Below are 72,089 nucleotides of genomic sequence, written 5' to 3' on the forward strand. Positions count from 1 at the left end.
AGTTATATTGTTATATACCAATGTTTTGTACTAAATTATACATCAACAAAGAATTTTATTTTATACGACGTTATGTAATCGAAATAGATACTTTTGTATTTCTGCGAAATATTTATTAATTCAAGAACATTTTTTTTTTTTAAACTATGCCATTGCGATACTATAATATACTACTGATTATTTTAATATAAAGACCATTCAATATTATTGACATCATTTTCTTTTATTCATTTTTATCTTCGAATTACTAAAACAACATAATGTCTTTTGGTTTTCAGTTGTATGAATATTAAGCACCTATTTTATTTTTTAAATGAAAAATGATACAACATTATAATATAATAGTGATTTTATTATAATATAATTCAAGTTAGTATCTCTTAAAATAAAACCTCATCGTCAGTTATGGAACTTAGAAAATGTTTTTGGTCGACTTGCATAGCATTAATATCTATTTCGATTTTCAAACAGTCGATATTGATTTTACGTGGTCGCCAATAGGTAATTCCAATGTTCTATAATACAATAATTAAAGCTATAAATATAGATATTGTATACATTAGATATTATATAATATTTCTTGATAACACCAAAATAATAATAATTATTTGATTTTAAGTTATTATCATTTTTAACATATTATGTGCAATGAACCGGCACGATTTATTCATACAATAAAATTTTAATTTATTTTGTATTTTATTGATGATAGATATTTTATAATAATGATAACGTCCTGGTCGTGTGCTGTACATAGATATAGGGGAGGGACTTTTTTTTTGGTGTATTGCGTCGTTAGGATATATAAACTGTATTGTCTACTAAATAAATACGACCATATTGAACTATTAAAGTTTTGGAATTATAGATCGTCACCATAAGAAACAACCATTATAACCACAATAAACCGATCGTTATATTTTCGTATTATTGCGCTTGTATGACTATTAAAATTGAAGAACTTAATACACCAAACTCAGTAAAATGGGTTTATATTTGAAAACATTAAATCCATCGACTTTGGTACAAAAAGTTATGAAGTAATATTAATAATATTTAATGTTTTAAATAAAATAATAAATACGAATGTGTAAATATAATATGATAATTTATTATGTAATATTTATATGGGTATTACATCACGTCGCATCCATTTTATTTACCTAAATTGATATTAAAACGCACCCATACATAATATTATAGATGTTGAATTATTATACTTCTAGAATTCGAATTATTGAATAATATGTTGATTTTTCATATACAACGGATGAAACTTATTTTATTTATATATTATGTTTTTATTAATATATAATAATTTACTATAGACCAATAGACCATTGTAAATATTTTGGTACGAATTATTTATATTTTATACTATAATAATATTAAACAATATTATCTTCATTCGAAAGAATCTGAAACAATATTCTCAAACAGTATTTTATTTTAAGTCAATTTTTTTTTATTACCATTGTTTAAATTTGAAAACCGCAAATCATTTTTTAAACTGATTTCAGTGCTGTCCCTCGTTAGAATTGATTTTCGAATGCGATTATAAAATCAAAATATATTTATAATATTCCATTAAAAATTCAAAAATATAATACAACAGTATAATATATAGGTATAGGTACTCTGTGCACCGTACAGTTAAACTTGCCCCTTTCTATTGTTATTTTGTAAAAAACATTAATATAATTATAGGGCATTGAATATTAATGGGCGTGATAACTATGGTTGTGGCGTGACGACCGGACTGCTGGGTGTCAGGTGGTGTGTCACAGAAGAAAGGTTTCCCCTTATAATGATAATAAAAACACAATCGAAGTACTACTTTGATAAAATCTATTTGTTTTTATTTTTTTTTACATACATTTTATTCGAAATATTACTAACACGGGAGTATTAAAAATGAATTAAATAGTAATTAAATCTCAAAGGACGTCGCAGGTAGGATTATATAGCATAATATAAATCGTGACCTTAATATAGACGTAGCGTGATCGTATAGTGTACATATAGAGGGGCTAGAATAAAATGTATTTTATAAAATGAAAAACAACAGATTTTCAAAAATTCTAAGTCTCGAGTTTAATACGCCTTGATAATTATTATTTTCTTGAATATAATAATTTAAAACGATATATGTTATTAAGTATTCCGTAATTTTTTGTTTAATTGTAAAAGTGACCTATTTAAAGTGTTATCTCGGATAACAGATAATCAATCTATAAATGAGGTTTTACATTGGCGTTAATATTGAACTATTGAAATATAATATAGCTAATAGTTTGTATTCAACAAGTGGTTGTAAGAAAATAATCCATGATTATTGATTGTATATGTTTGTCATGCGAGTACTGTCGGCCTTTTATATACGCTATATTATATAAACTCTGAAGTTTGAAGATTCATAATATAGTGTATATATGAATATGGTCGAATTGCACTTATTTTAGTCAAACTACATTCTGGTAAAAAAACCGTAATAGTCGAATAATTGCATTCGAATAAAAAAAAAACAGGTAATAATAGTCGAACTGCGCTCAAACTCAAAAAAGATATTCGACAAAAATATTATGCGTTTCAAAGTTTAGAAAACACACATTTCCCTTCCGACTTACAAGCTTAGGACTGACAATAGTTTTAATCATTGGTTTGGTTAAAATAATATTTTTTATATAATATTATTATGTATTTTTATGTGCCATAAAGACGTTTTTTAAAATTGTCAATTACTTTTTGCAATAATCATAAAAACTAAATTCAAGAACTGTAACATGTTAATTAATTATTGAGCATGTAAGTTTATGCATTTTTCAATTGCGTTGATTTTTTTCTAGAATTGAAAGGTTTGTGTAAGTATTCTGCATTATATAAGTATTTATTTATAACTGTGTTAGAACATCAATAAATACAAATATATTCAGTATAAATCAGTTGCTTTACTATTTTCTGAATTCAAAACCATTTTTGGGATAAATTAAGTGATTTTTCATAGTTATGCATTTAACTCACTTTAAAAAATTATTCACGTTATCTAAATGGCATTTATGAACCAATATAATGCCATTAAATACGCCGTAATGTCCGTAAAAAAGATTCGTAACATTTTTAACGTTTATAAGTTTAATTTTTAAATACCTTTGTTGAAAGTTGAAACCCTTTTTTTTACGAGTGCAGTTCGATCATTACTTTTTTTTAACCCACGTGCAATCCGATTATTTATTTTAAGTACAACCTGCAATTCAACTATCGCGGTAAATATTTTACAAAAAGTGGTCTTTTTGATTTATAATAATAGCTAACTTGTATACACTTTACATATCACTAAATTGACATACTTAGGGCAATACATAATATTATGTACTGACGCGCCAACACTGTTTATTGTAATTTATAATTATTGGCTACTGAGTAACTACAAAAAACGTGATCGTGGGCCCTATAATAGTTGTAACAAATTTATAGTAAATTTAAATACGCGATTATTGCTGTTATACACTAATATCCGTTCAATAAATTAACAAATGGTACTTCCATTAGATGTATATTGATATCATGTAGCAATATTATATAGGTTGATAGTTTTAGTTATTTGTTTTCAAGATTATATTTCAGACGTGAACAATGTGCAGCGGCTCACGGGTTTCTGTTTTAATTGTGAAAAAAATCGTTGATTGTTAACTGCGCCTAAGTATGGATAAAAAAAAATCAAACATGAATACTTAAACTGAGTTTTTAATAAGAGTTAAACTTCTATTTTATACTATGACCTATCACCCCTGTACACTTTTGATATTTCCATGTACCTATAATAAAATTAATAAATAATATATACAACTAGCATCAATATAATTATACAAATTACATAGTTTTTTTATGATCGTATAAGACACTTCTTATAAATATAAAATTAAATAAATGATTTAACTGATATAACGCATATTTGTAGGATAAAAATAACATCCATGATAATAAAATTATTATAATTATTGTCTATTACCTTATATTTTATAACCTAACCACCGGTTGAAATTTTACAATAAGTTTCGTTTTATTTTTTTGATTCGCCTGTAAAATATAAATCGTTATTTTCAAAATATTACATAAAATAGTACTTAATCACTAGTTACTTATTAGTAATACAGTTTTTTCTACTATAAACTTGATATTTTCAAATCATTCAATTTTAATAAACATTATACATCACACATGCAATCATAATAATTATCATAATTATCATAATTATATCCAATAGGTATATTATATAATAATATAAGCTGTAACTATCTATTAGATACTAGAAATTAAAAGCACTATATTACTTATAAATTCAATTAGAGTTGAAAAAATGACGCAATTAAATGTTTTTAACAGCTGATCGAAGATCATTTAAAAAACGTCGAATTGTTTTAACAATATTTGATTAACTTGAGTGGAAGCTATACTACATAATAATATATAACTATATTTATTAACGCACTGCAAATATACATAACATTAAAAGTGAATCATTTCATAAAACAATTAAATAACTTTTTAATTTAAATATGCTATTATATTTTTTTGCAACACTCGAGAAATCATGCATTATAATATACTTGTATACTCGTATTTATAGTGATAGATTATTGTTGTTACTTTTAGTATTTTCTCTTCGAGAGTTCAAAATGGTATGAAAAACCTACGGCGTTTTTCTTTAGCACGACAGTTCCATAATGACATAACATCGTACTTCATAAATTAATGATACATATTATTCGGATCTAAATATTATTGTGTATATTTGTGTTGAATTATTATTATATTAATATGATGTACGATTTAATTTAATAAAACGTAAATTAAAAGAAATCGCAACTTCTATTGGTGTAATTTGTATACATTACATTTAACTATAATATCATCTGATAGAATACATTATATATTATGTAGATATGACGTGTTTATAAAATGCTAAAAATATACATATTAAAATACTACATAGAATTTAAATTTTTTTTTTTATCTAACTCCCTCTTCTTATTGCTGTCAGTTATATTATTCAGACATAATATATTTTCACTGAAAGACTGTTTACATGTATATATAATATTTATTTTCAAATATCTTCTTTGAATCGTTTCTATTCAACGCACAAATTATTTCCCTCGATATTTATTTCAGATGTAACAACAATATCACGCTTTTGAAGTAAATAGCTTTCAACATTTTTGTAGTTATTGTTTATAGGCAGGTAAATTCTTCTCATAGATAAATCAAAGTAATTATATTACTTTTATTTTTAAAATGTTTTCAGTATTTTATAGTCACGTTTTATTTATATTAAAACACTTTTAAGGCACATTTATATATATATTTAAATGTTAAAATTATGATAACTATCCAAGTGGAATTTTTAAATTTTAAAAAACTAAACAAAATGCACGTCAATCACACAAAAATTAAAAATATCAAAATATTGATAAAAAAAAAAATACTAATTTATCAATACTTAAGTATTATTCAGTTGGTAACTTTTCTCAAAATATAAAAATTAGAGATAATTAAATAAATATGTTTTATTTCCGCTGTAAATAATAGTAGGAATATCAAATAACGAACGAATAATAGCAACATTCAATTTCCTAAAAACGATATTTTTATAGTTGTAATTTATTCCTTTGTGAAATTCATAAACTTACTTTGTACAATATAATATACATTAAGTCGAGGTAATATAAAATAACAACTTACAATATTTTAGAAATTTATTTTTGGTAGGTGCATTTTTACGAGGCTTTTGTGTCACAAGACCGTGGTTATGGTACACAATAATACATCACGTTGAAGTATGAATACGAATAAAAGTAACCATCAGGTAGTTTACTACTCCAAATTAAAAAAAAAAAATACAGTTTCCACTTTATAAGTAGGTAATAATAATTTGGATAATTATAACAAAGTGCTAATTATACAAAATAATTTATTATTATACAGGTAATTAAAATATAGCAGTAATGTAGGTATAATGTTACCAATATTTTATTTTCAGCCAAAAATGAAATTAAGCTATAATTTCTAAATGTTAGTTTACTGCTAAATCGATTGCGTTTTACTTTTGACAAACGCGGCTTTAGATTAAAATAAAATTACACTATTTAGTACACAGTTAAAATATATTGTATTCAATACAATTTAATTATTTAAATTGAATTTGAAAACAAATGTACAAATACAACACATTATTGTGGAAAATAATTAAACATCATAATTAGTTCTATGGTTTCAAAACGGAGTAGTTAGGTACACGATTCAGTACGATTACAAGAGGAACAAGTATAATATTGTACACGTACTGCAGTGGTCGGTGACATAGCACACGAAGAAAGCATATTAATTTGTTTATTTTAAATTTCATTATCTCCTGTGCAGTTAATATTACGAAAGGGTTAAGAAACCGTTGATTATTTTCAAAATTCTAAAAACCACCCATTGCAATTAAACTTGGGCGCATGAATACCTACTGAGGGTATAATTTAGCTATTATGATTTAAATCAGTGGTTTTCAACCTTTTTTAGACAGTGGTCAACTTATGTTTTTTTTTTTTTTAATCTACGTGGGCTGCATTCATAATAATATAAACACACAAATATATGTATATATTTATTTAAATCAGTTAATTGTTATTATCATTATTTTTTTTAAAAAACAATTACTTTATACAAATTAATTTCTTTATAGTGGAAATTATTATTTTTTTCATGTTTGATAATGTCTTCTTAGGGTCCATTTTGTATTACTATAACGTATTAATTATTAGGATTTAAAATTACAAACTAAGATTTTATTTTACATTATTTATTTTATACATAAATTTAATTAGTCGCTTTCGCGTTCACAACAATAGGAGATATTGAATAGATTTCGAACTAATATTATATTTCCATCGTTGATATATTGATGTATACATATATACAAACATAATATTGATAAAAAAAAACCGATATGTCTTTAAATTAATTAGGTAAACATTTTGTCACAGTATAAGTTTATTAAGATATTAAATGGCGAAAACACTAAACGTAATACAAAATCTATTTTTATTTCTAATATAATATATACCGAAGATAGCCGGTGTTATAATTTTATGAAAAAACTATGTATGCGCATACTTTTATTTTATCATCTGATACGGCACGTAATTTAACTATAAATTATCCATGCAGTTTGTTGTAAACTGTGCGGGTTAGGTGAGAAACGTATTGTCGACATTTTATCTGTGTTCTCACAACGCCCTTGGTGTATAAACTCGCTGTTAATCTCGAATTCGTACGCGAACTTTTACTGCGCGAAAATAGGTTAATGGATTTGAAAAGAGTTCATCACCGGTGTTCATTACATATTAAAAACGTTTTCCCTAAAAAGGGTAATGAAAATCTTATTTTTAAAATACTCTGTAACTTAAGAACCACTCGCGCCGGTACGGTATTCTGTGTAAAACTCGTAAAAATTAACCGGAACATTAGCATCTTATTTCTTTTGCCCGCGTCTGCGAGGAACACACCGAATAACGTTCTTGAGTTCAACTTCAGCCGCCGCCGTCTGTACCGTATATAATATATTAAACCATCTCGGTATGATATCACAGTGATATTGTGTGACAATAATAAAAATGGCAATTTTACTACCGTTATTATTTCGCGCACGTTTATTAAAACTCGCGAACACACGAGTGCAGCAGACTGATAATCAAATATGTGCACAGCGTTTAATTCCTTTGCCGGCTGTAAACAATATAATCGTGCGTTGTTCCGTCGCGTCTTGATGTAGGCGCTTCACGCGTTACGCCAAATTAATATTATATAATATCAATGAACACCGTTACCCGGTTATTTGTTAATATTTCATTCGAAGCCGTTTTATACATTTAATAATCAGATACGATGTGTATAATAATAATAATATTTGTACCTAATGAACACGACATGGTGCGGACCGGCGGTTCTCAAACTTTTCTTCTTCTAAACGACGCTCCGTATCAAATATATAAACCATAGACGTATAATATTTTACTTACTTTTTATCCCAACCGAGAATAATAAAATTGAAAACTCGTAATATTGAGTGGACCTCATCTATATATATATATAAAAATGGAGCCAAAAATGTATAACATTTCATCAATTGAGAACGGCTGGCCTGATTTGGCTCAAATTTTTTTTTAATTGTTCTTAATTGCAAGGAGAAGGTTTTTACGAAAAACAATTTTGGAAAACCCCTTTTTAAATTTCTTTTTAAACAATTTTTTGATGATTGATTTTTTGAATTTCGGAATCCGGAATGTTTTTTCGAATTGAAAAAGCTACATCAAGCTTTAGCTTATAAGAGTATTTTCTTTTTGGCAAAACAACGTTTGCCGGATCAGCTAGTATACTATAAGTTATGTCATGGCGCAAGGCCGAGTAATCTATAGTTATGGTATTAGTACTATTAGGCATATTGTACAATAATATTATAATAATCACTACAGTAACGATTCGCTTACACGCCAATCGCAACGTATAAATGTCGATATCATTAGTTTTTTATTAATAATTATTATTCTTGTATAAAAATTGTAAACCAAAATCTAATATTTATGGCATTGCATCGATTGCGGTGATTAACTGTTAATAACTGTTAAACTGATAACTGTTTAACTGCAGATTAACTGCTTGTTAATAATATAACTCTTTATAGATTGTATTTAATCGTTTTAAAATTAACAGAAATTAAATTAAATCATATTGTTTTGTTAAACTGCATATGAAATAAGTGTAATAGTTATAATAGCATAAATTATTAATTTTTTAATGTTAAGTAAATCATTACTATTTTATATACATTTATGTGCGCTATGTAGGTACATACATAATTTATGTGATGTAGATACTATATTTTCTATAATATTTGTCATTGTCCCGTAATTATTTTTAAACTGATTTTTGTTTATAGTATTAAACAAATGATTAATAGTTGATAGTATATTCTTTAACCTAAAAAATGGTGCTTAATAAAAAGTGTATTAAAGATTTTAGATATGAAAATTTATCGTTAATTTAAAGGTTGAATATTATTAATTTCTACTAACTATAGTAAGACCTGCGTTAAGTTATGAGTTGCTATAAGTAATTCTGTTTTTATAATAAATATAATAAACATTTTTTTAAATATTTTTAGTTAAGCTACACATTTAATAAAAAAAAAATCAAATTAATTTTAAAAAGTTATACTAACGAGAATAATATGGTAGAACACACTGTACAGTTAAATTAAATTGAGCTTTTAGTTTCCGCGTCATCGTTTAATCTTTATTATTAATAAAGGAGCATATTTTGTTATTCATAAATCAAAATAAAATACTAATGTTTGTTTTCGTGTTTTTGACATCGAATAATTTAAATCTTATGTCAGATTTTATTTCCAAATATTTCTCTCCTCCATAATATCATAATTAAATATATATACACATACATTTTAAATTCTTTAGTTGTTTATTGCTTATTTATGTAAATTGTAGTAATTTTAAAAATAACTAATATGATTGATACTTAAATGCACATTTGAACATAATAATTTAATTTAGATTTTATGCAAGTTATAAGAGTAATGTTGCTATTAAAAAACATTAAATGACGTCGTTATCTTAAGTAAAATTTATATTTATAGTGTTTTTTTAAAAAGTATATATTAAATTTATTGCTTTGATATTGCTTAAATTAGAAAATTATTATAGCCTGATTTGGACTATAATATAATATGAAAATATCAGGTATATGATTATAGTTATTATGTTACGAATGAAACATAATTTTTTTTAAGTATTAATTTTAGGTCAGTAGTGGTTTGATAAACAAAAAATAAGGTTAAAACAATTAGGTTAGGTTAAACAATTTTATAATTTAAAAAAAGTTTAAACCTACTAACAGCATCATTGTCAATAATGTTACAAAAACGGTTTTTAAATTTATCCACCAAGCGTATTGAGAGAGAGAGACATATCAAATAATATTGACAGTGAAGAAATGCTAAATACATTTGTAAGTGATGCTAACGATAGAATAATATACCGTTAATATATTAAAATGTTAATTTAAAGTCGACTCGTTTTTTTTTTTGAGCTACTCTCATATTACAGGTTAGCAAATCAATAGTTATTAATTTTTAAGTCACTAGTGGTGGATGTATAGCATTTTGAGTAGAGTATACTATTTTTATGACTATTGACTGGCTTACTTTAGTGTCACACACATAAAAAAATCTTATTGTTGTAAATCTAATATGTTCTTCTTTAACATTCAGAATCTAGAGTGTGTTGTGATGGTATGAAAGGATTTAATTTTAAATTTTCAGTAAATTAATTTTATTAAATCATTTTGCTGCTTCCGTAAGCACAACTAATAAAGGCGGGTTAAATTAATCGGTTTATATGATTATATATAATCAGCATAACGTTGCTGCATTAACATTGATAAACATTTTGAAATATTTATTGTACGTTTTAATTTATTGACTTGGTAAGAAATTTTTATTTGTACATAGTTTTTTTTTTTAAATTCTTACCTATAGTACGATGTTTACTGCTAAGTGCTAGAGTGAATTCGCTTATGACAAAACGTAAAAATGTGGTTGGTATTCAACAAATTAATTAAATTAGACTATGGCTATAATTAATGTTTTAATGATATTAGCTTACATAATTTAATTATTTTAATATTTATTCAACCCTTGGTGTTTTCGGCCGTTGTTATTTGGGATATAAGCACATGAACAGCAAACTTGATTATTATCAGTAAAACTGACATCCATACTAAAAAGGTTAATGTTAGGGTTGGTGGAATTTTTAGCTCACACATTTTATATCAAAACATATAATAAATTCGTTGAGCATAGTATAGTGTAACCAAACAAATTATAGAGTGCTGCGACCATTTTCAGCTAATAATAATTTCTGAAATTAAATCTGACATATAATATTTACCGTACCAAATATGTATTTTAGCATATAATATAATATAATATAATATAATTTTCACATTAATATGTCTAGGCTTCTAGGGCAACGTGGTCTTATAATTAATTATAGAATTTTTTTCTCTAAATAAATTGTATGTTATAATATTTTAGTTTTGCTTAGTTTGTTCTGTAAGTTGTAACTAATAAACGCAATAAATTCACAATATAATATACCACGCACGTTATAACCGACGCTCTATCGTATAAAATTATATTTATATATTTCTATTCTTAACAAAGACAATTATATTATCGTTTATTAAATAAATGCAATTTTTTTTTACCATGTTGATTAGTCTTAAGATTTACAATTTAATTACGAGTTACGATATGATGGGTAATTGTGTTAATTAAAGTAATCGTTGAATCGCTGTCATTAGAAATCAACAGCTCTAATTGCAGTAAAATGTACCTAATCGATTATTTGACATATCTTAGGTAGGTAGATAGAAGAAAACCTAAAACGTTCACATCTTCGATTTAGTTTTCTCCATTCGCACGGCAGACACGATGACTTCGATAGTGGCATTTTAACGCTAAACTAGAATTGTAACAATAATTTAACAGTTTCACCTTAGCCCATTTATTGTAAAAGTAAAATGCTATAAAGCCATAAATCCAACACCCTGTTCTATTCAACAAGATATATATATATATATATATATATTATAACTATACAACATTTTATCATATCGTATTAGTGTCTTCAGGTCTGTACCTACAGATTTTTGTTAACAGTACGTATGAACGTACAACCAATTCGTAAGTTATCTCTGTGAGATCATTGATAGGTAAGGACAATTTGTGATGAATTTATAGCATCTTTTGTACTTTTAGCTACATTTAAAAAGCAAAAAATAAATTGAACTAAAATGTTTTTCTTAGAAAGATAAACAAAGACAGATCTGAAGGAAAATGCCATAATAATATTATTTTTTAAACCCAAAGGAATTATATCGGTTTGTTAAAATAAATATAATATAAAAATAAATCAGTTGAAGAAATATTTTAAGCAATGTTATTTGAACATTCTGAACATATTTTTATTTTATATACAATAATGTTTTTGAACTTTGTCTGTAAAAATGTATATATCTTCGAACAAATATTTTATTGACAATTTATTAATTATAATTATATTTCATGTAAATTTATATGGACATATTTGTAGTCATTTAAAATTGATCACATTAATCTTCTTGAAAATTATAAAACTAGGTAGGTAATATTATGTAATATTAATAAATACAAATTTATTGAAAAACTTGTATAACATGTATATAATAATGTTTGTTTCTAACTACTAGTTGCTACTTTGCTATAGTTCTCGGATGAATGACCACCTGGGAATTTTAGCAACCCACACGTTATATCTTACCTAACCATAGTTATCGAGATAAAAATATATTATCCTGCTATAAATCTCCATTAACATAAAAAAAAAAAAAATGATTTTTGTTAAAATAGAAAAACTTTAAAATAAAATTAAGCAAAAAAAAAAAATTGAAGATATCGGGTTTCCAAATGTATTTTAAATAATTAGCTATAATTTCATTTAAGATTTTAATAGAATATGGTATTTTTAATTCTTTGTAAAAATTTAAATTAATTAAATATCTTAATTTGTAATCGATTGATTGGATATTTTTACAATTTTTAAAAAAGTGTTTCTGTCGCTGCATTTACTGTGTTGCTTTAATTCTTTTCAACGTATTTTTCTATCATTTGTTGAAATCGTTACCTTTATCTATTATATTTATCTCTAGTTAATTTTTTTTCTTCTAACTTAGCAACTGATAATTTTGATTTGGCATATTTTATTACTTTATTTGTTATATATAATATATAATATAGCCATAGAGGTGCTATTAATTATTGATACCTACTGATAGATAAATTATTTTAAAATTAATCTGTTAACAATAAATTAAAAATAACTTAATACTAATCAGCACCTATTTATAACATAAAAATAAGTAGGTACGACTATAATTAATACAATTCCATATTATCTAACATTAAAAAATTACTGGACAGACAATACAGAGCGGTTGTGAGTTACCCATCTCGATGTGCTTAAAATAAGCACCATTCTAAAAACACATTATTAGTCATTATTATTATAGTATAATATCGAACAACGCGAAAAAAATCGTGAAATTATCCAAATTTTCAATAATAAATATGCAAAAACGACCTAACCCGTTTTCGGCTCTACTCGATTTTTTTCCATAACCGTTTATTGTCTGTACCTACATTAATTGACAAGCTATAGTTTATATGAATTTATTTTTAGTTCGTATAATATTATATCAGAATTTACGTCATTGGTATACCTCGCGTAATAATATATCGACATACCTAGTTATATTAGTTATAATATCGCCGATCCGTCGTCATCGCCGCACTACTAAAAGACAATTTTGAGTATAATATCTACTTACTATACAATATTGCGATAACTCAGTGGTGCCGAACGTCAAAATAACGCACGTGCGTAAGACTGAGTTTTTACACGATTAACGATTGAAAATTTGTGATATTTCGACTAACCATATATACAGCTAGGTATAACCCCCGAAGCAATAACGCGCACAAAATATAGAATTTATCGAAACTTCAATTGGTCGAAAACATTAACGACCATATAAAAAGACTGTCAAGAGGAATAAAAAACCACGCATTATCGTAAAACTATTGTCGTGCGGAGTTAACGTCACATAAATAACGGACCCGCGTATGGATTGAGCATACGCGACGTTTGGATCTGTGTCAGTTAAAAACCCGAGGAAAATAATAATAATAATAATAATAACCAAGATAAATAAAACATAATATACAGTTTATTAAATTTGATGTGTGTTGAAAAGTTGGACTACCGGAATGGAGTAATCGCGTAAGTCGAGATAAGACACGTATGCATGGCGCAAATCCATCCGTCTAAAGTTTAATCGATTACAACTGTCCGAAAAACAAAAATCCCATTCGGCAGCGCTTAAATCATAGGTGTATTGACGTTCAAATATATATATATATATGTGTATTATTGTTAAAAACCATCATTGGGAAATGAAAAGGTATTATTTCGTCGTTAATCGTTCCCCTGTGCATCATTCGTGTTTGTATGAACGCAACACAATTATTATTGTGGTACAGAAATAAAAATAAATATAACAGTTAAAATAATAAAATGGTATTTATATATAAGTAAATAGAGCAAATGTAGACTGTATATTTACGAAAAATAGACGATTGAATTTAGTTTTTGTAGTGTTAAGGCATCGTTAGATTTCGACGTCTAATGAGCCCGGCCATTTAATTGCTTTGTCCATTTCTGCGTGTAATTTCGTCAGGATTCCGTGGAATCTTACCCACGGCGGTTTATTATATAGGTGCGTTATCCGCAAGAAATGCGTTAGTTGGAATTTCGCTTTTTCGATCTTCCTTCCGCGCATCTACAGGATAGATAAGACGTCTTATGATCCTTTATCGATTTTACTGTTGCCAGGAACAGATGTCGGGACTTAAGCTTTGATATCGTGGTTCTATTTCCGTTGATTAGAGCAATACCTTGAAGAGTATTCCGTATTTTATCTACAATACGCAGAAAATTTCGTATCTGCGAATGCGGTGGTTCGATGTCGACGAAAATTGAAAGTCATTGGTAATAATAATCGTGGACTTGACTGTGACTATGTGAAGACCGGTTTTTAGTTTCAAATATTTTAACCTACAGCGTGTGCGCTTCTCCTCCATAACAGTATAGCAGTATTTAGCTACTAACTGTGATGATATATGGCTGATGGTGCAAAAGACTTAGATGATATTGGTATCCCAAGTGATTCTATCTAGTTTGGATATAAGATAGTTCTAGCTTTCGATTTAGATGTACCTTTCTCGTATTTGTGTTTATGTGCTATACACTTAAGTAAATCGCGGTAATTTGTAGTGTTCTCTCGGATGATGGGCACAGAAATAAACTGTATAAGCTTTTGGTTCACCGCTCCTATTATCGAGACGGAATAATAAAATTGTGGTTTTTGAAGGCTTTGGTTTTAATCACCACACTTTGAAGTAGTATTCAAGTAGGTATATCAAGATTTATCGGGCACTATTGTTTGTCGTTTTTACTTTGCGTTTCTGTGCACATATATATAGCATATACACAAATTTCTTAAATACGGTATTCGAGAGGTCACGGGTATACCTACGTTTAAAACAATTATCAAATCTAGGACTGACCCCTATGGCTTATAGCTATAATACCCGCCGTTGAGTATAATATGGTATTTAGACAGTTTGCTATTATAATATTATAGTGCTGTACATACCGAGTGGTAGTGTATATTTACTGTGCCGGAGCTGACACGATGTGAGTTCAAACCAGCCGATATTGAACTCGGATATTATAATTATGTGAAACACGAGTTTCTTGTAATGACAGTATTTACAGCTCCCATGATGGATATTCACGTTTTCCCTTTGTTGTTCGCACGATATTGATTTGGAGAGTATGTTTAATTTATATAGCCGGTCTGGTCAAAGCGATTTGGACCGTCGTCTGAGCCCAGAACGGCTGTTTTCAAAAGGGTTTGGAACTGCATTCACGGCCGTCGTGTGATCACCTACGCATAGCGATGGGCGACGGACGGCAGGATTGCCAGCTATATTAGTCTCGACTTACCCATCCCGCAGAAGACAGAGTGAGTGGCAGCGGGGGGGGGGCGGCCTCGTGCATGCTGCCAATATACACAATCCCCTTGCGTATTATACTTACGAGTATATAAAACGCACGCCGGCGTGAGCGAATTAAAAACCAAAAACTATACATTAATAAGAAATAATAATAGCCGTACGTTAATTATGTATCGCGTTATTCTTATGAATTAAAAACGATCGTTGTACACTTGATGTTTTTTTTTTTTATAAATAATCGATGACTTTAATAGATACACGCCGGCATACCTTTGTGTATATTTTAACGTTTTGATGTACCTACCCTATACGTACGTACATATAGTTATTTTTATACGTTTCCGTCCAACGCACGAATATCCAAATGTCGTATACGTCTAATTGACGCTGCTATGGTCCACTCCGTGTGCTGTATTATTTAACTGTATAGTATTTATGTACAGAGCAATTTATTATTAATTTCGTATGAATATTTAATTGGATCGAAATTTACAAACTTTATATAAATAGTTGAATATGCTGTTTCCGACATTTCAAGTGGTATAAATAAATACAATAATTGTTCGCTAAATTATCGTCTAACCATTAACATCATACATAAAGTGTGATAAGTTAATTTATCACAACATAAATAATTAAATAGTTTTTAATCGATAAGGCGATAAGTAGTTCGAAATTGAAATATTTCTATAAATATAATAACACTTTATTATATACGAGTCTTTTTCGCCTCCCAATGATATATTTGACTTAAACGTGTACAATTAATGTTTTTGTACACCAGTAGAAAACATTCATGCAGAAAACAACTGATTTTATAGTTTTAATTTTTATTTATTACTTTTGTAATATTATAGCATTAAGTGTAATATATATACATACTATCTCACGGGCCCCTACTTAATCATTTTTAGTTGAGCTCATTATCTTTTCGCTATAGCTACTAAGCAAATAAAGATTTAATAAGAATAAAAATAAAATCATTTTAATGACATAATTTTATATTTACAACAGTTTTGAATTTATGTAAATATAACTTATAAACTTAGGTCGTTTGAAACATATTTTCACACGATAAAGGTACATTTTAAGAACTCGTTGCATGTTATTTGCTATTTAAAACATGCCTAATATTAAAATCGAAAAACATACTATAAAGTATAGTAGGTAACTAGATAATATGTTTTTAAATTTATAAGCGAGAAAATAATAATTTTAGGAACTTAGGTTTAGCTGCATAAAAAAATGTTGATATTGATTTTCGTTTGTGACCTTGTAGACGATAATTTATTTTTAGAATAATATATATTTTCTCTTAGCAATAATCACTTAATATTTTACGAAATTTTTTTTACCCGAAAATGGTAAACTGTAATTTAGGTTAGACCAAAATATATATTTTTAAACTGGACAACTAGATGTTGATGTATTCATTCAGAAATTACTTGCGATTCCACACATTGATTTTTTAAATAATAATTAATTGTATTAACATTGTACCTCAATGAATTGACGATTAAAACGCTATGGAGTAAATTATTGTTGATTTCCTTTTGAATTTTACGATAATAGTGATGATTTTGGTACGGTAAGTCGTCAGGTCAATATAGTTTACCTATCATTAGGGTTGATATTGAGTTATATAGTCTGGTTAGGTAAGGTTAGGGCTTAAGCGAAGAAATAATTATGGATAATCGAAAATAGCTATATGACAGGGTTCATAGAATTATTATAGGAATGCATTTTAAACTACAGTAGAGCTAGAGAGCTGTAAGTTGTAAGTTTGTAACACGAGTAATATTTTTATTTAAATAATTTTTGAAATAAAAAAGTAATATAAAAACAAAAAAACACTTTTACTTACTTAACGAATGTATAGTACGGTCCATATTAGGCCACCGACATAGCTATTTCTTTTGTTATAGAAATGCAATTTGAAGATTTGAACGTAATAAATGATGTTGGTACTTAGGGCGGCGTGTCAAGATATGAAATTCGTAAGCGACTACTATCATAATCGAAAATATCTGAAACACGCTGTAATAAAAAAGAGTGTTTCAAAAACACACGATTATTTTGTGTAAACTCTAGTTTTAATTTTTTTTTAATTTTCAAAACATCAGAATAATATTAGGTACCGACACAGGTCGTAAGTTATTAGTATTTTCTTACAGGATACAACTAGACTCACTGTTACGCGAATGCAATACATCTCTATTGAAATAATTTAATGTATTCACATCGTTCAATAATTATAAGGAATTAACTATTTTGGCTAAACTATTACACGCGAATAATATTATTTCCCATAGTCCGTGCACAAAATTGGTCAGTCGACCTGATTAATTAATTTATTAATCTTTTTACATTCACCTTACGTAAAGATCTACATCGTATGTACAATCTACTTTCGTTTCAATTGTTTTTACGATAACCGTTCACGAGTCACGCGATGTACGAGTATATTATTGTAGCGATACAAATTGTTTCGTTATTCGTTTCAGTCGTTCCGATGTTTACTAAAAATGTATAATGTATAAAATGATATATTATTAATATATATTGTTATAATATATTAAAGTTTCAAAAACGCCATTCGTTTGCTCACTTTCCTTCCTCGGCAGTGCACGTATACCTAAATATACCTAAGTACTACTACCTACTACTACTACTACTACTTCCAATGGTGTATTTATGGGTTGTGTTGGGAAGGAGACGTAGGAAGTTTCCACTCACCTCCCAAGGGAATTTATTATGTTCCTTTATATTTTCTTGAACATATAAGGGGAAAATAATATTAAAATATACTTTTTTTCAAATACTACCCCGGTATCACAATTTAGATAAAATATGTTTTAAAAATTAAAAATTGTAATATCAAATATATTGTTCAGTGTCTGTATAATCTGTTATTTTTTAACAATATTTAAAATCTCTTTGTTAGTATACCTACATCGAAGGGTCATTAAGCGTCGTGTACATAATATATTTTATAATCGTGTTAATCATTCACTGTTTTTTTTTTTTTTGAGAGGAATTTATAAAATTATTTTCTATACTACCCCTTCTACCAAAAAAAAAAAAAAGAGTAAAATTCACTGTCCACTATATTATATTATTACTAATACTGCAATGCTGTCACCGTCACCACCCGCAGCAGAAAGCGGAGATCAAAATAATATTACAACCGTTCGCCCGTCCGTATTGACCGGGTAAATTAATAAAAACGCCTAAATAATATTATAATAATATGCGCGCGTGTATTATGCACTGTACATGTGTATACGCAGTAGCACAGTACGCGGGAGTGAAGCGTTCCCGCTACAAAAGTCGCGAACGCGCACTTTCATACATTTTTAAATCTACGCCCTCCCGCGCCACACATCCGCCACCACCTGGTAACGCGCTGTTCCGAAACGTTCGTACGTGGAATGGTTGAAAATGGCAATAAACCCTATGTAAATGACCGAGTCGTGCACGCTGTGCACCTTATGTTATAAATAAATCTCGTAAAAAAAAAATAACAAAAAGGTCAGCGAGACAAAATGCAGCGGACGACAAACAACGAATAATATAGGTACCTAATATTATATGTATACTGGTATACCTATATATATACCGACGGTATACTACGTACTGTATTGAATATATCGTATCTGTTGAATAAACAATATTTGAACGACACCTATTTACACGGAATCCACCATAAACGTCAAAAAATTATTATTATTATTATTATTTTGATATTTTTTAGCTTCGACTACAACAGGGGTTATTATTATTCGCAATAAATAATAATTACAATTTCAAATATTTTCAATTTAATTTTTTAGTCATAAAATATCATTTTTGCGCCGACAACATATTACGTGTGGCACAATATAATATTATTACATTCTGAAGGAGCCACGTTTTAAATGTATTTTTATTTAAACAAATTCAATTATATTTTTTAATCAATTCATAGTCTAAGAACCTACAATAGTGCCGGTCTGTGATATTATTTACTTAATAATAATTTGAAATGAATTTTCAATTTACGATTCATGAGACATTGCATTCTACATCTGACCGATTTTCATATTTGAATCCAAAAGTTATATTCATCACTTAAAATTACTATTAAAAAATTAGCATAAATCCACGAGTTAAACGAATTTCATATTTCACATAAATATATTATTTAAATATCAAAAGTGTCGCATTGAATAACTGATTAGCTCAATTTATTTTATTTTAGGTATTGATCTGTTCACTTAGAAACATAAAATTGTCAACATTATTTATAACAAAATAAAAACCTTTCCCTAATGATAAATATCATAAGTTATATTTTAATTGCAAATTCAATTCTCCTTATGTCTTTTTTATTAGCTGAGTAAAAGTTTTATAATATTGCACCAATAATAAACAAAAAATAAAAAAAATAGAGTTCATAATCGAATGTAGAAAACATTTTTAAAAATGTTGATACACACATTAAACGCACTAAACGAATAGTTTTCCGATTATTATAACATTTATATGAGCGAAGAGATGTTAAAAGTGGTACTTAATAACATTTATTTTTATAATTTTTTTCTTTCGAATTTTTAGTGTTTATATTATGATATGAATAAGTGGTCTGTTATCATTTCACGCCTTATTTTTCTACAGCTAACCAATTTATTTATGATGGTAGTTATTATAATAAAATATTATGTTAACTACAATTTTGTTAAAATGATTATAATTTCATAATTAATCTATTCATTATTAATCCTAAATATATTATCGATTTGTCGTAATATATCAAACTATTTGAACAAACCTAACTATGCTTAAAATCACTACTGATGATTGATTGCATTTTAACGTCGACAATCAATATAATCGCCTTTATAAATTATAAACTATTATCTATTATTAAAAATAAGACAATTATTTAACATTAACATTTAGAGAGATTAAATTTATAATAAATATCTATTATACCTATATTGCTGATAATAAGCATTAAAAGATGTAAAAAAAAATATAACAACTTTTATTAAGCACTTATATGAATACCTTAATCTTAATTGACACATTAATATACTTATATTGTATCGAATTGCTAAAATTTGATTAATAAATTATATGTTAAAACTAGAGCACACGTAAATACTTTAAATAACAACATATTCTATTTATTTTTGCATGATAATAAAATTTTACTATTCTAATAATTTGTTCCAAAATCGTATTTACATACCGACAATTTAAAATATTATTGATGTTTCATCAAATATATTTTAACGATATGCAGTATACATATACGTATTTTTTGGCCATACCAATAAAAAATAAAATAAATATAAGCATATTATACTATATTATATTGCCAATATATCATCATGGACCTTTATTTAACTAATACATTTTTAAATGTTTATAAATACATAAATTATCAATATTGCAAATAATATACATTTCGTGGAACAATAGTAAACGCTATGCATAATTCACGATAATAATAAATTGTATCATAAAATGTAAAATACGAATTTGATTTATAGACATATTACCTATAGTATTTACAATAATATCATTTATGTAGTTTATCCATTATTATAAGTATTTATCTATTATCAGTACTACAATGTAATTACATTGTATTCATTTGCATATATAACTATCAAAATCAAGCTTAACAAAATTAGGGATGGGCCATCGAACTTACCGGACACTCGATCACCCTTTACTTTGAGAAATTCGAACGGTTCAAAGTTTGTTGGAAATCAATATTCAAAATCGTATACTTTAAACTCAGCAGTTATTTTGGAAAGCTTGAGAAAAATCATATTTGATATCGATACTGTTATAAAATATAAATAGCAATATTTTTATATGCCGTATTTCCCGCATAGTCCCTATCAATTTTCAAAATTTTATAATCGTATCGTTATATAATTAGAATTTAAAAGTTTAAAATTTTGTAAAAATTGCAAGTACAAAATGGATTCAAGTTTGATTTCGAGTAAATAACGGAGTTCATATGAGGTTTCATTCACCCTTAAACAAAATTAACAAGGATCAATTTCAAATGCTCTAATTTGTTTTCAATTTGTGTCACATTTTTTTTGTGCTTAGTCTATGGCTAGTACAGTGCCTAGCTAATTATAGTGATTGAAGCCGCAGTTGTCATGTTATTAGAATATTAATAAAGAAAAACCTTTATTTTGCTTTAATTTTGTTTTTTATATTTAGGTGTTTTACTAAAATTATATGATTCTATATTATATATTTCTATACGTTTTTTAAAGCATATTCGGAAGTTAATTGAACTCTTTATCTTATCGATTCATAATTAATTTCAACACAAGTTATTTATAAACTCTAAAAACTTTAAAGTTAATATTATACTCGGCTTACTATTTTCGTGTAGTGAATTAAAAAAAAACATATCTTGATTCTGACATCATCGATCTATAACTATAACATTAAATAAGATAAAATAAATAGACTGAATAATATGTAATTGTTGGGAAAATATATTAGTACTTAATTGGAAAAAAATACTAAATTTTAGTAAATAAACCTGAAAACTTAATTAAACTCGAAGTAAATTATAGAGATTATCTTTTATATTGTAAAAATGTAAACATTAAAATATGTTTAATATGTGTATATTTAAAATTAAATTTGTAAAAACTTACAACAAAATGTACTTTTCATAAAGCATCAATAAAGTTGTAACTAAAAATCTATACAGCTTTTTTTGTATGTAAAAAACATTTATTAAAATATCTTAATATTTAAACAGAACTAAAAATGTTCTTATTTTTAAAATATTTAAGATACCTATAACCTATATAACATTTTGTAAATATTTTTTTTATGCAGTTATAATTAATGTGTACATTAATTATACACCAGAATTATTGCCTTTGTAGCAAAAATAAAATAAAGAATCTAATAAATATATTATTAATCTATAAATTAAATATACTTGTTTTTTTATTTTTTTTTATTTTGTATATTGTCTTGACTATTAAGTCATAAATTTATAAAATTTAATTAACTGTTTTCGTTTATCGAATAAATAAAAATAAAATAAAATCGTAAAATTCAGCATTTAAAAAGCTTATCTGTTCTAATATAATTAATGACAATAATTTGTTAGTGTATATAAAGGTGATTATGAACCGTTTAACTATACTTCATAGTTTCGAGCCGTGGGAGTTGACTATTTTCAAACAGGTAATTTTATATATTAGGTAAATGGTACATTAATAAAAAAAAACAATTAAATTAAAATATGTGGTCGAATACATTGTGTATTAATATTATTCAAAATTAAATATTGTTGTTTGATTATAAATTAACATTAAATAGGTACTTTTAATTGTTTTAGTTTACCAAAGTTAAAATTCTTTAGACAATCTAAAAAAATGGCTTCTGAGAAAAGTAAGTGCTTAGCTATACATTTTATTATTTGTTGATTTTGAAAATTTTAAATACTAGAATAAATTTTTAACTAATATTATGTAGTATACAGCTCATAATTGACTCACATTTTTTTTAAATATTTCAGTAATTCAGTTTCCCGATGATTTTTTGATTGGAACCGGATCTGCCGCGTATCAAATTGAAGGTGCATGGGACGCAGATAGTAAGTCTTTGTTGAAGTATATTAAAAATAGCCACTTGGTATTAACTAGAAATATAATTAAAAATGCTTCCAATTTAATAATACTTTATAATATAATACATTTATAAAATGGTTGGATTTATAATACATTTATTACCTTTCACGACGTTATATCTCGTTAACATATTACATTTTCTAAGATTGGGTACCTATGATAGGTCTTTAGAAAGAATACCGTAATTTCCCCGCATGCTATTTTGAGAAAAATGACATTTTAGTTTTAGTAATTTTTGGTAGTTCCAAATAAATTAATATAATATTTTTCAAAGTAAAATCCATAGTTTCTTATGGAAATATACGTGATAAATGTAATGGAACTATTCAACTTTATTTTCAATTTTTATTTCACCAAGATATCATTGTTTTGATATTTTTATACTAAGCACGCTATTAATTATTCAGAATTGTTTACTACTATTTCTAACAATATTTTCTGTATCCATTGCAAAAGTAAAAACCGTTCGTAAAGAAATTCACGATTAGGTATCACCGATAACAGTACGAAATATAATATGTGTGCAATGTACGACAGCGAAATTCCAAATATTATCAGTAATTTAAAATTAAATATATAAGATACGGCTTGATGGCAACAACGCCGCAAATATAGATTATGCGGAAGTGCTAAGTAAAAACGCCGCATTTGAAATCAAACTTACGGCAATCTTTCTAAGCAAACTGTGGTTACGGCGTTTTTGCTAAGCACCGGTTATATTTTATTACAATTCCGTCAATATTGTTTTCTTTTAAACATATATTTCTGGATAAATAATCAAAGTTACGGCATTTTCGCTAGGGAAAAACTTGTAAAACTATAATATATTAAACGTAATAATACAGTATTATCTCATTTTTTATTTTTTTCGATTTACGGCATTTTTTCTTTGAACCGCAGTATAGTTATATAATATAAATATATACTGAACCAATTATATTATTATACCTTTGTAAAAATTAAAAATTAAAATATGAAATACTTTGATTAAAAGTGAGAGCATTTCCTACAAACATCGAGTGAAGATAATAAACTTGTAAGCAGTTTTGAGACATATTTTTAAGGCAATATTTAAATTATAATGTCTTAAGTATAAAATTAAAAGTAGCCAAATAAAAAATAAAGCAATAAAAACTTAAGAAAAATTAAAGCACACGAGTATAATAATATTATCTAAAAATTTAAGTATGCATTATAATTATCTATAATAGGCGTATTAAAAACTGTGATTGAGTATTACTGTATTAGTAAAGTATAATACGTAAACTTAACCATTAAATCGATTTTATTGATGAATTATAGGCTAACTAAAATCACAGTTTTTAAGATATTTAACTGTTATAAATAGGTATACTTTTTAATAAAAAAAAACCTCAACCGAATAAATCAATAACACGGTTCTCAATATGTATAATACTCTAACTGTATTGTAATGTTTTATACAGCTACAATAACCCACCCAGTTCATATTGGCTCTCGCCAACCGTTAGAATGAACTGGACGGATTTATTTTATAATGATGACACTATAATATTATATAAGTTAATATTATTTTATTTTACAGACAAGGCTCCTAGTATCTGGGATGAATATTTCCACGATAAAAAAATCATAGTCTCCAATCCAGAAGCTGTTAAGTTGGCGCCTCGGAAGAAATACTCTAATTTCCACAAGGGAACAGATGTCCTTGCGACGGATCCATCTCGCGGTTTCTCAATTGTCAATGGAGATATCGCTTGTGACTCTTATCATAAACTCGATGAAGATATTAACAACTTGGTTGAACTTGGAGTACGTACAAGCAAATTATTGAGCTAATTGATAATTTTATAAATTTACCTTCAAAGAAACTTTAAAGAGTGTAGTTTTAAAAATGTATATAAATAGTTTACTAAAGTATTAAATTATAAAAATATCAAACCATCGGTTTCTTAAATAATAGTTAATATTATTAATATTGAAAATTATATTTTTCAGGTTAATATTTACCGGTTTTCTATAAGTTGGCCAAGAGTTTTGCCGAATGTCGATGACCGAGATGTTAACCAAGTTGGAGTGCAATATTACCAAACGTTAATTGAAAAGCTTATTGCTAACAATATTACACCAATGGTAAAGTATTATAATTTTAAATTATTTTCTATTATATTTTAACTCAATTTTTAATAAAGGGAGAAATGAGGTACTTATTTATTGTATATTTAAATCAAATAACTACATTGTACCAAACAAAGTAAAAAATAAAATATTACTTAATAACTGTGTATATTAATAACAATTTAAAAAAAATAATAATTGTTCTGATATTCAAAATGCAAATTAACAAGTAACAACATGTTACGCGCAAATTACGTATAAAATATTAATAAAAGTATTGAATAAAGTGAACAGTGAAATCCTAATCTATCGTATACTATTCGTATAAATAATTTAACTGTTTTCTATTAATTGACTTTAGTGCAACTTGTGATCATAATATTTCCATTTAGGAATTATCATTAATTTATTAAAATATTGAATACAATTATTTGTGTTAAAACTAGGTAACAATGTATCACTGGGATCTACCGAACATTCTTCAAAACCTTGGCGGATGGTCGAATCCAAACATTATTGAATATTTTGTGAATTACTCAGATTTTCTTTTCAGAACATTTGGCTCACAGGTGAGTAACCACCACTGTTGTGTATACAAGAGTGATTTTTTTCATAATAAAATATAATCTACACACATTTATAATATAGGTCAAACTATGGAGTACAATTAATGAACCCAGATTCGTAGCTTTGGCTTATGGTAATGAGGGCATGGCGCCCAGTGTCGGTGAATCGTTCAACGGTATCGCTGACTACATGGCCATTCGCAATGAGTTGCTCGCCCACGCAGCAGTTTACAAGTTGTACAAGAAGAAGTACTTCGCTGAACAACAGGGTAAGTAAAAATATAAATTTTTTGCCGTGGTGCGTTAATAATTGTTGCTACGACACGTCATGATTTCGTTGACATATTTATTGGTACCTACTGCCTACGCCGTATAGTTTAAGTATACTATAATGCAGGGATTCTCAAACTTTTATAAACACTGTACCCTTTTTTATCAATAAATTTATTTGGGTACCCCTCTTAGTTACTAAACTAAAATATATATATAAAAAAATTAAAAAACTTACATACATGTTGGCCAGACTTGTACGCCTTAAAAAATGTCGAGTACCCCCAAGGGGTACGCGCACAGTTTGAGAAACACTACAATAATGTAATTTAGTAAATACATTTTAATGTGACAACGCAAGTTATTATAATTTAATTTCAAGAAAACGACAAAACGTCAATATTAATAAGTTGTATTTGATTTTATTAGGTGAGATCAGTTTGTGTTTAGACACAACGGCATACTATCCAATAAATCCGGATCTACAAGAAGACCGCGATGCTGTTTCCAAATCATACGATTTTTCGGTACAATAACATTTTAAACATATCATTCAATATATATAATTTTGGTAATTAAAATAGGTAGCGTAAAATATTAAAATATTTTATTTACAGCTAGGAGTATTCACTCATCCGTTGAAGAACGGCACATTTCCCCAATCAGTGATAGATGCTGTCGCTACATCAGACGAACATATAAAAATATCTATAAGACGTATCATTGAATTTAGCGAAGAAGAAAAAATGGATCTCATAGGTAATCAGACGTTTCAAACGACAATGGTTATCAATACTCGTATCACAATGTGTACAATTTAGTTATATGTATTATTATTATTTATTACTTTTCATTCCATAAAGACATAGAGCATAATGGAAGGTCAAAATTGGAATATTTTAAAACCAAAATTATGAACGCATATTATTTATTTCAGGATCATATGATTTTATTGCTTTCAACTATTATGAATCATTCAAGGTAAGACCAATGACCGAAACTGAGTACAAAGAAGAGACATATTTACTGAATAAAGATTTGGGGGTAGTATCTGTCGTGAATTCAAGCAACATGGAAGATGTAATATTATTATAAGAATACTTTGATATGTGCAATTCACTATTTTAAAATTACATTTTAATTTTATAGACCTTTAAAGGATTTACTCAGGTAGTAGATTGGTTCGTGGAAAACGTAAACAATCCGAAACTATTTGTTGCTGAAAATGGTATTTTCGAGAAACTAAATGTAGACGAAAGTGAAAAAAAAATCCAATATCATCGTGTAAGTTATACAGTAGCACTTTTCTGAAACTAATATATATTAATACATTATACTCTTATTATATTATAAAGTAATAAGCGTACCCGAATAATAATTTAATAATTATTTGGTACTATACATTTGATAATAAATTTTGTTTAATTTGTAATTGAACAGGGAATTTTGACGGAACTTGACAAAGCCTTAAAGAAAGGCGTTGTTATTAAAGGGTATTGTGTCTGGTCGTTTATGGATTCGTTGGAATGGACAAGTGGATATTTTGCGTAAATATATTTATCATAATACTATACAATATTTTCTTTGTATTTTTATACTTATTACATTATATATTTTTGTTTATATTTAGCAAATTATTTGGTATATATGAAGTGGACTTTAACGACCCGGAAAGACCCCGTTCCAAGAAACAATCATTTGAATTCTTCCAAACACTTTTCACAACAAAATCATTGACACCTATCGAATCTGATGAATAATATCAATATGGAAAACTGGTTTATTTTAAGGGGCCTCAATAATTGTCAACAATCTTTCATATACTTACCTGATTTTAGTTTTAGATTATCTCTGTAGTATGACAAATAATATAATATACAGAAAAAAATACATAAAATATATGAGTATGTTTAATTTATTACTAATTATAAGTGTTTCCTGAGATCGTGATACAACATTGTTGGCTAAATTAATTTGGTTCAATAGAATATTTTATTTATATATTTTTCGCTAAAATTAAAAAATATAAAGTTTTTACTAGTTAGGTTTACTACAATTCTACAATTTTACAAAATTCAATCAAATAAGTTTATGAACTTATTTTTTTCTGATAATAATTGTGAAAGTAAAATATTTTGCTTTTTTGGCTTTCAAAATGTTAACATTTGCTAATATTATTTTTAAAGTATAATATAGCAATAAATTCTATATTTGATCAAATATTAGCTTATAATCAAGTTTTATTATGTGGTTAATTTAATTCGATTATCGTTTTTGTCTTTATCTTGTAAATGTATCTTTTTAAAATTAAATTAAATTAATTGAATAAACAAAATAACACTTAGCATTCACTGCAATCCCCCCCCCCCAAAAAAAAACATTAATTTGTGTTTTTTTAAAGAAAAATCTTATTTGAGTTTTACCATTACAGCTTATAATAAAAAGATTGTTTATTAGTAACTGCCTATCTGACGTTTTTCTATGTTCTAACAATTCTAACTTTTAACCATGTAAAATGAAGTAATACTACAAAGTAAACCTTGTAAATAATTAATTCACTAAACTAAACAGAGACCAGAGTCATGTGTAGATATAATCTGCACCAATGTATACATATTATTATAGAAATAAAAAAAAAAACTAAAAAGTAGAAAATTTGTCGAGAAGTATTTCTAAATAATAAAAAAAATTATAAAAATGTTTGAAAGTTTCTGTTTTAATATTCATTCCGAAAATATTATATATTTCATAAATATAATACCAAAAAACTAGGGACAATCAGATATAAATATGTATGCGAATTAATCCATTGGTTCAACTAAATGGCATCGTTGGAAATAAAATATTCCGTTATACCAACAGTTTATAAAGTAAATCGCAGAATTATATTGATCAACCTATTTAGTGCTATGAAAAAGTCAAAAGTTTCTGAGCACCTAAGTAGAAACTCGACACTTAGTAAAGTTAATATTATTTTAATGTTATCAAGATTATTTGAATTTCTTTTGGCTTCGTTTAATTTGTAAAGTGTACTCTGTAAAACGCGATAAAAATATATTTACGTGAAATTATTAAGAAAATTTCAAGTATAGCTAACTAATACAATCTCTTGGATAGGTTTAAAAGCCAAACAAAATAGATAGATACATGATGAGCTTAGTGGTTGATTATGAAAGTAGTTTTTAATCATATCAAGTGTGACTAGTACTTAGATAGTTGGAGAGGCGACCACTTATGAAACTTATCATTCATATATACCGATTGCCAACAAAGAAGAAATATTATGGCAGAACGCATCTATTTAGTCACTCGTGAACACTCTATATTCTAAACTTCTCTCTTAATTTTACGATTTGATGAATAAAAATCGGTTAGAAAGTAAAAAGTAAAACCCGTAATAGTTAGTTTCTGAAAATGTTATTATTTATTATTGCGTTAGGTAAATTATAATATAAAATCTACACGATTCATGAATAGTATTTAAGTATAACACTAAATTATATATTACGACTTTGATCGTTGTATAGACGAGAAATTATAAAGTGCTGAGAGAATTAATTATTAGTTAGCCTTCCCGAATACACGAGAAATCTGATCTGGGTAAACATTCAAATAATTTATTCTTGTTTACATTACATAATATTAGAATTTATACTGTTTACCATCGTATTTATATTATAATCAAACGGTTGGTTTGTGTAAAGAACTGTAATTACCAGATGTTCGTTTAATTGATTATAAAAATATAATTGATTAAGCGAAAAAAAAATCAGAATATTACTATGCAGTGTGTAATGATTGATAGGACTCGAAAATTACCGGGGACGGTTATCACAAGTGTCAAATTTTACTTATGTTATAAAATATTATTTAAATAATGATAATATACTCAAATCAATATAAGTCGATTAATGTACCTTTATACAACCATATTTTAGTAAGTTAAATATTGTTATTTTCTTATCGTAGTTTTACATTTTAAGAAAACTCTAAAAAACACTAAATAATAATATATAATACCTGTTCTGTTTGTATTGATACCAAAATTTAAAATACGATAATTCAAGACAATAAACATGTATAAATATGTTTAAACATGTATAGAACATTCAAGAAAAAAATTAGTTAATCACCATATTTGAGCTAAGAGCTAAGCAAACAACCACACTAATCAATGTAAATGTAACTATAAATATATAATTTAAAGCTAATGACCTAGATGTTGAAACTATTATACCTATAAAAATAATAATAAAAAATATAAATTATATAACTGTTTATATCGTAAAGCTATCATATAGATAATCTAAAGGACTTATAAAAGTATAACAAGATATAATATTAATTTTTGATTTGAAAATACATAACTGGATACCTGGAGATATCACCAAATATATTTTATAATATCATTTTATAGTGTAAAAATCTAACTATTTGACTTTTTCAGATACATCTATTATGTTTAGCAGCATGCTCGTCAGTGGAGTTATTTAATCAGAAATTGTAAATTAAAATACGGAATAATGTATGTCACATAGTTTTAAATCATAAAAGATTATATTAGATTAACTCGTTAAATTAAAAAAAAAAAAAAATTCGATTTAATTTTGTGTACGCGTAATCAATAAAACGTACAAAAACTATCACGAGTTCATACAACTGTTATAAATCGGTATATCTATAAAACATCTTTAATAAGCCCTGTCAATATTATAATATAACACTGCAAGGTGAAGTGTTACGGACGAAAAATTAATGTGGATTAGCGGAAGACTATACCTAAATATTTTTGGCATAAAGATAGTCGAATTATCAATAAATTATCACATTTAGTTAGGTTACTTAGTTAATATGTTATTACAATAGTATAACAACAGCAAATATTTGAAAAATAATCTCTGAGATGTTGGGAATATCAAATGTTTAGTGTTCTATTTATTTTTTTTTTAATTATTAGAAAATGGAATAAATAAGTTGTCGGTTGGACATTAGGCAAGTTAGACGTTACCTTGCAAAAATGTTTATACTGAAGCGGCGTAAAATGTTTGAATTTTCGATTCAAATGTTTTCGTCGCAACACCCAACCATTGAATTGTGATTAAACTTAAGACACGGCCCCCTGTGTGCAAAAAAGGTTCTCAGAGATGTTATATAATAGTTATTTTGTGTAATGTGAAGTTTAATATTAGTGCCTATGGGTGTTGTAGGCACCGTTAATATCCCTACCTGTGAAGTTACTGAATGCGATGTCGCAAAACAATGTTCTATGTTTCGTCACATTGTAACTTACATACGCAATCAGATAGACTCCCAATTTTAGCGCTCCGACTTCGCGTAGAGTGCACAAAGTGATGTCCGGATAGAAAAAAAAAAAAAAATAAGGCCGCATTTTTTAACTAACCGCACCCCGGGTGGATTCGAAACCTGGACGACCCCTACCTAAATGGCCTACGCCTAACCTACCGGGACACACTAATAAGATACTTTGCGTGCGTTAATATAGTGTATTTAGACTCGTATAACATAGTGCCGGATTTATAAATAACTTTAAAAAATATAGTATAAGCTACACAAGCTAAAGCTTAGGGCCCTCCAAAAATTGTCCAAGTGAGCATTTATCATATTCCATGATATTATATAATCGTTATTTTATTATTTATATGGAGCGCCCGAGGCCCAGACTAACAAAAAAAAAAAAAATTTATTTACACAAAATGAATCAACACGGAGAAATATTTCGTATATTATTATTATGAGATAGTAACTTAGAAATTAATATTATGTTTCACTATATTATTATAGATGTGCAAATACTGTTAATTGATTAATTGATAATGTGGTATGTGTATCAGTACCGTATAAATATACATTTATTTTCGTAGTATTTATCAGTAATTGTTATTCCGTTCGATTTTATTTATAACTGTAAATACCCTTATGAGGAGTGACTCGGCTCAGTCGGCTCTATAGTACGCTATAGTTAATTAAGGTATACATACAATATTTTGTAAGTTTTTATTATAAATAAAATTAATTTGGTTTTATCTACTGTGAAAGCTAGGAAATAGGAATGCGATTATTACGACTTAATTTTCCGTTGAACTGGCGTTACCTGAAAAACTGTGTGAGTACAATTTATTATAGCTGTTTATTTTACTAATTAGTAATAATTTATTTAATTTCTTATTATACTTACAAAAATATTTTAACTTTAAAAATTACATGATATATTTTACAGTCTGCATGTTAGTTTAACTTATTCGGTTCATCTAAGCCGAGGGTGACTCTTTTGTTTCAAATAAAATCTTGGATTAAAATTGTTTATTATACTGATTAAATGTACTAAGTATCTATTGATAAGTGTAAATATTATAAATAATTAAGCTATAGGATATTGTTTTCAATTAAATATTTGTAAATTGTGCCTTTCAAAAAACTTTTGTTTCGTTTTACCTAAGTTTATATTTTTAAGTTTAGTAGTAGTTATGTGATGTCACATTTGAGACATAAAAATACAATCTCTGCGATGTTAAAATCACCTTTATGCACATAGGGGGCCAATAGGTAATAATTGAAAACATCCGACAGATATTAGAGTGGTAATGATTACTTATAATGACGCCCATCGACGCGAAGTTGTAAGTTGATAAATGAGTAAAGGAATCGAATGTAAGCCTGCAAACATCATCGCGATAAATGTAATAAAACCGATTGAAATAATTGTACGACTATACGATTTGATGAAACTCGCCGTGTCGCAAAGTTGAGATAAAAAAAAAAAAACACGAGAACACAGCCCTTAAAATACTCAAAAGTAGTGATAAATAAATAAAAAAAACTAAAAGAAAAGTTATAAACAGTAAAAGAAATTTAATTTAACTACTATACTGATGGTGTAATTTCGTGAAAACTAAGTACGCATTTTTAACGATCAAACACTTCGAACAACATTTACATAATCACAGTTATATAAGACTGAATAGATACTGATGACTAATGGTTATAGTCTTTAATACACACTGAAATATATACATTTTTGTAAATGTTTAAATTAATACTATTATGCTATCCTATACGATTATTATATTTTAAACTATTTTTCTGTAATAAATTGTAGTCAAATTATAATGTAGTGTAACCATGTCGAGTATGAAAATTAAATTTCGACCGAATCGTGTTTTTTTCCTTAAAAAACTGATGAGTCGTGTCCTTAAGTTTTCAATGGCAGGTCCGTGTGGCATTCGAAATATTAATTTTATTTAAAACCATTCTTTTTATTTTGCATTTTCCCGGATATCTGCAGAATATGAATGATTTGATTAAAAATCTATAAAATAATATATCATTATTATTATTATTATTATTCAATAAATAGTAACTATATATATATTTATTGTTATTTTGTATTAAATTACTTACAGTTTTAATTTTTAGTGTTTTGGTAAGATTTGTACGCCAAAGTTTAAAACTTCACGACGTATTTTTTTTAGTTTCAAATTGAGTCGCTATGTTCATTTTTAAAATTTTCCTTTTTCATATCCATTCCTTATTTATTTAAAATTTGAACAACATATTTCGATATCAACGTTCGTTTGAACATATGTAAATACTTACCCCTATGGAGGTCGATAAAATATCTAAAATACATGTTGCGAATGAAATTATATAACACGTACATATAGTTTCCAATTATTTATATCAACAAGAAACTAGTGAACTCAACTCAGTTACTCAAACCTATATGTAACCGTCAAATCGTGGACGAAATTCCCCTTATTTCGTGATGTATATTATTTTATTAGTTTTATTATTATTATTTTATTATTTTACGATTCTGTGGTTATTAGAGTCTAATAAGTAAGGCTCATTCATATTACATATTATGACTTTTTCAGTTTTTTCGGTTTATTGTTTAGAACTGTAAATAATAAAATTCAAGTAGATCATAATTATCTAAAAAAAAAAATTTAACCAATATAACTCAGCGATTAAATTATAAAAAGCTAAATTGTATAAAATGAATTACAGTTTATAATACTTGTATGACAACCTAGTATTGGAAATCGTGATAATGATTTTTAAATAATTGCGTCGGATTATAAAAACAATGATGCGCGATTTAAAGATTTATAGTAGATAAAAAGAAGTTCTGCAAGATTTCTTTTTCAAATTCAAGTCATGATACGCATCAGACATTGAGATCCAGTTATAAAAAAATATTGTAATAGTCATAAATTAGATAGCATTAAAATTGATTATAATCATAAGTCAGTCTTAACTCTTATAGAGTTATATTATAGAAATTACTTATTCAATAATAATAGGCAAATATGGATTTTCTTTGATCTGAACTACATCATTATTACCGAGTAGTTAAACCATTTATAGTTTTCGTACACGTAGTTTGAGGTGCTGATTTTTTATTACAAAATAGGGTTGAGAGTTAAGAAATATTTATTACGTTTTGCGAGTAATGTGTAAATATCGATCAAGTATAATATGTTGAGTAAATGATTTTCGGAATACTGGAACGGTTCGTGGAATATATAATAAAACAAATTAAAAACGCGGAATACTAGTACTCTTCAAAATTTGATTTTCAAGAATCCTACAACATTTACAATGTAAATATAATTTTAAGCACATCGTAATTTGTTAACTAATTGAATTTAAATATTTTTAAACCAAATAAATGAAAAACAATAACGTGGCAATCAAATCAACACAAAATATAAGTACATAAAAAGTAGCTGGTTAGGTTATGATGTATTTCATACATTTCGCGCTGTATTATTTAAAAACAGGCTCAGTGTAGTATTTTTATTTAAATATTGTTCCTTTGTGACGTTTTATAATGTTCTTCTTGTAATGTTACTTATTTTTTTTTTTTTTTTCTAACTTTTGGGCGTTAAAATATTGTGTAAGTGTATCTTATTAAAAGAGCGTTTTTTCAATCCTTTTTTTTAAAATTGAATATCCAATCTAAATGTTGAATTATGTGTTACTACGAGTTGAAATAATTATAACTATTTCCTAACTTCACCATCTACCCGAAGCGGAGATTACGTCTGCACGCGTGTTAGCTGTGCGTAAAGCACCGATCTCCGACGATTTTTTACTTCTGTTTCGTAGACCTATAGTAATACTTAAGTGATACACAAACGCAGCCTTTTCCACTTCAGATGGACGGCTGCAGCGTGTCATACGATTCGTCGTTGTCGTTTGTGTCACTCAACGTACACATTTTACAAAGCTCCCAAATCAACTGGTTAAACTCAAAAACATATAGTGGCTTACTGACTTCTCAAACGTGGCCCAGTTAGCCCAGTTAGTCTTTGGATTATTCAGGTTTAATTTTAGTTGGCAGACGATAGCGACGGTCGCCGGTAGCTGCTGACTGAACACACGGATCGTCTGTATATTTACTGGCAAAATAATCGCATGTCCCGTCATCACTGCTCGTCACCGTCCGCGTTGTTACGATCGCCGCTTGAAATGGGGAGGTGAAGCGACCGGCGGTCCAAGTGGTTAAGCTACCTACCGACAACCAGACGTTTCTGAAATGTATTCAATGTTCAGACATTCTTTTATCTTCTCCCTTAAAATGTTTATGCCATCATGTTATTATTAATAGTTTCTTTGTAATTGTGTTTGACCTGAGACTCGCTCAAAAAAATTCTTACGGTCTTCTGAAGGCGCCTCCGTCCAATAAGCCGTCGTCGTTGCTGGACACGGTTACGTAATAATTACGAATACCTACCCGTGCCAAACAGTCTATTTTCATCGCGCCGTACTGCGGACTCGACTGATTTCCGTATGTCGTGTGGGCCGTCTCCCGCACTATGGTCTGGTTTTGCGAACAGTACCTATCGATGATTGTTTTTTTTACGTGACAATATCGTCTGCAATTTTAATATTGTAATATTGCATTTTATACAATATCGTTTCGATCGAATGTATTCCGCCGCCACATTCCCCGCCGCAGTAAAGTTAGCATATCATAAGCGTATTAATTCTCATGTTAATGGCCAACCACTTTAGGTTGCAGAGACCATCGAGAGTAGCCCCGTGGTCACACTTTCCGAAAATATCCGCAAATTACAACGGCGGGCGCTCATCGTACCGGTCCCGTGCCGTTTCACCTTTTTCTGACCAATCTCCTCCCCAATAGTGATCCAGTCGATATCCACCAGCCTTTAGCCTTCCATATCACCCTCTCACGTCGTTCCTGCCCACATTCAAGCCACAAGCCCGAGTCTCCGCTCAAAAGTTAGGTCGTTATGTAACGTTGTACGTTCGTTTTCGCTCGATTATGTTATGTCGATCGATGTCGCCCTATTATACAATATGTTGTATTTATTTTCAATAAAAAAAAACGAATGGGACAATAAACCACCAAAAGACACTGCGGGACCTACTTACTGATCAGAAACATAGAAACCTGGCTCAACAGAAACCATCGGGTTCGTTGATGTCCACATTACTTAAGCGTTAACGGCTCGTGTAAGATCAAAATTCATAATTCAAACACACGTTATTTAATATGCAATTTGAAAACCGTAAAGTTAATTATCCTGAATCAATATTATTGTTGTGTAGTGAATTAAAACAAAACAAATCGTGACTATAGATATTATAACATTAAATATAAAATAGACTGAGTAACTTATGATTATAGATCAAATATGTTAGTAATTGAAATAAAATACTACATTTCAATATGTACGCCTGAAAATGTATTTTAACTTGAAGTAACTTATATAGATAATCCATAAGAGTGCTATAGCATTAAAACTACGCGTGTTTAATATATGTGTACTCGTATGTAATTAAAAATATGTTTGTAAAAACTTAAAACGAAACATACTTTTTATAATGTACCAAAAAAAATTGTTAAAAATCTATACCATTTTTTTATACTTGAAAAACATTTGTTAACTCTTAATATTTTCCAGTGAATAGAACGAAAAATGTTCTAATCTTTATAATTTTTATAATGCCTATATATTTCGTAAACGTTTTTTTTTTTTTTTTTGAGCAATAACTATGAAACACAAATTACTTATGTAACATTTATATCTTTATAAATTATACACTTGAATTATTGACTTCGGATATATACAAAAAATATATATATATATATATATTAAGTATATTATTTTCCTGATAATTTATAAATTAAATATTCTCATTTTTCTTATTTGTTTTGGATATTATCTTAAGTATGAGGTTTTAAATTAATAAAATGAACTATTTTTTTTGGCTTATCAAAAACAAAAAAAAAAAAAAAAATCGTAAAATTAAGTTAAATAAAAAGCTTATCTATTCTGATATAATTAAAAATAACAATTTTGTTCAGTATATATAAAGGTGATTATGAAGCTTTAATTACTTCATAGTTTCAAGCTGTGGAAGTTGACTATTTTCAAACAGGTAATTATATTAGGTATATGGTGCATTAAAATAATAAAGAAAAAATTAAATTAAAATACGTGACCAAATAGTATGTTAATATGCTAAAAATTTAACATTAAATACTTTTGATTATTTATTTATTTTAGTTTACCAAAGTTAAGAATATCTGCAATCTACAAAAATGGCTTCTGAAAAAAGTAAGTACTTAGTTATCGATTTTATCAATTCTTGATTTGAAAATTTTAAGTAATAAGACAAATCTTTAACCTTTAAAAGTAATAATAGACGAATAGTTAAATTAATCAAAGTAATAATTTTTTATTTATTTCTTTAATATTTTAGAAGTTAAATTTCCTGAAAATTTTATGATTGGAACTGGATCCAGTGCGTATCAAATTGAAGGTGCATGGGACGCAGATAGTAAGTTTTTGTTGCAGTATATTTACTATAAGACTCATAGCCATTTAGTTTTAACTATAAATAACATTAAAAATATATCCCATTTTACAATACTTTATAATACAATTTATATCTCGTTTACATATATTTTCTAAATAAATTTAAAAACTATTACAAATTTATAGTTATTATATATATAATTACGGGGATTGGGCCAATTATATACCTTTTTAACAATTTTAAATTTAAATATAATACTTTTTTAAATACAAGTGAGAGAATATACTACAAAAATTGACTACACTTTTCCAAGTCGCTATACATTGTGTACAGATAAAAAAAACTAGTAAGCAGTTTTAAGAAATATTTGTAAAGCAATATTTTAAGTATAATTTTTTAAGTGTAAAAATAAAATTAGTTAAATAAAGATAAAATAATAAAAACCGTGATTAAGTGTCAGTAAATTCGTTCGCTACACAAATAAACATAAACATTAAATCTATTTTATCGATGAATAATATTATCTAAAATCATAATTTTTAAGATGTTTAACTGTTATAATAGAAGGTATATATAAACAACCTTAGCCAAATAAAAATAATAACACGATTCTCAAAATGAATGATACCCTAACTATATTATATTGTTTTATATAGGGCTATAACCCGTCCAGTTTATGTTGGCTCTCGGCGACCGAATGGAATGAACCGCGGGTTTACAAAAATACTACGATTTATAAATGTATACGTTTTTATTTTACAGACAAGGCTCCTAGTATCTGGGATGATTATTTCCATACTAAAAAATACGAAAAACCACCAACGGTTACGTTTTCAGCTCCGACGAAAAATATTACTGATTTTCACAAAGGAAGAGAACTCCCTACTTTTTATTCGGAATCTACTACGACATATATCAATGGAGATATTGCTTGTGATTCTTATAATAAACTCGATGAAGATATTGACAACTTGATTGAACTTGGAGTATGTATTAGCAAATTATTTAGTTAATTGATAATCGTATAAATTCCACTTGCTATAACAACATTAACTATAGTAATGAGAATTTTAATTTTTAATAAATTTTAATAACCTATAATTATAAGTTCAAAATATCTTAGTTATTTTAATTTTAATTTCATACATTTGTTAAAATCTTGTTTGCTGGCTTGTGTTTTTTTTTTTAACTATCTTACCTTTTTTAAAACTATAATAATATATACGTGAAAAATACTTTATCATATTTACGATAGCGATTAATTTTATGTCTTAAAATAGTATAGTAAAGTGTTTCAATTATTAAAAATATTAATCCATCTATTTGTTAAACAATAATAAATAAGATAGTATAAACGTGTATTTTCACACTACAAACATTTTTTTTTAGTTAAGATTTAGTTTTTTTTTTGAATAATTTAAATAATAAAACCTTTAACTTACGGAATAGAATCCCAATTTACAGTATAATACAAAAAAGTCTTCAATATTTAATACTTGAATTTAAAATAAATAATGTGAATTATATTTTTTAGGTTAATACGTACCGATTTTCTATAAGTTGGCCCAGAGTTTTGCCAGATGCCGATGACCGAAACCCAAACCGACTTGGAATTGAATATTACGAATCGTTAATTAGTAAACTTATTGCTAAAAATATTACACCACTGGTAATGTATTATAACTTAAAACTATTTTGTATTATATTTTAAACACTATATTTTTAAGAATTAGTACCTGAAGTACTTATTTACTGAATATTTAAATCAAATACCTATTTTGTATAAAATATTAATAAATAACAAAATATGTTACATAGAATTTAAAACTATAACGTATTTTAAAACATATTATTAAATTACTGTGTACATTAATAAAAGTTTTGAAAAAAATACAGTTAAATAACAGTTTTTATATTCAAAATACAAATTAACAAAATATGTTAAATTAAATATTTTTAATACGTATAAAATATTAATGTATTGAATACAGAAAACAGTTAAATTCAAATCTATCTTATACTAATGGCATATTTATTTTTTAACTTGTTTTATATGAATTGAGATTAGCTAAAGTTATTTCCGTTTTGGAATTATTTTTAATTTATTAAATTTAAAATTAAGTAATGTGTATTTAAACTAAAACGCTAGGTAACAATGTATCACTGGGATATGCCGAGCATTCTTCAAGGTCTTGGTGGGTGGTCGAATCCAAACATTATTGAATATTTTGTAAATTACGCAAATTTTCTCTTCAGAACATTTGGCAAAAAAGTAAGTATAACCGCCATCGTTGTGTACGCATGACTGATTTTTTCATAGTCAAATATAATGTGTAAAATATATATATATATATAGGTCAAATACTGGACTACAATTAATGAACCCAGATTGGTAGTTAATGCTTATGGTAATGAGCTCTTGGCGCCCAGTATTGGTGAAATGTTCAACGGTATCGCCGATTACATGGCCGCTCGCAATGTGTTGCTTGCTCACGCAGCAGTTTACAGGTTGTACAAGAGAGATTATTACGCTGAGCAACAGGGTAAGTAAAAACATATTTTTGCCGTAATACATTAATAATTGCAGATATGACATATATAATTTCAATTAATCGACTTACTTAGTCGTACCTACTACCTACGACTTATAGTATATATATATATATATATATATATATTATATCAAAAACATTTTAATGTAACGATGTCAGTAATTATAATTGTATTTCCAGTAAAAACGATAAAATATCAATATTTTGTATTTGATTTTTATAGGTTATATCAGTAGTTTGTGTTTTGACACAATGGCTTTTTTCCCAAAAAATCCGGATTCACTGGAGGACAAATATACTGTTTCAAAAGCATACGATTTTCTGGTACAGTATTTTACTGTTAGAAATATGCGGATGTATCGTATTTTTGGTATTTAATATTAAAACATTTTTTTTTTGTAGCTTGGATTATTCGCTCAGCCATTGATTGACGGCAATTTTCCAAAATCAGTGATAGATGGTGTTGCTGAAACAAACAAAATTGAAAATATAGCTTTAACGCGTATCGTCCAATTTAGCGAGAAAGAAAAAAAAGATATCATAGGTGATATAAAATTTATTCAAACAAAAATGGTTATCGTTACACACGTATTACAATGCTTACAATTCGTTTAAATCGTTATTCTTTATTACTATTCATTCTATAAGTACCTGTGGTTTTTCTTAGAAGAATTCAAGTAATTAGATTCTATACATTGTATTATTACAATTATAACTCATAAGTACTATTATATTTCTATTCATATCACTATGCTGTTTTTAGATTTTTAATTATTTAATTTGATACACATCACAACGGAATGCCAGAGATTGGAATATTTTAAAACCAAAATTATAGATATAATTTTTTTCAGGTTCTTATGATTTTATTGCTTTCAATTATTACGATTCGGTCAAGGTAACACCAATGATCGAATCAGACTACGTAAAACAGAAATATTTACAAAAAAGAGATTTTGGCGTGGCATTTGACATGACAAATATATCCATGGAAGATGTAAAATAACTATAAGAATATTTGAATATGTGCTGTTCACTGTATATTAAAACTAAATTTTAATTTTCAGACCTTTAAAGGATTTACTGAGGTTGTAACTTGGTTTAAGAAAAAATTTGGCGATACTACAGAACTGTTTATTGCTGAAAATGGCTTTGCTGAGGAATATGGTGTAGATGAAACTGATAAAAAAATCAAATACCACAGTGTAAGTTATACAACAGCACTTTCTTGACACCAATACCTATTGTATTGTATTTTATTTTAAACTAATGAACAATAACCAAATATCAATTATTTGCTACTATTTAATAATGAATCATGCTTTTATTATTGAACAGGGCATTTGGACTGAACTTGAAAAAGCCTTAAACGATGGCGTTGCTATTAAAGGGTATTGTGTCTGGTCGTTTATGGATTCGTTGGAATGGACAAGTGGATATTTTAAGTAAATATATTAGTCACAATACTATAAAGTATTTTATTTGTATTTTTATACTTTTGATGTGAAACATCTAATGGCGCGGTACGGTAGTGAGACCGACTGTCGGACTGTGGCGTGGCGACGCCCCACTCGTGGCTCGTCTGCTAGATTCGCCATTAGATTCGAATTATTATAATAATAATTTTCAAAATTATTACAAAAAGAAAATTGTTGATGTTTCACATCTGCCAGGCGTCCCGCAACGACTAAGTTTTGATTTTTTTATTATATTTTGTTTTTATAGAAAATCGTACGGTATATATAAAGTGAACTTTAAAGACCCAAAAAGACCCCGTTCCAAGAAGCCGTCATTTGCGTTCTTCAAACATCTATTCGAAACAAAATCATTGCTACCTATCAAATCGAGTTAACAACATCAATATGAAAAAATTATTTATTTTAAAAGCCTTAAATATTTGTCAAAACGTACACAGTATGCGTAAATTTAGAATTAAATTGTTTCCGTAGTTTAACGATTAATATTAGACTATACAGATAGAATATACGAGAATTGTATTTGCTTAAACCTTTAGTTAGAAATATTTATATGTAATAAAAAAAATTATAAAAATATTTAAAAGTTTTTGTTTTAATATTATTTCTGAAAATTATGTACGTGTTCGTACGTATTAAATTGGGGACGATGTGATTTATGTAAATAAATCGATTGGTTTAGCTTTATGGCAACATCGGATAATAGAATAAAATATTCAGTTATACCAACACTTTATAAGATAACTCGTAGAATTATATTGATCAACAAATTTAGTGCTATGAAAAAGTCAAAAGTTTCTGAGCACCTAAGTAGAAACTCGGCACTTAGTAGTTAATATTATTTTAATGTTATCAAGATAATTTGAACTTCTTCTTTACTTCGTTTAATTTGTAAAGTGTACTCCGTAAAACGTGATAAAAATATATTTACGTGAAATTATTAAGAACATTTCAAGTATAGCTAACTAATACAATCTCTTGGATAGGTATAAGAGCCAAATAAAATAGTTGATACATGGTGAACAGTTTTTGGTTATGAAAATAGTTTGTAATCATATCAAGTGTGACTGGTACTAAGATAGTTGGAGAGGCGACCACCACTTATGAAACTTATCATTCCTATAATATACCGATTGCCAACCAAAAAGAAATATTTTGGCTATACATTCAGACAAATCTATTCAGTCAGTCGTGGAAACTACTATAATCTAGACCAATTATTAGTTAGCGAAAGTATAGTTAACGAATTAATTCTTAATTAACCTTCCCGAGTACACGATAAATGTAATCTGGGCAAACATTCAAATAATTTGTTCTTGTGTTTATTTCATAATATTAAAATGTAAATTGTTTATTATTGTATTTACATACGTATATGATAACCAAATGACTGGTCTGTGGATATAACTTTTATTACCGGATAATATTCTCTTAGTTGCTTAAAAAAAGAAATAATTAATTTAGCGAAAAATAAATCGTAATATAAAAATGCTAAGTCAAATTTGACTTATGTTAGCTATAGAATATTATTTAAATAACTATAACCTAACTAAATTAATAGCAGTAGATTAATGCACCTGTATATAACTATATTTTAGTAATTTGAATTGTGTTATTTAATCATTATAGTTTGACATTTTAAGAAAACTCCACAAAGCCCTGAATAACGTATCTTTTTATTTTAATACTAATATTTAAAATACGATAATTTAGGACAATATTATATAACATAAATAAAACGTTAAAAAATAATAATAATAATATAATCACCATATTTGAGCTAAGAGCTAAGCAAACAACTATACTAATCAGTGTATATGTAAATATAAATATATTAAAAATAATAACAATAAAAAAAAATATGTATATAATTGTTTATATCATAAATCTATTGTATAGATAATCTAAAATCTAATAAAACAAAGTCGAGATACCAGATTTATTTTAGATTCTGAGCAAAGCAATAAATATAAAATAATATTTTTTTTAGATTTAAATTATTATTTACGTGTCTGTTGTCACATTTTCAAGAAGTAAAAATAATTTAATAATTTTATGTTCAAATTTGATCTGTTTATTATTTCAATGTGGTCAAAAATTAAGTAATTTTCAAAATAATTGAGAATAATTTTGTCGTTATTTAAAAATAAATCCATAAATACTTTAATTTTCACTAATATTTATAATAGCATTTTGTAGTCTTATTTAACTATTCCACTTTCAGAAATTCATTTATTTTATTTCACTGTAAAAACATTCAACCAATATTAGAGTGGTAATGATTATTACTTAAAATGACGTCCTTTAGGGCAAAGTTGGAAGTTGATAAATGAGTAAGGAAATCAAATGTAAGCCTGCAAACAACATCGCGATAAACAAAACCGATTGAAATAATTGTACGAGTTCGCTATTATTTGATGAAATTCGTCGTGTCGCAATAATTACGATGAAAAAAAACACGAGAACACAACCCTCAAAATACTTAAAAGTAGCGATAAATAAATAAAAAACTAAAAAAAAAGTTATAAACAGTAAAAAATGTTTTAACTACTATACTGATGATGTAATTTTGAACAAATTAAGTATGCCGTTTTAACGATTAAACACTTCAAACAAGATTTACATAATCACGTCGTACTAGTTTACCATTTACTGGATATCGAAAAGTACTAACTCGATCGAAATTCCATATGAAAATTGGAGGTATACACATGTGTGGATTGGATATTTTTATCAAATCTCCGGTCAAAGAGATATTCACAGAAAAAAATAAAATAAATAATCGTTATTGTAAGCCACTAGCTCCCTCGCTCCACAGAAAATGTATAATTATTTATTGGAATTTATTTTAACTATATTACATGTTCATAAATTTATTCTTTTGATTATTATATTATTGTTTATACTTTTTTTTATCTATAAATAATAAACAAATAAAAAAAAAAACTAAATACTTTTCCGGTTTATAAATTATATTATTTATATATAATAGAGTTTTATTGAGGATCTCTTACAGTAAGAAATTATACCACGCAAAGCCGCTTTATTATAAAAATTTTCGGCGAGCCATACGTTTGACTCGAATAGCATATAATATACACTATTGTTTGATTTTTACCAGTGTATATACTGTTTATATATTTATTTATTTTTCATTTTAAAATAAGCGATTTATATGCTTCCTTGTATGTAGCAAATGAAACAGATTTCACTAAAAGTAATATAATTATCTTACGATATTTCATTTAAGTGTACCGTCGTGGACGCTGTGCAATAGTGAAATGAACTGGAGGTTGGTCAGCGGTTGTTACGGGTTAGTCCCTAGTGTACGGACAGTTTGAATTGAGACTTTTGCAAGAGGACAGTTACTCGCTTTCGTTGTACTTAAATATGGTTGACCGTGCTGGTTGACATCAAGCCTGACAAGCCATCTGTAAATCCCACAAAGTCATTCACGTGGATCACAAAACCCAAACACCATTTTCCATTTCGCCAGTAGAAAATAATCAGATAAAAGAAAATTATATGTAATAATATACAGTGTATCCACGAAAGCTTTAAACACAAAAGATAGTTTATAACGATCAAAATTGAAAATTAAAATATTTATTATTATAACTTCGATGTCACAACAAAATTATAATTTCTATATTAACTTTAATCATAACCCGTGAGTCTGAAAACTTTTGTGAGAGTTAATTAAATTATACTAAAATATCGATATTATATCGATGACTGGAGAAAATAATAACAATTGACTAAAAGTCTAAAACTAAAATATAGTTACTTAATAATAATAATAATATTGTGTGTCGATAGACTATAATATAAATTATTACAATGAATAATTTATGTTAATTAATTTTATTTCAATAATTATTAATTAATTAACTATAATATTTATCCAGTTTCATATTTATTTATCTCTAAGTATTCAAAACTATTTAATACAACTGCTAGAATTTAAATGAAGACTTAATAAAGATCCTTATTTTTACTTTAACGGTCTTGGAATTAAATTAGTATCTAGTTAAAATGATAAAGGAAAATGTCCCTTACGCATACCCTATATATTCTCTACAGCCTACATATTATAGTATAATATCGTCTCCGTTCATGCAAAACATTCCAAAAACTCAATTCTAAAAATCGTGTTTTCGGTTAATTATTATATAGACTTTAGTTGAAAAATATTAAAAATATGCTATGTTAGACTAAATTGTACGAACAACACGTTTGTATTTCGCTTTTGGGTACCGTACATACGCGTTGAGTTCTTTTAAATAAATTTTAAATCTTAAAATGCTTATCATATATACTATATACAGGATTTTATTAAGTGTTTATATAATATAATTAAGTAGTCCACGGTCGCGTGCTGTTACTAAGATAAAGTTGAAGTGTAGGTACCGCACGTCATCTTGAACGTGTATTCCAGACGAACAATATCGTTTCTAATTATTAATAAAAAAAATAACCATTGAACGAAATACACGAAAAGATTAAATCCTTCACTTCGATTGAAATCGCATAAAACTCGATAGGTACAAATATCAATCCAAAAAAATCACCTGGTTTTGACCAAATAAACCCAAAAATACCTAAAGAATTACCCAAAAGGGCTGTGATCATTTAACACGTCATATCTTTGATGCCATACAAACAGAATACGCCACTAAACAATATAAACGAGCTAATGCAATTAATATGCTTTACCTAAACCTTCACGAAAACCACCGGAACAAGTAACTTCGTACAGATCGATATCGCTTCTTCTGTGCTCATCAAAATCATTCGAAAACTACTTTTACAGCGATTAAAACCGTTAATAGAAGAAAGAGAGCTCGTTTCTAGACACCAATTTGAATTCCGCGGAATAAACACCCAACAGTTCATCAAGTCTATCGTGTCGCAAATGTTATAAATAATAAGGCGCTGTAAGAAAAAAAAAACACTGCTGCGAAAGATTGCGATAAAGTTTGGCACAAAAAATAATTTATTAAGCCACGTGAACGGCTACCGCATGCTTGGTGCGCACGTCTTATTGAATCCTACGCGACTGAACGTCGGTTCAGAATCATACACACGAAGAAGCAGTAACTGATTGGAAAAACATATAATCCGGAATACCACAAGGCAGTGTCCTCGGACCTATTTTGTGTTTACTTTATACAGCTGACATTCCCACTAACAACTATTCAATGATAGCCGTGTTCGGCGACGATACATCAATAATATGGCAACTGATGAACAACGTTTTTAACTGTAAAAAAAAAAAAAACAGAGGAAAAGTAAAGTTAACAGTGGCAAATCGGCGCGCGTAAATAACATATGTTGTGTATAACTCGACGACTCTCAAGACGTAATAAGGTGCCTCAAACACAGAAGACCATAATACTTAGTAAAAATATTATATTAGACTTAGACTTCCCCACTGGGAATAATGATCCAAACATGTTTATTCGTGTATATATTATCTATCGAAATATTTAAATATAAATTAATTATTTTTTAATATTTATGTCCACATTTTAAATATATTGTTAGACATCACAGCAGATCGTCATACTCGTCATAGTAAAAAGTCTTCGAGTGGTTTAAAAAAAAAAGTTTTAGTTTGAGTAAATAACGGAGTTCAGATGAAGTTTCATCCATCGCTAAACGAAAACAAAACAAATGAATATCAATTATTGTCCTAGTTTGTTTCAAATTTGAGTTAAAACGTCAATTTTTTTTTTGTGATTAATAAAAAATAAAAAATTTTAAAGCTAATAAACAATAATACTTAGATAATTACAAAATAAATGAATTTCAGTAAGTACACCTGAAAACTTATGTTAACTCGAAGTAAATTAAAAAGATTATCTAATTTACTGTAAAGGTGTAAGCATTAAAACTATGTTTATTATCTGGTGTAGGTATTTAAAAATATATTTGTAAACACTTACAACAAAATATACTTTTCAAAATGTACCAATAAAATTGTTGTTAGAAATCTATATAGCATTTTTTTATACATAAAAAACATTTGTTAACTCTAAATATTTCAAGTGAAACAGGACTTCAAAATATATTAACCTAATCTTTATAAGTTTTATAATACCTATATATTTCGTAAACAATTTTTTTTTCTCAGCAATTATTGTGTGCGTGCATTAAATCATGAAATTAACACTTGAATTATTGACTTTACAGCAGCGATATAAAAAATTAAAATAATAAATATATTATTTCCCGATAATCAATAAATTGAATATTCTCATTTCTTTTATTTGTTTTGGATTTTATCTTAAGAATGGGGTCTTAAATTAATAAAACAAATTAGTATTTTTTGCTTATCAAAAAAAAAAAATCGTCAAATTGAACAAATAAAAAACTTATCTGTTCTCATATAGCTATTTATAATAATAATCTTGTTCAGTATATATTAAGGTGATTATAAACCGTTTAACTAAATCATAGTTTCAAGCTGTAAGAGTTGACAGGGTCAAACAGGTAATATATAGGTATTATATAGTATAAAACAAAATAAAAATTAAAACATGTGACCAATACATGGTTTATTAATATTACTTAAAAATTTATATTGATATTATGCTGATTAAGTAACATTATATTATTTTAAATATTTTAAAATTGTTAAAATGTTTTAGTTTACCAAAGTTAAGACTCTGCAATCTAAAAAAATGGCTTCTGATAAAAAATGTAAGTATAATTTAGTTAAAGTTTTTATCATTTCTTGATTTGAAAAATTTAAAGTAATAAGACAAATATTCAATCTCTATAAGTAATACAAGACACATAGTTTCTTTTATTAAATTAATAACTTTTTATTTGTTTCTTTAATGTTTAAACAGTTAAGATTGCTGATGACTTTTTGATTGGAACCGGATCTAGTGCGTATCAAATTGAAGGTGGATGGAAGCAAGATGGTAAGTCTTTGTTGTAGTACATTTAATATAGCCACTTAGTAATCGTTAAAAATATTTCCATTTAATAATATTTTTAATTTTATAATACAATTTATAAAAAAGTTGAATTAATAATATATTTATTACTTTCTACAACGTTTACATATATTTTCTAAATACATTTTAAAAATATTAGATACCTTTAGTTATAATATAAATAGGTACTTATTGAGCCAATTATATTATTAAACCTTTCTAAAAATTTTGAATTTAATTATGAAATACTTTAGAAAACAATGTGAGAGAATATACAACAAAAATTGATTACTCTTCTCTACATTGCAATAAATTGTATCTATATAATAAAATTGTAAGCATATTTAATACTTCGATTTACAAAGAAATATTTAAATTACAATTTTTTAAGAATACAATTAAAAGTAGTCAAATAAAAATAAAATAATAAGAACAAAGAAAAATTAAATCATACAAGTTTAATAATTATTAATTCTTAATATAAAGTATTCATTAAAATTATCTATAATAGGAATATTAAAAACTGTGATTGAGTATTAGTAAAGTCTTATGCTACATAAATAAACTTAACAATTAAATCGATTTTATTAACAATCTAGATTAACTAAAATCATACATTTTTAATTAGTTTAACTGTTATAAAAAGGTATACTTCTTAATAAGCAACTGTAATCGAATTTGTAAACAATAACATGGCTCTCAAAATGAATAAAATGTTCACTGGTTTTATTAAATAATAAATATTGTTTACTGACTTACAACTCGTCCAGTTTATTTGACCCTCGGCAACCAAATGGACGGAACGAGTTTATAAAAATACTATATAATATATAAATGTATACTATTTTATTTTACAGAAAAGAGTCCTAGTATCTGGGATGATTATTTCCACGATAAAAATCTCAAAGTCAAAAATCCAACAATCGTTAAGTCAGCACCCCGGAAGAAATACACTAATTTTCACAGAGGAACAGATTTGGAACCTTTAGATGAAACTAATGATATGGAGATAATCAATGGAGATATTGCTTGTGATTCTTATAATAAACTCGATGAAGATATTAAAAACTTGGTTGAGCTTGGAGTAAGTACATGTATAGTAATTATTGAGTTATTTGATAATTTTATAAATTTCTCTTACTATGAAAACATGAACTATAATAATGAGCATTTAAAATTTTAAAATATTACCTATACCCAAAATTGCCTGAATATCTTTAAACTATAATAATATATGCATAAAAAAATCCTGTATTATAGATATATACGATAATAATAATTTTTATGATTTTATATCATATTAACTGATAAACTTTAACGAATGCAATTTTAAAATTATATTGAAATAGTTCATTTAAGTATTTAAATTATTGAAATATTAAACCATCTATTTTTAAAATTATAGTTAATATGATTATTTTAATATGCGTGTATTTTAATTTTAAATAGTGATATTAATAATAATAATAATAATAATAATATTTTTTTTTAGTCCTTAAAATTTCAATCTCAATTTAAACAGACAGTGAAGAGTACTGTGTAAAATAAATAATCTTTGATATTTAATACATAGATTTAAAATAAATAATATGAATTATATGTTTTAGGTTAATACATACCGATTTTCTATAAGTTGGCCCAGAGTTTTGCCAACTGCCGATGACCGAAACGAAAACAAACCTGGAATTAATTATTACAAATTGTTAATTAAAAATCTTATTGATAACAACATTACACCTGTGGTAAAGTATAATAACTTAAAACTATTCGCTATTAGAATTTATAACTATAATATTATATTTTCATAAAGTATTTTTAATTATATATTTTAATGACTGTGTTCATTATATATTCTTATATTCAAAATTCAGATTAACAAAATATGTTAAATTAAATATTTTTAATACGTAAAAATATTTGTGTGAACAATTAAATTAAATTCTATCGTATACTATTGGTATACTTATTCTATAACTAAGCTTAGATAAACTTGAGATCATATTTATGTTTTGGAATATTATTTTTTATTTTTTTTATTGAATTAAATAATTTTTGTTTAAATTAAAACACCAGGTAACAATGTACCACTGGGATCTGCCGAGCATTCTTCAAGGCCTGGGGGGATGGTCGAATCCACACATTATTGAATATTTTGTAAATTACGCAGATTTTCTTTTCAGAACATTTGGCAAAGATGTAAGTATATAACCGCCATCGTTGTGTATGCAAGAGTGACTTTTTCATAATAAAATATAACGTATATGTGTATAATATATAATATTTGTAGGTCAAATATTGGACTACAATCAATGAACCCAGATTCGTAGCTAATGCTTATGGCGATGAAACAATGGCGCCCAGTGTTGGTGTGGTGCTCAACGGTTTTGCCGAATACATGGTCACTCGCAATTTGTTGCTCGCCCACGCGGCAGTTTACAAGATGTACAAGAGCAAGTACTACGACACACAGAAGGGTCAGTAAAAAATATATTTTTCGCCCTGCGGCGTTAGTAATGTTGTTGCCGTGACACATTATTTCGGATAATTTAAACATTTAATGGTACCTGCCGGCTGCTACCAGTGTCTTGTATAGTCTATACTACACGGGTTGGCAATAAATGGCCTGCGATCCAAATCCAGCCCGTCGAGTGGAAACAATTGGACCGCCAAAAATATTTTTTATTACCTACTGGTTTTACGCGCATAATAGATATTTGATTTATTTTTACGATGTCTTTGGAAATTAAAATGGCTTTGAACGTTCATTGCGGTTTACAATACTAGTCACGCGATAATAAAATAATTATTTACTAATATTTCGGTTATTTCTGACACTCGACAATTATATGGACAGCAATTAAACTTAATTGCCGACATCTGGTCTATAATGTATATTGTATCACACGTTTTGACGTATCGCGTAATATATTAGTGGTATTTCAAGAAAACGACGAAATTTCAATATATTAATATGTTGTGACTTTAATAGGTAAGATCAGTTTGTGTTTTGACACTGCGGCGTATTTCCCAGTAAATCCTAAACTGCAGGCGGACATCGATGCTGTTCCGAAAGCATTCGATTTTATGGTACGATAAAATATTAAACATAACAAAAAATAACAAATTTTTGGAACTCGATAATTGTGTAAATTATTAAAATATTTTATTTACAGCTTGGAATATTCACTGAACCATTGAAAAACGGCAATTTTCCGGATACATTGTTAAAATCTATCGCTGATACAGACAAACGTGAAAACATAACTATAAAGCGTATCATTGAATTTAGCGAGACAGAAAAAAAAGATATCATAAGTAATAAAATGTTTCAAACAAAACAGTTTTTATAACTATTCATTTAATGTGTTGTATAGTATTCTATTTATTAAATCACAATTAACAAGAGACACCGAATATTATGAATATATGATAAAAATATACTCATAAGCACTATTATATTTTCTATTAATATCTGTATACTGTTCTTAGATTTTTAATTTATTAATTATTTAATTGAATACATATCATAATAGATTGTCAGAAATTGGAATTTATTAAAACCAAAATTATAAATGCATATTATTTCTTTCAGATTCATATGATTTTATTGCTTTCAATTATTATGATTCATTCAAGGTACAAGGAATGACCGATGATGATTACAAAAAAGAAGATTTTTTGCTAAATAAAGATTTAAGAGTAAAAGTTATACCGAATGCAGCAAACTTGGCAGATGTAATATTATAATTATAATATAATATTTAAATCGGTACAATTCACGATATTAAAATTAAATTTTAATTTTTAGACCTTTCAAGGATTTACTAATGTGGTAAATTGGCTTAAGAAAAATTTAAACAAACCGGAACTGTTTATTGCTGAAAATGGTATTTATGATGCACCGAATAAAGAAAATAATGAATTAAAAATTAAATATCATCGTGTAAGTTATTCAGCAGTATATTCCTAAAACCAATTTATTTATTTTAAACTAATAAACATTGCTAAATAATATTTATTTGGTAATATTTTTAATAATGAATTATGTTTTAATTATTGAACAGGGAATTTGGACTGAAATTGAAAAAGCCATAGGGGAAGGTGCTGCTATTAAAGGGTATTGTGTCTGGTCTTTTATGGATTCGTTGGAATGGTCAAAAGGATATTATGAGTAAATTTATATTTTATCATAATACTATACTGTATTTTATTTCTATGTTTATACTTATTTCATTATATTTTTTTTGTTTATATAGTAAATGGTTTGGTATATATAAAGTGGACTTCAACGACCCAAAAAGACCCCGTACCAAGAAACAATCATTTGACTTCTTCCAACATCTTTTCAAATTCAAAGCATTACCACCACCTATTAAATCTAATAAATAATGTTTCTATGAAATTGGTTTATTTTAGATTTTTAGAGGACTAAAATAATTGTTGGCATGTATTACCTATGTTTAAATTTTGATTAAAATGATCAGTGTTGTTGAACAAATAATATTATAATACACAAATAAAAATATATTAAATACATAAACCTGTTTAATTTATTACTTATTAATAGGGAACTGATTTGAATGCAAATTGTATTTTTTTATGAATATCCAAAAACATTGCTTTTCAAGCACAAAATTCATTTAATACACCAAGGAATTAAATAATGTAACTTTTATTTTACATTTTTTTAAAACATTTTTAGTGCTTTTTATATAAGAATGGATACAATTTTATAATAATTTAATTAAAATGCATATCACAATAAAATAAAATATTATTTATTTTGTCTTGTCGTAGCTACTTCTATTTTTATTATTTATTATGTTTTTACCGATCAGATAAATATGACACCGTCACCATCTACAATACGGTTTGTCAAACGAAATTATTTTTGACACGTATAGATACTTGAAATTTATATACACACAATCAAACGAATAATTCATAAGAATAAGAACTTTTTCATTGTTAAAAATAATTTTAAGAGTATTTTTAGTGCATATTTTTTTAAAAAAAAAAAGGTCTGTTATGAGTGCTTTAATTAAATCGTATTTTTTAAGGCATTTTTCTTGTTTTTTAGAGCATTTAAATCTGTTCCCTAATTATTCACCATAGTAAACATTACACATATAGTATATAAATATAGGCGTACGTAGACTTGCTGTAATACCTTTTTGGACTCGCGGCCCATGTAAGCTTTGTAGAAAAAAAGCTAAAATTGATTAATTCTTTGTAGTAGTACTAACTTATACTATGATTTGATATTCTTATAAAACAATAATAAGACCACTGCTCTAGTCAACCATTTTATAAATACAGTAGACCACTGAGTTTTACTTTTGTAGCCTAGAATAAGAAGATTGTATATATATATATATATATTATATCATATTATATTATATTTATATTTAATGTTTTAATATGTTCAATAATTCTAATTTTTAACTGTGTAAAATAAAGCAATACTACAGAGGAAACCCTTGTAAAATAATTAACACTTTAAAACTAAACAGAGTCAAGTATATTTGTAATCTGCAACAATACATACATACCTACTATTATAGAAATAAGTACCACTAAAAAGTAGAAAATTAAGTTGAGAAGTATGAATAAATAATAAAAATTAAAAATATTTAAAAGTTTCTGTTTAAATATTCATTCCGTAAATGTTATGCATTCATACCTATAATACCACACACCAGGGTTTAGGGACAATTAAAATAATATAAATATTTATGTGAATTAATCCGTTGGTTTCATAATATTAGAATTTAACCTGTTTTTCATTCTATTTATACTATAGTCAAACGATTGGTTAGTGGATAAATCTGTAATTACCAGATATTCTCTTAATTGCCTGAAAAAAAATAAAATTGATTTAGTGAAAAAAAAAATAGGAATATTAAAATGTGGTGACAAATTTAACTTACATGATAAAATATGCCAAAACTATTCCGTCAAAAACTCATATAGTTATCATTAATACATTTAATATATATTTTTATATTTTTATTGTTATTAAAATAAATAAATAAATACAGTGACTTTCTTATGGTAGCGTATGTTATACAAATATTTACTAAAGTTTGAAGATAATCTTATACATAACAAACGCTACCTACTCATATACTCATATTGGATAAAAAAAAAAAAATTAATTATTGAACACGTCTTGTAAAATAAACTAATAAGATAATTATAATACAATAGTAAGTTAGTATACATTTTAAACTTTAAAGACCGGTCCTCTAGCTATTACGGGTTTCCATTGCCACAAGTCCAGTTGTGGTAATATAGTTAAACATAGTTAAATGTAATTTTTATAAACAATGATATATTTGAGAACAATTGAAACTCGTGATCATTCACGTGAATGTTTTATTGTCGTAATACAAGTACACGTGTTGGTTGTCCGATTAAACCTATGTAACCAATATGAGTATTGGACATAATAATATACGTCTTCGGTTTTAACTTTTATTACCTATGGCCAACCATTTATCAATCAACAGAGTATACATTTTTTAATTATTAAAGCAATACAGAGTAAATGCTCGATACTATATTCGAAAACGAATAAAATTAATTCATCAATCTTAATAATTTGAATAAAATACAAGAACGCTGAGAACATTCAACTTAAAGATCTTACTTTTTCGTAAATATAATAATATGTATATATTTATAAGAATTCTTAAAATAAAATATGTATTAGCCATGCGTGTAAATATTATTGTTTACAACGATTAATCATAAAAAACGTAAGTCATTAAATTAATTAATGCTTTATTAATTATTGTTACGTTGATTATGAGGTTTTTATGAGAAAATCTGTGAACGATGTATTGCACAAAAGTAATTTTGGTGGTATTAAAAACTCCTTGTAATTAAATTACTACAATCGTTATTTGGAAGAAGATAATTATACATTATATTATTATTATTCAATAGTTTTAGGTGAACACATAGTCAACGCAAATTTTATTAATACATATTTCCTATTATATTAATACGCATTACTGAAATATCCGTCCAGTAATGAAAATATATTTACAGTAATTTTTTTTATTTTATTATTACAATAGAAGTACAGATTTAATTAAATACCTGAAATATTTTTATTTTTTAAAGTTTGTGTTTATAGTGCGGTTACTTTTAACCTGTGTCGTCGTCAAATAGTTTAAATTATTTCAAAAAACTTATTTTTGAGTTATATAATACGGGTCCACAAACTAATAGTTAAGAATCACCCAACTATAACCGCTGATTTTAATGAAAAATATCTCTTAGTGATTTAATCTAGTTTCTAATCTGACCTACTTTGTTTGTATGCAGTTTTTACACCGTTAAGAACCAAAAAAATAACACATTTTCAATATAAATAAATAAAAATGTATATGCAATTAAGACGTAATATGACATAAATGAAAAAAGTTTTTGGTAAAATACAAGAGAAGAGCACTATTTTGAAATAAAAAAGAAAATATTGTTTTACCAAAATGATAGTTTAATCACGAGTCGCAATAGATAAAGCACCGAAAAACATTTTTTTGACAGACCGATTTAGTTGTAGACGTTGTAGTTGTGGTTTCTCAATACTATATTATATTTAACTTTTTTTTACGAAACCGATGGTCATATTTTTTGTTGACTTCTCTAAATCAACAATAACAACATTTTATGAAATTTCTTACGATTATACCTATACCTGTTTTCTTTGCTAAATCGTTCATGTCTATTACCATTACGTTTTCGAAATAGCATTTATTCAAATATCGATGAACACAAAAATTGTTTGATATTATTGAATTTGAATTATATCTAAAATGTAGTCGATCGTGAGATAAATACGCATTTTTTTAAAAATATTCAAGACATTTTAATTTTTTAATTTTTAAAAAATGAAAAAAAAAAATGTTAAAGATCTTTTATTTTAATTGTCACGATAATAATTTCATTCAAACCAACATTGTAACAGTAGATAAACCTATTATATTAGCTGTATTACACGCCCATTAACATATTTATATTTTTTTTAGGCATAGCCACATGTAGGTATAGTCTTCAAACGCATTAAGTTACTTCGAGGGGAGCAAAAACGTGTTTTTTTGTTTAGGTTTCTTGGTTTTGTTGTGTAGAATTAAAAATAGACACATGATTCCATTAAAACTCATTATTGTAATCCTGTCGTATTCACTATGGAAACCTTAGGGATACTACTATACTACTTACACAACAAATTTGACTTAAATAAGGGTAAGCAACTTAATAGTTCGCCAAGCAATCGCCCGCTGTTTTAGAACTGTATAGATGTTTAGTATTATATAGGTATTAAGTATAGTATTTTATACCTGTTTGACCATTTCTGCCTACCAATCTATCGCTGTACGACTTGCAGAACACTATGCAGGTTATTCGTTACTCATCGGTTATTGAATGTCTTGCTGATTGTAAAAGTGTAAACAACGCGTAGCTCTCGCGGTCTACGTCTATATATATATATATATTTCCAACAATTACAAATTTACAATACCGCCGCGGTTTGACCATATTCGTTTTGAAATCGATCGCTTTAGCGCTAAATTATTAAAATGTTCAACGCGTATACACTATTATTCGCGGAGACAGATTGCCGCAGCAGTGTTTATTGTTGTCGGCGGGCGCGCGTGTAAACAAATAATATTAAACGTCGGTGGACTTGAGGGGGGGGTAAGGTTATACATTTTCATACTATTATATACATATTCTAACGTGGAGTTCATCGACAGAAACCGTTTTCACTCCACAAGAGCATAGAACTACACTAATAATTTTCCTGAAGTTTTGGCGGGAGGGGTGAACCCCCCCCCCCCCGACGTGTACGCGCCTGGCTGTCAGCTAACGTGCCGCGGAACGGTTATAGGTTAGGTACCGTCCAGAAAACGAAAAAAATATCGAAACCGCTTAAACAAGTTGCACAATATACGCTTATCCCTAAGTACGACACATCGTTTTGTAAGCAAATATTTGATATATTAATATAATGTTTCCTTCGCGTCAGAAAACGAATGAGAAACAAACACACCGCGCGCGTCTGGTAAATATACACGAGTCGTCTCGTTATTGGCTAACCGACGTAATAATAATATTACGTATAATACCGTATACCTATTGTCCGCGTGCAATGTTGTAGGTATACGTCGTCGTCGTACACGATCGCGACAGTTGAAATAACGACGGCGATACCCTATTATAATAATCGAGGGTCGAACATATTGTATGATGGCATTAAACGCGCATATATATTACACTCGTTGTACTCGTTAGCGCCGCGTAATAAATTATAATACAGCCCTTAAAAAAACATTAAAACAATGCGCGCCGCGTAATAACGGGTAAATGTTATGTTGTTGGTTTTTTTTTTTTTTCGTAAGAATTTTAAATTTGACTTTTGTATTCGTTCGCACCGCTAGTGAGCGTTTTTGAACACTCGCGTTATGACACGTTATCAAACAAAACTCGCAGTAATCTGACGTCGGGCGCTATTATATAATGACGTATACAATATAGACGTTCTCGACTTATTATTGTTATTATTATTCATTGTGTATATAGTGTATGTAGGCAGGTGCGTTAAAATATAGCTATTCGATTCTCGTATGTATAGAGAGTATTGCAGTATAGCTGATGAAAGTGATCACCGGTAAAGCGAAAAAACGTCAAATTTTGTCCGTTTCAAAAAAAATTTACCAGAAAAATTATTCTTTCAATTTTTTGAAGATTATTTTTTTTTTTGAAATACGCAAAATAAAAACATTTGAAACATTTGCATGTTTTTATTGTACGTAGCTTCTATAATATATTAAAAAATATAGTAAAAAATATATTGTACCGTACTCGCATTACTGCAACACTACGTTACATTATTAAATGATATTATAATATTATTTCCATACAGAAATCGTACCATATAATCTGTATAATAATACACACGTATATTTTGCATTTATTGTATATTATACCAAAATAATAATTATTATCGCGATATCGTGTATTATTGTAATATACAATATATATATATATATATATACATGTATACACTTATATTATGAAATATTTAAATAGTGCGTATCCGCGAGTAAGTTTCGAACGCGCTAATGCACGATGTCGAGACTAATAATATGTTTAATACGCGTACACGACACGGTCCATTAATAATAATGGTATCGATCGGGCGCATCGCTCGTCCGTGATGATATAATAATAATATAATGTGTCATCGGCGTATACATATGTATACATACATACATATATATATATATATATATATATATGTATATATATATATATGCGTATAGTGTATAATATTATATAAAATATAATATATAGTGTAATATGCACTGTACACGACACGGAAACATATAATATACATGTTATATATCTGTGCAGACTTTATACACTTCCATCATCCAGATGTATCGTGTTTTAATTTACATTGAAATACTATTTGCATAAAATGATTTTTACCGCTGTCCGGTGTGTGTGTGTGTACGCGATTTCATTCCATAATATATATGACGTCCGACACGGCGTTCGAGGGCGTAGTCGTGTGCGTCTGCAACGCAGTGCCGTGTACAATTTTTAATAATTAATATAATGCACCAAAACAACAAGCGTACAGGTGACGGTGATATTAATTTATTCAATGCGCGTAAATATACGAACAGTATATAACAGTATATAATTAAGTAATTTTACAAAAGTCGGCGGCCGACACCTAATGCAAATATGTGGTTATAATTTAATATATCGTGTATATATATATATATACAATCAAATGCAGTACAACACACTGTAAACTATATATATAGGTGCTGTACTGCAGGTGAGCTCTAAGTATTGTTGCAGGGGTGTCGCCATCATCGCTGCAGGACGACTTCTATCCCCTCCGGTGAACTCGATTATTGTTCCGTACCTCCATCGAATTTGCTTATTTTATGTACTCGTTGTAAATCGTCATTTTTTAAATAAACAAAATACCTATACTGAGTTTAACATCTCGATCGATAAAAACCGCACATTACCATTTTTTGAAATCGTCGGGAGCGCGCGTATCATCAATATTTGTTTGTGCGCAAACAAAAAAAAAAAAAAAAAAATCCGTTTTAATCAGAACCTAAAATTACACCCCTCCCCCATCCAAAATTATTACTAGGTAGTTAATAAACTTCGCGGATATTTATTCACGGCTGCGCTTATTGGTATTTCAAATTTCAGAGATATATACATTTCACGTTACGTAGTATAAATACGCGGCAGACGCTAAAAGCTCTGTGTAAACTATAATGCATCTATATAATATTATATAGGCGCATAGTTGTGAAGTACACGAAGGTTTCTATCTCCGCCACTCTAACTCACTCACTACTCGCCCCGTCTCGCTGATGTTGAACACGTTGTAAATGTGGGTGTTCGGAATACAAATGTTTACATCAAAATAAATGAAAGCTACGGATGAAAACCTACAGGAAGGCTGTCGACAGTCGAGATATTATATTATTATTATTATTATTATTATTATCGTACAGCTGCTCGTGCAAATCAGAAGTATAATATTATGTGTATATTGATTAGGCGTTGTATTTTCAAAAATATAATTGACGCGAAAGAAAATGTACGTATAACGTAATAAATTAACAGCAGATTTTTTTTTCCTGTATATAATGCACGGATAACTACACGAACCGTAGTAATGGTAATTTATGTGTACGACTCATATATATATATACCTAAAATACTACCTATTTAGTAATGCTTTTTACGCGCGAACCGCGAGCGACGTTTAAAGACAATAAATTATTTTGGTTGTGTACTTATACAAGTGTCGGTAAAACATCGAAAGGTGATAATTACTTTGCCGACGAGTTACGTATATATTTTCACACGAATCCGAATGCGTTTATGATTAATAGCGGACGTGTAGGTACTCACTACAAATCTGAAACGAATAAATATTAATACAAGTTGAACACCCGTTGCCTGCGAATGCGATCGATATATAAACGTGATTCGTAACAATTAATAATCAATATATTATTATGTTTTTAATTAACAAAATTATTTGGTATTTTTTATACATTCTAAAGTCACGAATTTCAATGCACACGATTCATAAACATCAGCCGCCGAGAAAAATAAAATTATAATAATTTAACAATAATCATAACTTAAAAAAAATCATAAATGAGTGAAAAATAATTCACTGTAGTAGATGTTTGGGGTCGGACCAATAAGATTCGTGCACTCAGTAGATTAAAATTCAACCGCAAACATACAATGGTCTCATTTGAAGTTACATTGAATAGTAAAAACTTAATAACATCAAGAAATTCGAGTCATTCTCAGACATGCAGCATTACATAATATTATATTATTATTTCCACGAACACGGTGGATTTATAATGAACCTTCGACCTCTAAATTATATTATTTTGACTATATTTCAGCTTTGGTCGTTTATTGAAATTTAATTATCAAAATCGCCGCCGCTCAGTTCACTGTGCGTCATTGGCCATAAGTCATTGTGTAGGTACCGTTAAAATATGTTTTTCTTTTACCAAGTATCGTATTAAGTTCTACTACGTTTTTCATGTTTAGAAAACGTACTTTTTCCAATAAATAATAATATTATTCCAGTGAAATACTATTATAAAAACCTTTCCATCGTTGTTTTGGTAACTTTTCTAATTAATAAACTCAATAATAATTATGGTACATTACTTATGATTAGTCGCTGCTAATAAGACAGACCATTACTATAACCTATATTGCGATAAACGTATCTCTCTCTTCGTTTACAATGACATAACAAAACCTGAAACTATCCTTCCAAAAATAAATTCACGCACGTTTAAAATTTATGTTAATACTATTTAAACAAAAAATGAATGTAATTTATAATTTTATGAAAAAAAAATCGTACTGAGTAATGCAGAATAAAAATTACCTTCCGAGTAGCAATCAGGCGAATTGTAAATCTTTTTAAATTATATACCCACGCTGAATTTCGGGTTCGAGTGATAATAACAAATACAAATTATGTGTGTATTCATGCAAAATACGTAGACGTATAAAAATATAATATTGGATACAATAAATACAACTGCGCGAGGCGTAGTATATACGTATTACTATCACTGACAAATTTGTATTGTAACTAAAAAACGTCACCTACTTCTAAACACGTTTGGTGAATTCGACTGATGCTTATTTATTCGTGAGTGATTTTTACACAATGCACACATGCGTTTCGACATTTGTAACCATTAAAAAAAGAAAAAAAAATCTATTTTGGATGACAAGCAAGTATACTTGCCGTTGTGAAGTAAATGCGACACGGACAATAACGTCCAAATGATCTTTATAAGGTATACCGCTAAAATGATGTAAGTAACAAAAAAAGTATATTTTAGGTTTCATTACATCGGTATACACGAATTCAAACATATCAAAAAATCGTACAGTAGGAACTTCAACGAATAATCGTATAAGTGTAATATTGGCGTATGATTAGTATGGTCAAGGTACGCGCATGCAGTTTTCTACACCATTGGACTGTAATTGATAAGGTGTCTTGTAGATTTTAATTTTATCGTTTCTATTCAACAGCTGCATACAATAAAATAAAATGTATATCCATATATATATATATATATATATAAAACATATTATGTACATTATGTGAGTGTGCGTACTGCGTATGTGTGAGTATATTATTTAAATGTATATAATATTATGTACTTTGAAAAAACGTATTTTGATAGCATTAGGTTAGACTGTTAGAGCACTATATAAAAATTGAATTATGTAAATGACCCATGCGAACGGAATATTTCATACTATACGAATATTATTCGATTATAAAAAAAACTCTTCGAAACTTAACAGACGTGTAACGCGAGGTATAATAATACATTATTGATAAACGTATTCGCATTCAACGTCAGAACATCAAATTATAAAAATAATAATAATAACTAGTTAATTGCAGAGTATGGTTCATGTGTAAATTATTTACAGGTATTTTTGGAGCAACACCGTTCTTAATAATTTTTATTTTTAAATAATATGTAACTCTTGAAATAATGATATTACTTATGAATTTATGTTTAATACCAACGTGTAGTGTCGGTGTTGCCCTAATATTGACTTAACTGTCATTTTTCACCGTCCAAACAAAAAGTTGTTGGTCTAAAATGACTTCATTACAGTGTTTTAATTTTGTGTTTACACATTTTACATCAATAATTATAAATATAACACATTTTTCGATTATCACGTCATATTATCTTAAATTAATACGTGTGATATGTATTTCATGTACCTACAAATATAAAAATAACAAAAATATAAAGATTACATTTTGACTTCAGTTAAGTGTTTTAAGTCTTATAAATATAACTTTTAACTTAAATGTGGACACTTATATAGTTATATGACGTAGACTTCACATATAAGCGAGTATAATCATAGCAAAACAATTTTAAAGTCATAATGTCTCATGGTTTGAGTTTGGGTCCTTTAACCTTTTCGTAGGTACCTATAGTTTATAATACGAGTTTTTTAAATAACTAAAACTCATATTGTATAATAAATTTATGTTAAAAAAAAATATTATTTCACTTATAATTAAATCTCTTCCCCAGTATGTTGTGATTAGTTTTGTAAACATTATAAAAACTAATTTAGTGATTAGGAATTAGAGATGTTTTAATAGATAGTAATCGACTAATAGATTTAATATGACTAATTTTGTATTCAAATATTAATTAATTAAATTTGAAACTATGAAATTTATATAAATAGAATAATTTCTTTAGTTATACTTATACAAATAAAATAAATCACTGTTATGAATTAACAAACAAATAGGTACAGCATTATAACCATTAATCATTCGTAAAATATTTTTTTTGTAAAGTTTAAAGTTCCAAATTGTTTTTGGTGTATTAAATTTTGTATTAAATTTTCAACCTTCAAGTGTTATAATTTACTACAAATTTATAATTTTTAAGTTATAAAAATATAAATCAAGATTACACATTATAGTATTAAATAATAATAAAAATAACCTAAATATTTGTAATGCCTATACATTGAATTATACCGATTTATTTAAAAATAATTAAGATATAGTCAATCTTTTGTCACGTTTTTAAATCTCGCAGAAAACAAATATATTTATTTTATTTATTACGTAGATTTAAATGATGCATCATTTAAAATATTCATTAAATTATTTCTGGAAAACAACTTGACCATTTCCAGAATCACTAGTTACAATAAGCCGTTTATAGTTATTACCATATGTCTTTCTAAGAGATAGTTATAAGTTGTAATACATTTTAAAATTATATGATTCAAGTAAAATATTTTACTCCAAAAAATTCTTAACTGAAAATAATAAAATAAAAATATGTTGTTTCTTACTAGACACTCGTACAATATTGCATCAAACACAATGTACAGTCGATTCCGCTTAATAGAGACAATTCTTCAATTACGAAAACAAATGTAGGTATACGTCTTGTAGGGTGAACGTTCACCGCTTATCTGGGCCACGAATCCGGGTAGTATTGGGACATTTTTATCGAGTATATTAATAGATCAATAGTTTGACAATCGCGACCGTCTTGCATAATCGATTATTAGATTAAATTTTATCTTATCGTATGTTCATATGTGATAAACACGATAATGTAATATCATGTTTTTCTTTTTGTGCTATCAATTAATTTCTATAATAATTTGTAATTTTTTAATATTAAAAATTTATAAAAAAAAATCAGTTTTTCAACAAATTTATATGTTGTTTTTGTATTTCGGATTATTGAGACAACCGCTTTATTGGGACAAAATAACACGCAACCGATGTGTCCCGATAAAGCGGAATTGATTGTAATACTAAAATATACCTAAAATGCACAATAGTACGTGTTGTCATACTCGTATGTCAATAAGATAAATATGATTCTTACAAAGTATAAATAGGAGGACAGATATATGTAAGTTTTTAAAACTTTATTTTAACAAAAACCAAATTATTAATCTACAATAATTACTTTGTTATCATAAAAATATATATTTAATTAATTATACACAAATAATTAAATAACACAATATATTTTCTCAAAACTTGATAATATCAACAGTTCATAAATAATAATATTTGAAAATGTAATTTAATTAGAATAACATTTAACAAATCAAATTATACATTATGACGTATTTAATCGATTAAAAAAAATGAATATAATAAATTATGTTTAGAAGACAATCATTACATAATCATTATTAAAAAAATATAATATATTATATGTCACGATGATAAAATTAATCGATTTTAAAATGAATATAAGATTAATATAATATTATATATTTACAGGTATGTAGGTGGTGCTACAGCAAAATGCTGTAAGAAATTTCCGTCACTGTTTATTAGGAATTAATATTATATGTTATTATAGAAACCGAATATAATGAAAGATTATTCGGCAGGTAGGTACTCTGTAACTACATAAATTAATATTAAACGAATTGCAATTTGTAGATCTATTGTGTGAACTCAAAATGTACTGTACCTATACGTAATAAACTCTTAAGTAACTGTATTAAGCTTTCATCATTGCATAGAAGTAGATTTAAAGTTTGATTTTGACACTTGTATGATATTATATATCAGTAATCTACCATGCCGATGTACACGAAGTTAAAGTTTAATCGGATTATTATAATTACCTATTACAGAACTGAAACTATTATGAAACAAATTTCATAATTAATCCTGTTTAGTATTTAGTATTTTTAATTTATCTAATAACTTCATATTATATTCTTACCACATTGGTTATCATTATTATTATTAATTTAAACTAAAACATTATTCTACGAAAAATTTAATATTATAAATTTTCCAATAAAAATGTTAAAGTATAAAAATTGGTACCATAATTTTTTTAATAAATTGCAGGGCCTAAAATTGTGTGCAGTAGCACACACTATGTGCAGTAGCTAATATTAAATGTGCAGTAGCAAATTTAAAAGTGTGCAGTATGTTTTTTGGCTTTTATAAATTTTTATTTGATTAATATTCAGTATTGGTTATTGAAAATTAGTAATTAGCATATATATTCATTTAAAATTGGTCTATTTCCACAGCCTCATTACTATGGAAATTCTCAAATTTTTTTTCATTCGATTGTGCTGCGTTAGTGCTGTTCGTTGTACTTGGCTTAGTCACAATGTCAATTGCTAACTATATTATCAAAAATAATATGACATATGAATATAATCTGTGGATATAGGTATGGGTCATGAACATTAGAGAATAATGTTCATGATATAGGTATAAAAAAATGATTAAAACTGCCAATCGGATAGCTGATAAATAGGGTTGTGAATTTGTAGGCGGAAAGTGCATTTTTTTTTTTTTTTTTTTTTTGGTAATTGTGAAACGTAGCTTTATAAGAATATAATTTGAATTATGTAACAAAAAATCCATTTACAAAACTTTTATTTTGCATTTTTTTACGTTTTTAATTTTTTAGGTCATTTTTTTGCCTTTTAGGTCATGTTTTCCTTTTTTAGTTCATTTTTTGCTATTTATAATTAAGTTACATTAATAAACATCTTTGAAAACCTTTTGAAAAATTTAAAAAAAATGTTTCTGGCAAATAGCATCATTATTAAAGAATCAATAAATTTCAAAATCAAAATTCAAATTATTCAAATTGTATTAAATAAATACATAATAATAATATATACTAATATCAATATAAATATAAAAATCAAAAACAATTTTAAGTGCATTTTGTACTATAATTGTTCACATTTCAATGCATTTTTTGCATTTTAAGTGCATGTTACATTAGATTTTTTTTAACATTTTAAATGCATTATTTAAGGTTTATTAGTACATTAAATTCACAGCCTTACTGATAAACATTAAACAGTAGGAAGTGACTTTTTAGCACACTATAATTAGTATATATCTACTCAACCTATTTTGTTTTTTATTTTAAAATGTTTAGTCATATAGGTATCAAGGACTTTTATAGAAAATTGTCTTAGATTGTATTTTCTATAACTATAATTATTAATAAATATTAAAAATAATTATGCAACGAAGTTATATGTGGCATGTGCATTATGCACTAGGTCTATGTTTATTATTTTAAAATATTTTGATGTGTGGAATAAGATGTGCAGTAGCAAAATACCCTAATTTTAGGCCCTGATAAATTGTAAATACACTTTACAATACTAAATAGAGATGTGCTACTGTACGTATATAATTATATTATTAAATAAATATGTTTACTGAATCAAAATAAGTACAAATAATTATATTCACTATAAATGCATTTTAGATTCTTAACAAAGCTATAATTGTATTGATTTTACAATGACTTTAAGTGATAGTTTATTAAGAAAAATGTAATCTAGTTGATACTTTTTGGAGAATAACATTTAAAATTGCAAGTAATTTTTAAAATAAACAAGAAAAAAATTAAATGGCCTAAAAGCAAGAATTTTCGCTCTAAACCAGTTTTTGACAAAAATTGTTTCAATATCCGTATTACAAATAATAAAATAAATTACTACAATAGCAGCATAAAATATATTATATAATATATACCATACAATAGGCTAAATACATTCAAATAGTCTTATTGTTTAAAATTTTAAAATTTGACAATTTTGGTGGTTCCTTAAGAGTAATTTATTATAATAGAACAAACTATATATCTCTCTTAAATGATAATATATTATGTAAATACTGTCGATGGTTGATCTAACCGTTTGGTAACCGCTATGGTATAAAATACCCTAACTTAAAAAAACATTTGACGTTTGGTATGAAAATAATTTATTTTATCGGTATAATATCAATGATTTATTGTACAATATCAGCAAACAAATTATATCAACACGTCGTGATGACGTAATGCCGACAGCAAAGAAAACCTTATGATGTACGTATAATTGCCAGTATAATTATTCATCTACACTACAATAATAATCGATTTATACATTTTCTTCGACAATAAACTTAATATTTACATTTTAAAAACTATTATTCCATAAACGATGTTAAATTTTGAATTTATCTTTAGGCGAAACTAGGCGAATAATCATAATAGATTTTGAATAGTATAAATACAGAAATATAAACATTTCAATAACTTCCGAGAGGAATCTTAATTTTATACCATAGACTATACTACATTATCAATTGAATACATAAAGTTATAGTGCACAAACTACTTTAGATTAACTGTTTACAGTAAAAAATCAGCAGGAGTCCTTCTATGGCAGGTTTAATGTGTGTTTCGTCATTAAGTATAAGGATCAACTGTATATTGGTGCATTATACTTGAATTCGATGATAAATCACCGCATCCGAAAAACGATTATGTGCGAAAACGACATTTCAGCCTCTACAACATTATCTTGCTAAAGTGTCGTACTTGAATGGTATTATCGCAAAAGTCTACATGTCTATCAAATCAAATAATGCATATATCTTTTCGCTTTATTGAAATAATAAAAATGTTCAGATCGTTGAATTTTTCTAGTAAAATTTAAAAATATTTTGTAGGCACATTATAAAATCCAATTATATAAATATATATAAGTAATTATTCTTTTTATCATAATACCAATAGGCAAAGTACAGTATGTTGAAATATTTTCCTCCGACAATATCATATTTATATTTCATTAAATTATAACTATTATAGTAGTATTATTATACTTTATAAATCATTTCTATATTAGAAACTCAAATAGTTGTGAGTAATGAATAGGGTGTGGAGTGATTTGAAAATAGTAATTATTATTTATTAAATATAATTTAGTAAAAAAATGTTCGTGATTTTCATAAATATCGTCAAAATTTGAACTACAAACACTTATAAAAAATATAGATATATATTATATACTTTGAAGTTAAGACGTGAATAAATTCAATATTAAATGAATAAATTAGAATAAGCATACTTAATGATCCTATACGAGAACATTTAAATACATTTTAAATTCATCGGATATTTTAAATAGGTAGCTTAAACATTATTCCAACACAAATAACATTGTATTACAACTATTTGTATATTTTTATTGACTTTATTTTAACGTGAAAATAGAATTTAAAAGATGAAAAATTAAAATATGTATATTTTCAAACTACATAAATGTTTATAATTTAATAATCCATATTATATGTAACAAATATTAATATACATATTGTTGTGAAATTAATTATTTAAAAATATACTTATATACGAGTAAAAAATTCATATTTCAATTTTTAATTTTTATAACTGATTGGCTGGGAAAAATCGGGCATAAAATATAATGTTATTTTTATTCCTACTGCTTATTGCTTTAGTATTTTAAATGGTTAATAATTGTTTTTTATATTATTTTGCTCGCGTTGAAGAAATAATGATAATATATTATATCTATAATAAACAACAAAATTAAAACGATAATATTTGCCATTTCCTACACTATACTGACCAAAATAGATGTACTTAAATTATTATTATATTAAACTCTAATTATAAAATTCAAATAGTATAAGCAAAATTGTTTCAATACAATCAAATTAAAATCACCAAAATTGGGATAACGTGATATTATCTGACTTTGGAATGTTGGATTTACAAACTATCAACGTATACGATAATTATTATTGTATTCAACTTAAAAATGACTATATTCCATTTTAATAGGTACTATGTATTGATTCGGTACTTTTGCCAGTAAATTTAAAAATATTTACATCCGAAAAAATAAATTATAAAGTATTAAAGGTGTATTATACATATTCTAGTGTTTATATTTTTAGGCATATGATTATTAGTTACCCAGACATTGTTAGATGTTTATGATCAGTGCGATACCAATTTTAACGTAATAATACATACTAAAACAACAAAAATATTATTATTTAAACTAAGGTAGGTATACTGTGCTGTCGTTTGAATTCAATGAAATGCACAAAAAACGATTCTGAGTAGAAATGGTCTGTCAGTATATATTTCCAAGAATATTTTATGAAGGATTTATATTGGAGTTATAGTAATTTATTTTAATTTTAATAATAAGGTACCTTGAATTATTTTTATCCCAAAACATCGCATTATCTTATTATCTTATTATAAATATTTAATTATTGAAATATAATAAATTTATATCACATATTGTTGTTATTAACTTTCAAAACAATACTAACTCACCTTAAAACTATATGATTAAATTTGTGGTAAAAATAAACAATATTAAAAAAATAATTTAAACGTTTTAAAAACTTTACTGTGATATTGCGTAGTATACGTCAAAGATTTCCATTTTCATGAGTTATACTTTTTACTATTACAACAAAATAACTGAAATCATTAATTTTTGTTTAATTATTTAATTGCTCTTAGATTTGCACTTAAAATATCTATAAAAATAATTATGTTCAACTTACGTATGAGAATTTTTGTATTAGGTTAATTTTCAATATTTTTTACCGAACAAAAATGTGAAATATTCAAATATACCTGTGAAATGTAAAAAATATTCAATATACATACATCGCAAGTGCCTTATAAATTGGTTTTTGTTTTTGAATTACAAGAAAATCGATTTTTTAGAAAACTGGTTTAGCGTAAAAAATTATGTTTTTCCTCCATCTGTTTAATTGATATTTCTATTATTTTGAAAACTACTCTGAGTTTTGATTATTAAATAAATTTGTATAAACTTGTATACAAATAAATATATACATCATTGTAAAATCAATACATTTATTACTCCGCTCAAAGTCTAAAATGTTTTAATAATATGTAATGTTATTTTGAAAATTAAAATATAATATCATTGATTACCTATATTATTACTAATAAGTTTTAATATATTTTAATTAATAATGATTGTGCTGTAAAGAAAATGATTATTTTTTCGTTAATTTTACATGCGTTTAGCTTTAACAATTTGTCATCACACAAAGTATTATAACAATAATGATTTTAAATCAGCTAATTAAACTTAATCTAATCAAAATTAACATTCCAATTTAAATCAGCAGTGTAAATGATTTTGTAATTGTAAATTTAGCAAATAAATTAAATGTGTATATATTTTGCCAAATATTGAGAAATTAATACTTAATAATTATTTTGTATTATTTAAACATAAACTACTATAAAGTAGAATTAGTTTAAATAAGACTGTAAATAAATTATAAGAATAGTATTTTCAAAACCTGATATATACTATTTTATCATAAATTCCTAATTCCTATTATATAATAATTTATATAAATGTATTATTGAAGTATTAGTGTATTCTGTAATAGTCTTTTAGAAAATTTATAAATTTAAAAACATGATAAAAATTTCCACAAACAGTTACAAAAACAAATTTTAAATTTCACGGATAAATCATAGGATATTATTGAGTAATTTGTTCCAACAAAAATACGATTTATTGTTGTTTAAATTTTCGATCACCGACGTACAAATTGTATGGTGCATTATTCATTTCTTGGACAATTTTGCGTCTTGTGTATTTAATATCTATAACAAATAAAAATTGGTGGACACCTATTATACTGTGTCACTTGAAAATTACTATGAAAAAAATAATACATAGGTAATAATATGCATGGTTAATTTGATTGAACTTAATGGCTTTAAATTAAAATTTTTATAATAAATTATTAATTAATGTATTATTTACGCATATTTTATTTAATAAGTCGTTAAAACAAAAACAATAAGAATATCAACTTAATTAAGCTTATTGTAGTCTAATTGTTATGTAGGTATAAAATATACATGTATATTTATTATAATCAAGTGAGCTAGTGTAAAAATAAAAAATGTATATAATATATTATATCTTACATAATATTCACTATACATAATT

The 72,089-nt window shown here is 26.7% G+C and overlaps 2 protein-coding genes across 3 annotated transcripts; both read left to right on the forward strand.

Moving 5' to 3' along the window:
• The first annotated feature begins 22,856 nt into the window (after window positions 1-22,856).
• LOC132929419 (lactase/phlorizin hydrolase-like) lies at window positions 22,857-28,238 on the forward strand. Of its 2 annotated transcripts, none has more exons than XM_060994753.1 (13): window positions 22,857-22,960; window positions 23,115-23,167; window positions 23,295-23,372; window positions 24,971-25,197; window positions 25,384-25,518; window positions 25,950-26,072; window positions 26,152-26,338; window positions 26,769-26,866; window positions 26,957-27,098; window positions 27,277-27,419; window positions 27,489-27,623; window positions 27,780-27,886; window positions 27,970-28,238. In XM_060994753.1, exons 2-13 carry the CDS (start codon window positions 23,152-23,154, stop codon window positions 28,097-28,099), a joined length of 1,521 nt encoding a protein of 506 aa, XP_060850736.1. In that variant the 5' UTR covers window positions 22,857-22,960; window positions 23,115-23,151; the 3' UTR covers window positions 28,100-28,238. The 2 variants fall into 2 exon arrangements, with proteins under 2 accessions (XP_060850736.1, XP_060850737.1); XM_060994754.1 differs by having other exon boundaries at window positions 22,891-22,960; window positions 23,096-23,167.
• A 9,428-nt stretch (window positions 28,239-37,666) lies between these two features.
• Window positions 37,667-53,667, forward strand: LOC132930045 (lactase/phlorizin hydrolase-like). The gene is made up of 26 exons (XM_060995700.1): window positions 37,667-37,772; window positions 37,901-37,951; window positions 38,097-38,174; window positions 38,916-39,139; window positions 39,688-39,822; window positions 40,303-40,425; window positions 40,510-40,696; window positions 40,929-41,029; window positions 41,108-41,249; window positions 41,560-41,702; window positions 41,773-41,910; window positions 42,044-42,150; window positions 42,431-42,554; window positions 48,643-48,675; window positions 48,834-48,885; window positions 49,038-49,112; window positions 49,985-50,211; window positions 50,735-50,869; window positions 51,201-51,323; window positions 51,415-51,601; window positions 52,117-52,214; window positions 52,301-52,442; window positions 52,720-52,862; window positions 52,936-53,070; window positions 53,192-53,298; window positions 53,384-53,667. Exons 2-26 carry the CDS (start codon window positions 37,936-37,938, stop codon window positions 53,514-53,516), a joined length of 3,108 nt encoding a protein of 1,035 aa, XP_060851683.1. The 5' UTR covers window positions 37,667-37,772; window positions 37,901-37,935; the 3' UTR covers window positions 53,517-53,667.
• The last annotated feature ends 18,422 nt before the right edge of the window (window positions 53,668-72,089 follow it).

The sequence above is a fragment of the Rhopalosiphum padi genome, chromosome 4 (assembly GCF_020882245.1).
Source record: "Rhopalosiphum padi isolate XX-2018 chromosome 4, ASM2088224v1, whole genome shotgun sequence".
Taxonomy (NCBI): domain Eukaryota; kingdom Metazoa; phylum Arthropoda; class Insecta; order Hemiptera; family Aphididae; genus Rhopalosiphum; species Rhopalosiphum padi.

Coding starts and splice junctions, on each gene's coding strand:
- LOC132929419 (XM_060994753.1), top strand. Junction 26,867..26,956: donor CCAAATCATACGATTTTTCG/GTACAATAACAT, acceptor TTTTATTTACAG/CTAGGAGTATTCACTCATCC. Junction 27,099..27,276: donor AGAAAAAATGGATCTCATAG/GTAATCAGACGT, acceptor TATTTATTTCAG/GATCATATGATTTTATTGCT.
- LOC132930045 (XM_060995700.1), top strand. Junction 38,175..38,915: donor AGGTGCATGGGACGCAGATA/GTAAGTTTTTGT, acceptor TTTATTTTACAG/ACAAGGCTCCTAGTATCTGG. Junction 52,215..52,300: donor CGAAAGCATTCGATTTTATG/GTACGATAAAAT, acceptor TTTTATTTACAG/CTTGGAATATTCACTGAACC.